Genomic DNA, 72,089 nt, shown 5'->3' on the forward strand with positions numbered 1-72,089 from the left:
TGTCCCGTGTGTTTATCTCGGACCTGCAAAACATGACTACGAACACCGATATTACTTGATGCTTTATTTCTCTAAAATTGATAAAAAAAAGTAATGAAATTTATCAAAAGTACATTTTTTACTATTATTTCGTTATTTATTCAAAACACACTTATTTTTATAATTAAACTTAATTATAAGCTCAAAATAAACCGTAAATCATGCTAAAAAGATAGGGACAAAATGTCCCTACCAATGCTCCTTGGAAATAGTATGGTTGGTTGAGGGCAAACCAATCCAAATAGCCGAAGATTTAGTGGATCCTATCAAGACATACATTACTAAATTTCTAAAAGATAATATTGACATCTTTGCTTGGTGCCCAACAGACGTCACATGTATTTCACCAAATGTCATGATGCACTCCCTCAACATAGAAAAATCTATAAAAAGTATCTGCCAAAAAAGGAGAAACCGTGGACTAGAGCGGCAGAAAATCATCAGTGTAGAGGTAAAAAAAATTGTTAGACTGTGGCCACATAGAGCTAGTCCAATACCCAAAATGGAGAGCCAATGTGGTACTGGTTTAAAAAGGTAACGGGAAGTGGAGGCTCTGCGTAAATTTTACTAACTTGAACAAATCCACCCCGAATGATTCTCAGGTTTTACCATGTATTGATACACTCATCGATTCTATAGTTGGGTATATAATTTACTCCTTAGGAGATGTGGCCCAAGGATATCACCAGATCCTCATAAATCCCGAAGATAAAGAAAAAACTAGCTTCATCACCCATGAAGGTACATATTGTTATAATGTAATGCTGTTCGGTTTAAAGAATGCAGGAGCAACATACCGGAGGCTAGTAAATGAGATTTTTAAAGACCTCATTAGAGACAAAATAAAGGTATACATTGATGACATGATCATTAAAATTCGAACAAAAGAGAAACATGCTTAGGTAGATTCGTGTAATCAATCACATCAAACATATGATTCCTAGGTTGTTGGGTTACTAACCACATTAGTAACTAATGCTTTTAACATTAATCCCAACCATCTTGCCCAACGAATTTAAATAATCTAGCTGACTCGCCTAACTACTCTCAGCCATTTTAAGTCATTAACCTCATTTATTCATGAAAACGCTTTTCGATAATTCAGGTGTTATCCATAAGACCCCAAGCCCTAAGACTCTTAGTCGCCCAAAGGTCCCTAGATACTGCCGGTTGAATTATAATATTAGGGGGGCAACTTATTTTTAATAACTTGTTTATTGACTTAACCTTTTGATTAGTGGGGGATTTTAATTTTAAAGTCTCATAATATAACCCAGTCTTGATTTGCATTAGCATACATCAGACACTCATACATATAACATTGACAATTATGGACATATTTCTAAGTTTATTTCATTGAGCCAAAAACGGAATAAAAGGTCAACCCTAGGGAAATACTAACTATTACACATTTCTCTTTGGGTCCTCCGTCTTCTCCTTGGCGCCTTGAATTACAACAATATTCAATTTCTAGAAAACTTCAATTTATTTGAAGGGATTTAGACGAGAAGAGAAATACAACAGAGAGTAAGAGAGGCAGGACACACATGCCCTATTTCAAAAATACCAAAAGACTAAATAACTAATATAGAGGGGTCTAATATGTCCATAACGCCAAACATGCAAAAACTCAATTAAATTAAATTTAATTGGTTGATTACATAAACTATTTATGTAATATTTAAGTTAATCAAATTAACATCTTAAATTAATTTTCATCCAATTTTAATTGCATATCCCTTATATTTAATCTAATCAAATTGTAGCAAGTACATATTAGATTAATATAACCTATAAAAAATTAGTATTATGCATATCCTAATTAATTTGTATAATTCATTTAACGCTTTGATTTACATATATCAAATATTAGGTAAAACAAACTTTTAAACAAATTCATTTTATTTGATAATCAATTGAAAAACTTTTATATTCTGAAACATATATACATATATATTTAAAAACAGATCGTTTTAATAAACTATTTTTAAAAATGAGTTGTCCGTCGGGCCGGCCCGATCGGCCCGACCCTTTACTACAGCAGCTGCTGCCGTTGCGGCAGCAGCAAACCCGCCGCTGTGGGTTGCTACCTCGCGACAGTAACCCCGACTTTATTATATATTTTTATTAAATATATATATATATATATATATATATATACACATGTTTTAAAACAATTTTAAAACTAGTTTTCGGAATATCAAAACTCTTAAATTTCTGTTTTATCTTTTAGATTCAATATAACCAAATTGTTTTATTAATCTAACTATAAAACCTTTATTATCGTTTCAATGATTATCAAACAAATCGATTAAGAACTTTGCATAATCAGTTTTAATTATCAAGTAACCAAAACTTTTTTATCTTTAGATTAATTAAACAAACCAATTTATTAATTAACCTAACAATAAATATTAATTCAATCTGATTGAAAAACTTTTATTTACATATATGAAATAATAGATTAACATATGCTCTAATACCAATGTAGGAAAATAGACAAGCCTTGGCGCAGCGGAATAATAAAATTTTATCTATTTCCCTTTTCCAAGATCTGTTAATTGTTATTTCATACAAAGAGGGATAGAATGAAATACCTTGTCTGACGAACTATCTACAGTTGCAAACGAAGTGCCACAACTTCTTAGATGTAATCCGTGAGCCACGAACAATTTGATTAACACAGAAAAAAAGATTTGTTAGTAATCAACATTAATAATAGAAATCGCAATGACTGCCTCTAAAGGAATCGACACAAGATCAAAGAGAGAGTAAGAAAGTTAGTAATTAAGCTGGGATGATTTCGGAATGGTTCCTCTAGCCACCCTTATTGTGTTGGCCGAAATTCTGCAGGGAGAGGGTCTATTTATAGACTTCTCAAACCCTAACCCTAGTTGTATTATTTAATTACTTAAATAGAATTCAATTCGGAATAGAATTACTAATTAGATAATTAAATAAATACTTATTATTATCTAAATAATAACTAATTATATTTAGATGATATCACTAATCTAATTAGTTATTTAATTTATGTTAGGGATAATTAATTAGAGTTATAATCACTAATCTATCGTTTCCCGAATTGCTTGTCCATTTGTTGCTGCTTAAGCCTTTCTGGATACGGGATACGTGGCAGATACGCAGGTTCATTCTGATTCTCAAGGTTGTTCTCCTGAATCGAAGGTTGTTCCTTGGTCTCTTCTTGTTCTGCTGCGTCTGGTTGCGGTTTAGAGGCGGTAGGGAGTGATTTCATAGCTCGATTTAGTAGTTCTGTCCCACTTCTTAGTGTGATATCTTGGACTTCCTCCTTGGGTTCACCTCTGTTTTGCTCGGAAGGACTCCCTTGTTTTTGGGTATGACTATGTTGGTGAGTTGATGGATCTGTGTCTCCATGTTTTTGAAGGAATTTTGCGTTTGCTGCTTGAATTGCATTAGCATGTCTTCCAATTTCTTATCCTCCCTTGGCTGGTTGTTCGTTTGGTATCCACCCTGATTGTTCTTATTGGTGTGGTACTGTTGATGCGGTTGTTTGTCCGGTTGTTGGCTCCAACTGAAGTTTGGATGATTTCTCCAGGCAGGATTGTAAGTGTTTGAATAGGGATTGAGCGGTCTCTGACTTGTTCCTGCAAAATCACATTGTTCTTGATTTGGACTAGGTTGGTTGCATAAACAGTCAGCTGATCGATGATTTCCTTCGCAGAAGTCGTATTGAACAACCTGCACATTGTTAACTGGAGCTGTGCTCAGCCTGGTGAGTTGTCTGCTCAGGAGTTTAACTTGTGCGGTGAGTTTGGACACTTCGTCTTCTACGGGTGAACTAGCTTCCCTTCTTCCATCTTCTCGGACAGAGTGCCATTTGTAACTGGTGTTGACCAATCTTTCGATTAATCCGTACAGTGCTTCTGGCTCAAGTTCCTCAGGGTCCCCATTGGCCACTAATTCGAGTTGTATTTTGTGCACATTGGTAAGACTGTGATAGAAAGTTTGGATTTGCATCCACATGGGGATTTTGTGGTTCGGAACTTTCCGTAACAGATCCTTGTATCGTTCCCAAGCTTCAGACAATGACTCGTCTTCTTGTTGTGCAAAGTGAGACACGACATTTCGCAGCTTAATGGCTTGTCTTGGTGGGAAATATTTGGTGAGGAATGCATTTGCCATTGCATCCCAAGTACTGATAGAACCTGGTTGAAGGCTTTTCATCCAGCTTTTGGCTTTGTCTCTTAGGGAAAAGAAAAACAATTTAAGTTAGATGACATCATCTGAGACTTCCCTATTGGTTCTGAAGGTGTTCCACATTGTGACAAAGTCCTGGATGTGCGAATTTGGATCTTCATTGGGTAGTCCTCCAAACTGAACAGCTGTTTGGAGCACCTGGATCATGAAGGCTTTCACCTCGAAGAGATTGTTGCCTTCCTTAGGGATTACTATGCAGGAGGAGTGGCCTTCCGTTGAAGGCTTTGAGTATTCTTCCTTCATTCTGAGTGGAGGGTCAATACGCTGGTCTTCTTCGTCCATGTTGTCTCCCTGCTGTTCTTCCCTGTTCTCCGGTTGTTCTGGTTGAGGTCCCTCCGGTCGCCTTTCAGCTTCAGGGTGTTGCTCTATTCTGGGTTGACTTGGTTCCGCCAGCCTTTGCCTTATTCTTATTCTCCTGATTGTGTTTCGTCGTCTGAGAGTTGCTTCTATTTCGGGATCAAGAGGAATAAGTGGAGCGCCTGCTGTTTGCATACGCTAAGAACAAGCAAATAGATCAAGTAGGCCCCTGCACACTAGAACAAACAGGTTAAACTGACTAAAATTCACTTTTAGAGAGAAATGTTTGGCTTGCCTATCCCCGGCAACGACGCCAAAAACTTGTTACCCTAGCAAGTGCACTAGGTCCAAGTAATAAAGTGATAAGTAAATATCATTTCCACGAGGATAAAACAACCGCACGCTTACTCCCTTCAAAGTATGTTTAGTCAAGTTCACTAAGTAACCAAAAGATTAAGTTGATTAGAAGGTGGTTTGTTGCAATATGAAACGCAAAACAATCAAAGAGTTTAATTGAAATTCAGATGGTAGAACAACAGGTATACAACATATACATAATGGTTCCAGAACAGGCATTCCCTTCCTTGTTCATTAGGTGGGAACAACTTTGGCTTAAGGTATCTTTCATGAAAATCGGTTGAGTCAGGTCTCCCTATATTCCCAACGTTCTTTAAAAACAATCAAAATAAGTCTCCTTGAGATTAATATATTCTTAAGCTTTAAGAACAGGAAAGCATTTAGTTAGAACAACCAAAACCCTTAACATTTAATTAATCACGTCTCCGTGTCATAATTAAATGTGTTCAATGAAAGTTCAGCTTTGCAAAAAGAGTCTCCTCGTGATTGCTCAGCTTAAAAACAGGTTAGCTACTCCTATTTAGCGTTAATTACTCATCGAACAGCCAAGCCATACACACTTAATGAGTTTAGAGAGGAATAATCCTGCTCTATTTACCTGTTTCTGCTCCGCTGCATACCTGCTTAATGATTTACTCACTCATGATTGAATGAGATAAAACAAAGCAACAATGAAGAAAACAACAATATATTAAAACACATAAAACAAAGTTTCACACAAGGCTTCAGATCCGAAAATCTGAATGAGTCACATACAAAACGAGGGCTCCTTAAATAGCCCGAAAATTGTTCATAAATCATTGTTCAGGATATAATAAAATAAAGAAGATATGGCCTGACAGACTGTTCTAACAGTCAAGAACAGTTTGCAGCACATCAGTCCGCCCATGCTTGATGATTTCTTCTGTGAGGGATGGTTGTTCTGCCTCCAGCATTAATTCTTCTTCCAGAAAGGTCTCCAATGATTTTAGGATGATTGATTCAAGTTCTACGGGTACAAATTGTTCCCATGAGTTCTTGTTCTCTTCCTTGTTCTTCGCTTGTCCGCACTCCTTTCCAGCTTGTTCACCATGTGGATTCTGCTACTGAACAGGCAACTACATAATCACAAACAATCTGCAAAAACAAAGTATTATGAGAACCATATGTTGATTTTGTTCATTTATGCCCAGAATTGTTAACAAATATTATACACATTTTACACACATCAAAATACCCCCAAAACAATGTGTTGCTTGTCCTCAAGCAATTGTCTTTATAGAGATTGTTCCTTCTTTTCATATCACAACTAACCTTCACGGAGTTTAGAACAGCTAGGAATACTTGCAATAACAGGAGATAATATGTAAAAAAAAGGACCTTATCGTTTCCAACTGCTCATGTTCGCTTTTACAATTAAATCTTAAATTTCAATATGTTTGACTTGCGGTCCGATCACCAAGTCCAGGTTGATGTGTTTGGGGTATTGTTTGTTTCCCTCATGCAACCGATGCAGGAACAGGTGTGTCCTCTGAACTTGAGAATCGGTCCGTTTGGACACTTCGAAAAGGAACCTATACCCTCATTAGGACTGTTTGCAGGTTGTAACGGGGCTAGGATGATTGGGTGTGTAGTTAAGGCAATTTTTGGCTACTGAGGACTGTTAAGCTTTTGATTTTTTGAGCCAGAATAGAAATGTGCAATTTCCATGATTGTTCTTGTGTTCTGTTGAATGCTTAGATACAAGCTAATGATTTCTACCATTATTAGCTTGTCGTCTCATTTTAGTTTTTAACAGAACAAACTTTTAAATGATGATTTTCTTAGGGTTCTTTTGAAATTGAGGATGGTTTGGTGAAGTTTAAGATGGTTTAGCCTAGGAGAGTATTTGAGCTTAAGTGGTCGTTCTACTGGTGTGGAGAAAAGGGTGGTCTAAAGTGTTTGTTGGGGGGTATCCTAATGCCCAAATAATGCTGGTGTTTAGTTCCTTTCCTAAGGTCTGAACAGGCATCCAAAACAAGTTCTAGACTCTTTGTTCAAGATGGTCCTCTCAAAAAGAAATAGTTACCGATTGTGTTGGCTCAATTCCTCACTTGATTGGTGTGTTGGACTCTTGGATCTAAGGGCCGCTTCCTCAAAAATGTTGAATCTCAGATTTAATGTAACTTACGAACAGTCAGTCTTTATGAGTTTAGTTCTTCTGACCCCTATTAACTCCTTTATGCAATTATTCAAGCTAACCTATCCTTCATTATGGCTTCGTGTGATAATTCAAAGGGGTAGCTTTTCTAAAAAGACAATAACTTGGGGGATGTTTTAATCGTGCAATGGTTACCCCCAAAAGAATCATGAATGGTGGTAGTGCATAATACTAGAACAATTAGAATGCCAGCATATTTAGTTCTCAATTAACCTTCCCCCTACACAAAATGTTGCATTGTCCTCAATGCAAGAACATATATGGGACAAAAGTATACTCAGTCGTCTGTGATATGCAAAGAAAACAGAAATAAAAACACCTTACCAGATAAAAGAATCCACACGGCGAGAGAAGAATTAAGCTTCGGTGACAGGAGAGGAGACTTCGTCCTCTCCCATTTTCATCGGGGTCTTACCAGCATTGTTCTTACCATCTATAGGCTCGGGGAACAGGGTCTTGGATGGGGATGGCGCTGCTGGAGTTCTGCTTGCTTGTTCTTTGGAAGGTGTAGGCCTATTCTGCAGCTCTTTAACCTGCTGACGTAACTCAGTTATCTCCCCATCGTGAGCCTTAACCCGTTCACACAGGTGCCTGTTGTGCTCGAACAGCTGTCCCATGTAACTCATCATCTGCCTCATAAAAACATCCCCTGCATCAATTGGCTCTTTTCCGATTTGTGGAGGGCAAAACGGTCTTTGTAGCACCTGCAAGTCAGTTGGCTGCTCTGCACGCGATATCTTCATTTATTGTTAGCAGAATGGAAATAAAAATAAAAGAAAAAAAATACTAACAAAACACAAATGGACACGTTGTTCTCCAATTAGTGTTTGGAGAGGACACCAACGAGGCTGCTTGTTCAAGAGGCCTCTAGGATGCGGAGAGCATCCTCATGGTTGTTTTCCGGTGCAAGGTAGGGCTTAAGCCTTTGCCCATTTACTTTGAACCGTTTTTGTGCAGCGTTGGAGATTTCAATTGCCCCATGAGGGAACACTTGAGTGACTGTGAAGGGCCCAGACCACCTAGACCTAAGTTTTCCGGGGAACAACTTAAGACGGGAATTGTAAAGCAGTACCCTTTGACCTGGGACAAAAGTTTTACTTTGAATGTGTTGGTCATGCCAACGTTTGGTTTTTTCCTTATACATGAGGGCGTTCTCGTATGAGAACAAGCGGAATTCTTCCATTTCACTCAATTGCAGCTTCCTATGGTCTCCGATAGCTTGTTCGTCAAAATTCAAGAATTTTAAAGCCCACAAGGCTTTGTGTTCTAGTTCGACAGGTAGATGGCATGCTTTGCCAAAAAGGAGCCTATATGGTGACATGCCTATTGGGGTTTTGAAAGCTGTTCGATAAGCCCATAGGGCATTGTCCAGCTTATTTGCCCACTCCCTACGGGAACAACCTACAGTTTTCTCTAGGATACGTTTTATCTCCCTATTCGAGATTTCTACCTGTCTGCTTGTCTGCGGATGGTAGGGAGTGGCTATCCTATGGGTGACACCGTATTTCCCTAAGAGCCTTTCAAATTGTGAGTTACAAAAGTGGGTGCCCTGGTCACTTATGACTGCTCTAGGTATTCCAAAGCATGAGAATAATTGTTTCAAAAATTTGATAACAATTCGGGCATCATTTGTCGGGATGGCTATGGCTTCTACCCATTTGCTCACATAGTCTACGGCTACAAGTATGTAATTGTTCCCATACGACGTTGGGAACGGTCCCATGAAATCAATTCCCTAAATATCAAAAATTTCACATACCATGATATTCTGCAAAAGCATAGCATTTCGTGATGAGATGTTACCTGTTCGTTGACATTCATCACAACATGATACAAACATGTGAGCATCCTTAAAACAGTGTTGGCCAGTAGAAGCCTACCTCCAATACCTTTGCGGCTGTTCGATTGGCAGCGAAATGTCCTCCTACTTCTCTGTTGTGGCAATGGTTGAGGATTATCATGCCTTCTTCCTGTGACACACATCTTCGAACGATTTGGTCGACACATATCCTGAATAAGAATGGTTCTTCCCATAGGTAGTATTTTACATCCGAAAAAAACTTCTTTCGTTGATTGTATGTCAGTTGGTACGGAATGATCTTTCGAACTAAGTAGTTGGCTATGTCTGCAAACCAATGAGTGCTCCTGACATGAATGCTACACAACTGTTCATCCGAAAACGTTTCCTTGATGTCACATTGTTCTTCGTGCTTGTTGGACTCTAATTTGGATAAATGGTCTGCGACAAGGTTCTCTGCTCCCTTTTTGTCTCGAATCTCCAAATCAAATTCTTGAAGCAGCAGGATCCATCTAATGAGTCGTGGCTTGGCATCTTGCTTTGAAAGGAGGTACTTTAGTGCAGAATGATCTGTGAAGACAATGACTTTGGCAAGAACAAGATACGATCAGAACTTATCGAAGGCATATACAACGGCAAGCAGTTCCTTCTCTGTTACAGTATAATTTTGCTGAGTCTCGGTGAGAGTCTTGCTTGTGTAGTATATAGGTTTGAAATGTTTGTCAATCCGTTGTCCCAGAATAGCTCCGATGCAAGTATTACTCGCGTCACACATCAGTTCAAAGGGGAGCTCATAGTTGGGCGCAACCAGGATAGGAGCCTCCGTCAGTTTCTTTTTCAATTGTCCGAATGCTTGTTTGCATTTCTCCGTGATCTTGAACTCCGCATCTTTGTGGAGTAGGTCAGATAACGGCAGCACGATCTTGGAGAGTCTTTGATGAATCTGCGATAGAAGCCGGCATGTCCCAAGAAACTTCGTACATCCTTGATTGAGGTGGGAACAGGCAATTTTTCGATGACTTCTACCTTTGCACGATCAACCTCGAGTCCTTGTTCTGAGATTTTATGTCCCAGGACTATTCCCCCATTTACCATAAAATGGCATTTTTCCCAATTGAGAACCAGATTGGTCTCCTTACAGCGTTTTAGAACAACCTCAAGTTTGTTCAGACAGCTTGTGAATGTTTCTCCGTATACCGAAAAATCATCCATGAATATCTCGACTGTTCTTTCGATCATATCATGAAAGATAGCCATCATACATCTTTGAAATGTAGCTGGGGCGTTACACAATCCGAATGGCATTCTCCGATATGCATAAGTTCCGAACGGGCAGGTGAAGGTGGTCTTTTCCTGATCCAGTGGGTGTATCGCGATCTGGTTGTATCCTGAGTAGCCATCAAGAAAGCAATAGAATGCGTATCCCGCTAATCTTTCCAGCATTTGATCGATAAATGGCAAGGGGAAGTGATCTTTCCTAGTTGCTTCATTTAGCTTTCGGTAATCTATGCAAACTCTCCAACCTGTGACTGTTCTAGTTGGGATTAGTTTGTTCTGCTCGTTTGTGATGACAGTCATGCCTCCCTTCTTTGGAACAACTTGTATCAGACTTGTCCACACATTGTCTGATATGGGATAAATTATTCCAGCATCCAGTAATTTAATTACTTCTGCCTTTACCACTTCCTTCATGTTTAGGTTTAGGCGCCTCTGTGGTTGTGCTGAAGCTCTATGAACTTCTTCCATCAATATGCGGTGAATGCATATCGCTGGACTGATTCCCTTGATATCAGAAATCTTCCATGCCAATGCTTCCTTGTTCTGGCGAAGTATGGTCAGTAGTTGTTCTTTCTGTTCGGGTTTTAGTGCGGAGGAGATGATGACGAGAAGTTTATCTGGAGGGTTCAGGAATGCGTATTCGAGGTGAGATGGGAGTGGTTTGAATTCAAGCACGGGTGGTTCTTCTATGGAAGGTGTTGAAACACCTTTCCACATGATTTTGATTTGACAAAATTATTTAACAAGAATTAAATCTCCATGATAAAAATATTCTAACGCATTAAATTTAAATGCTTTGATTTATTTGTACTAATGTGTTTGTTCAATGTTGAGTTATTTAAATCTATAAGACATCAAGTTGTAAGGCCCAAAGGCCCACAAGAAAAAGTCAAGCCCAAGTCGGCGTGTCAATGCCTCACGGCCCAAGCAGATTAAAACGCAGGTCGTACCAAGTAAAATGCAAAGCCCAGCAATGAGAAGGATCGAGAAGCCTTCGAACAAAAGCTTCAAGACGAAGCTGCTGAGTTGAGCGACAAGATAGTCAGGTCAGCAGCTAGCCTGAATAAACTTAGAGACAAAGTATTTCTACTTCGGGTAAAGTTCAGAAGATGCAGAAAGCTGTCTAGAAGACTTTACCATAAATGTGGAAACATTTTGTTCTGTCTGACGAAAAGCTGCTGAGCACTGCCGAAGACAGGAGATACAAGGTTTTGATTGGCCGAGGACGCTGAGCACGTACTGAGTGAAAGCGACAGGAAGCCGTTTCCTTCCAACGGTTATTTCGAAATTCGAAATAACCAGTGCATCAAGTGTCACTATAAATAGGCCACTCAAACGCTTCATTCGATGCAGATCTTCAATCAAGTCGAAACGCTGACCAAATTGTAACTCGAAGTTCTGTGAGAAAAGCAAAGCAAATCTTACACCAATTCCAATTCTGTGTAAAAGTCTAGAGTGATCTAAATCATCTAAAGTGTCTTAGCAATTGTTGTTTAGGACAAACAAACACTTATCATTTCTAGAAGAATAGAAAGGAGAAGCTGAGTACTCGGTTATAGTACTCAGCGGTAGAAATAAGAGTGAGTAGATGTATAGAGGAAGGTACTCTTGTATACTCAGCTTTCTATTGTAAAAGGTTTGTGCTCTACCTTTAAAGAGCTCAGTAGAGGATTCCAAAAAGCTCGGAAGGAATTCCGGGGACTAGACGTAGGCGGAGAGGCCGAAGCAGGATACGTCTGCTGAGTATCATCTTTCTAACCCTTATCTCCTTAAATTATTGCTTGCTATAACACTGCCTAGTTAAACGCTAAAAAGAACATAAGCTGAGTTGAGTGAACTGAGAAGCTGAGTTCAGGAATAGACTCAAGAGCTATCTCCTGACTCAAGGATAGATCCAGTCTTAGTCACCTGTTGACTAAGCTTGTATCTAAAACTTACTCAGTCTCACCGTGCTAAAAGACTTCGAGAAAGTCTAAGTTCGAAATTAACAGTCAGCCATACGTGAAAATTTTAAATAGTTCCTAACCCCCCCCCCCTTGGAATTAATATTGTCACGTTACACGGGACCAACAAGTGGTATCAGAGCTTAACAGCTCACTGAACAAGATATAACTATCTTGAGCTGATCCCCACAATGGCTGAGAACAGCACTCGTTTCCTCCCAAGAAATCAGACAACTCAGATTCTTCCTGAGGGACTATCCATTACTAGGCCTCCTCTGTTCTTCGGGTCAAACTATACCTTTTGGAAGAACAGAATGAAAAACTTCATTCAGGCAACAAATATGAGTGCATGGCTTTCCATAGCCCAAGGCCTGTTTGTTCCTGTTGAAACTGTTGACGGACAAACGTCTGTCAAAGCTGAGGCAAAGTGGTCAGAGGATGACCTCAAGAAACTGCAAAATCATGCCGCTGCTATAAACATGCTTCACTGTGCGTTAGATGCTGCAGAGTACAATAAAATCTCAGGTTGCGAGTCAGCACAGGAGATATGGAAGAAGCTGGAGGTCACCTATGAAGGAACCAGCAAGGTCAAGGAATCCAAGGTGAACCAACACATGAGGCTGTATGAGTTGTTCGAGATGAATGATGGTGAAGGAATTTCTGACATGAACTCAAGGTTCACCAACATTATCAACGAACTCAAGAGGCTCGGCAAGATCTTCACTGAGGAAGAACAAGTGAAGAAAATACTGAGGAGTCTTCCCTAAAGCTGGCAAGCGAAGAAGACATCCGTTGAGGAAGCCCAAGACCTAACCACCTACAAGTATGATGAGCTCATTGGATCTCTGCTGGCCCATGAGATATCAATGAAAAACTTTGAGGTGAAAGAAAAAGCTGAGGACAAGAAGCAAAAATCTCTTGTCATGAAAGCTGGCTCCACTGATGGTGACTCATCTGATGATGAAGAAATGGCCATGTTTACGAGAAAGATGAAGAAGCTGTTCCGCAAGAATGACAAATACAGCAGAAAGCCATTCAAGAAATATGACAAATACAAAGCTGAGTCAAGCAACAGCAAGTACAAGAAGGAAAGCTCAAAGCCTATCACATGTTTTGAATGTCATCAAACTGGCCATATCAAGTCAAGCTGTCCTACCCTGAAGAAGGACAAGAAAAGTGGGAGAAAAGCAATGGTGGCCACATGGAGCGATAACGATGAATCATCCTCATCAGGAGCTGAAGCCACTGAGTCAGCAAACATCTGCTTCATGGCAGATGAGTCTGCTGACCCCTGTCTTTCTGAGCAAACTGACTCATCATGTGCATCTGACAATGAGGAACAACCAACTGAGGTAACAACTCTACCTCTGCTCAGAAATGAAATGATTAACGCCCTGAGTGATCTTTACACACTTGTCAAAAAGTGTAACAAGAAAGTGCGTGCACTCAGTAGGCGATGTGATGAGATTGAGGAGGTCAAACTCAGTGACCTTCGTCATCTTCTCCAGGACAATACTAGGCAAGATGAAAGTCTCAAAATCATGCATAGTTATGTCACTGAGGTCAAATCAGACTTTAAGAAACTGAGGAAAGACATCACATCTATTCAGAACCAGCTAAAGGTTCTGAATAAGAAAAATGTCCATCATTACGCTGAGTACTCAGGTACTAGTCAGCGGAAATGGACTCCCCAATGAAATGTCCAATGTGACTTTTGCGGGAAGAAAGGCCACACAACCAAGGTGTGTTGGTATGCTCAGCACAATGGTGCTGACCCGCCAATAAGGCGTCCACAAAGAAAGGTCCACTGTGACTTCTGTGGCAAGACTGGCCACACCACCAATGTGTGCCGTCATAAAATGAAATATGATGTATCACCTGCTGTGCCTAACAAACGAGGACCTAAAGACAACTAGTTATATTGCAGGTCGGCCTGAGGTGTGCGGAGAAGTCAAAGTTGTGGTATATTGACAGCGCATGCTCGAGGCATATGACGGGTGATGAAACTCAGTTTATCACACTTGAACTTAAACGAGGAGGAAGCGTAAGTTTTGGAGACAACAAAAAGAGTAAGATAGTAGGGTCAGGAACCGTTGGTGGTAATCCTACTATTGAGTCAGTCTCCCTAGTCAGAGGACTTGAATATAACCTACTGAGCATAGCTCAGCTCTGTGATAGCGGTAGGAAGGTTATATTCGATGCCACTGGATGTAAAATACTCGAGGGGAAAACGAATGAATTGATTTTAACCGCCCCTCGCGTTGACAATGTCTTTATGCTGAGTTTAGAAAAGAAATTTTCAAAAAATATATGCTTAGTGTCAAAGGAAGAAAATTCCTGGCTATGGCACAGGAGACTTGGTCATGTAAGCATGGACCTCCTGACCAAATTAGCAAGAAAGCAATTAGTTGAGGGACTGCTAGAACTTAAGTTCGAAAAGGATCAATTGTGCTACGCTTGTCAGCAAGGAAAACAAACCAAAAAATCTTTTCACAGTAAAAACATCGTCTCAACTAAGCGTCCACTTGAGTTGCTACACTTGGATCTCTTCGGACCAGTCCAGCCGCTGAGCTTGGGTGGTAGGAGATTTTCCTTGGTCATTGTAGATGACTTCTCGCGGTACACTTGGATTATCCTGCTGAGTAGCAAGGATGAAACCTTTGAGACATTTTCAACATTAGTTAGAAAACTTGAAAATGATAAAGACCTAAAACTAGCTCACATCCAAAGTGATAATGGTGGAGAATTCAAAAACCAACAGTTTGTTGAGTTTTGTGAAGCCAGCGGCATTGACCACAACTTTTCTGCTCCTAGAACTCCTCAACAGAATGGGGTAGTTGAAAGGAAGAACAAAACCTTGGTTGAAATAGCCAGGATAGTGTTGAGTGAGAATAGGCTTCCAAACTACTTTTGGGGTGAAGCTGTCAACACAGCCTGTTATATACTCAACAGGGCTCTAGTCAGACCCATATTAAAGAAAACTCCCTACGAACTTTGGAAAGGATGAAAACCCAACTTTGGATACTTTCATGCCTTTGGTTGTAAATGTTTTATCTTAAATACTAAGGACAACCTTGCTAAGTTTGATTCAAAAGCTGATGAAGCTATCTTTTTAGGTTACTCAACAAACAGCAAAGCATATAGAGTTTTCAATAAACGAACTCAGGTCTTAGAAGAGTCAGTACACATTGAGTTCGATGAAACTAACCCTGCAGGGAAAGTCAGTCAAACGACTGAGGATGATCCATACTCAGCAGGAGCTGACCAAAGTGGAGTCGTTGAGTTACCACTTCAAGGGCTGACCAAGGTCAGAAAGACACTCAAATTGTTTTCACTGACCAATATATACCTACAGAGATTATTGAAACACAACCAGCTCAAGACATCACTCTGAAAGCGCCATTCTCGATGCTGTTGAGAACACCCTGATGACAAGAAATCAACTCAGGAGATACCTCAGCAATGTAGCATTCGTCTTAGTTCTGGAACCAAAGAATTTCTCGGAAGCTGAGAACGACGAGTACTAGATGGGTGCAATGCAAGAAGAGTTTGATCTGTTCAAAAGAAATGAAGTTTGGGACTTGGTGCCAAATCCAAGAAGCTAGAAGACCATAGGAAAAAGATGGGTCTTCCGCAACAAGCTAGATGAACATGGGAATGTGGTCAGAAACAAAGCAAGACTTGTAGCTCAGGGCTACAGTCAGCAGGGAGATATTGACTATGGTGAGACCTTCGCCCTAGTGGCAAGGCTTGAAGCAATTAGAATATTGTGTGCATATGCGAGTTTCATGAATTTTAAATTGTTTCAAATGGATGTCAAGAGTGCATTTCTTAATGGACTTATAAATGAGGAAGTTTATGTTAATCAGCCTCTAGGGTTTGAGGATCCAAAATTCCCAAACCATGTTTATAAACTCAAAAAGGCTCTGTACGGTCTCAAACAAGCACCACGTGCTTGGTATGATAGGTTGACCAGTTTCCTGCTGACTAGAAATTATGTCAGAGGCAAATCTGATACAACCTTATTCATTAAGAGAAAGGGTAAAGACACCCTACTGGCTCAAATATATGTTGATGACATCATTTTCGGTGCTACTAATGAATCTACGTGCAAGGAGTTTAGTAAGCAGATGCAGACTGAGTTTGAAATGTCAATGATGGAAGAACTCAACTTCTTCCTTGGACTTCAAATCAAACAAGGAAAAAATGGCATCTTCATCAGTCAATCGAAGTATGCTAAGGAGATATTGAAGAAATATGAATTAGAAAATTGTAAGCCAATATCTACACCAATGGGCACTGACACTGTCCTCTGTGGTGATGAAAGTGGTAAGTCAGTAGATAGCAAATTATATCAAGGTATGATTGGCTCCTTACTTTATTTAACAACGAGTAGACCGGACATTCAGTTCTCAGTATGTTATGGCGCTAGATATCAATCTAACCCTAATGAATCTCACTACATAGCTGTAAAAAGAATCCTTAGATATTTGCAAGGCTCAGTGAATGCAGGCTTATGGTATCCCAACACTCATAACTTTACACTTCTTGGATACACTGACGCTGACTATGGATGAGATAAGCTGGAGCGAAAAAGCACTTCAGGATGATGTCATTTCCTTGGAAGCTGTCTTGTGTCTTGGTTCAGTAAGAAGCAGTCGTCAGTAGCCATGTCAACCACTGAAGCTGAGTACATTGCTGCTGGAAGCTGTGTTGCTCAAGTCCTTTGGATCAAGCAACAGCTAGAAGATTATGGTGTTCAGACCAAAATGATTGAAGTCAAATGTGACAACAAAAGTGCCATTGACCTATCAAAGAACCCAATCCAGCACAGCAGGATGAAGCATGTCAGCATAAGGCATCACTTCATCAGAGACCATGTACTCAAAGGGGAGATCAAGCTGACCTACGTCCCAACGGATGAGCAGCTTGCTGATATCTTCACCAAGCCACTGGCTCGTGAGCAATTCAACATACTTCGAGAAGCTATCAGTATGTTCAATCCTCTTCAATAAATTCTAAGTATAACTCATTCTGAGTGATTTGATTACATGCTGAGTGGCTATGCATGATGAGTGCTTTTACTATGCAAACTTATAAAACTGACCTATACACTCAGCACTTGAACTGCTGAGTAACTACGTTGCTGAGTAAAGCAACTTGCACAATTAGGGTTTGCACGTGTATTTAAGTAGCCTCTAGGATGATGTAAGCGTCATCATTAGTAAAACCACGCACCGTTTCTTGCCATTAAAGTCAGTAATAACTGAGTATCGATGGTTCAAATTCCCACCGTTCTCCCCGACCTATCAAATCAACGCTTACCGGCTATAAATAGTGAAAGATTTCTCACTATTTACTTTCTACGCTTGATTTTCGCACTCAAACTCTCTCTCTCTCTCAAATCCCAAATCTCTAAGCATTTCCAAAAAAGTCTTCAAGAACACCATGTATGATTCCCAGAATCTCTCCGATGACCAATACGAAGACAATCTATCAGATATCAATCCTGGCTCTCCAACTGAGCAGGAGTATGAAGAAACTTCTGATGATGAAAATCAAACCAGTCACGGTCAGCACGACAAACCTATGGATGAAGTCAGCATCCTCGGGATTGACCCCAACAAACCTATTGGTCGCTAAAGACAATGTTGATTTCATGGTCACATATGTAAACAAAAAACAAATCATCATCGACCCCTCATACATGTCCGTTCTCTTAGACCTAAAGGCAGAAGGAGCTGAATTAAGGAAAACCAATGACTATAAACGAGTTAAGTACAAAGCTGAGTTCTGTAAGCCAGAAGGTCACGTCTGTGAAGTATCGTGCACCTCACTTAGTCAGCATCAAAGACACGCTCACTACCTCCTGACCAACTACCTGTTCCCAAAGGTAAACGCCACATCTTCGAGCAGTGCTTCCTCTGGCACATGCTGAACTACAAACCTCTAAACATGCCTGTATTTCTGATCGGAGCATTTCAACGAAGCACTAGAGCTCTTCGAATAGGATCACTCATCACCAAAATCCTCAAGGATCATAAGATCAGCTTCAAAGGTGAATAGAGCGTAGTAGGGACAGAAATCACCGTTGAGATCCTAGATGGACTAGCACATAATCTTCCTTTCAAATCAAAATCGAAGAAAGGAAAGGAAACAGTGATAGAAGATGAAAAGGAGGTGAGCTGCCCAGTAAAGGGAAGAAGAGAAAGGTAGACACATCAGCTGCACCAAAGACTATGCCGGCACTCCAAACTGCCAAAAGAATTAAAGTGGTACTGGCCAAACCCACTCAAGCTGAGCCTGCTAAGAAGAAAGCTGACCCTTCTAAGCCTTCCTAAAAACGACCCGCTGCTGTCCAAGAAACTGAGGATGAGCATGAGGAAACTGAGCAACCCCTAAAGAGGAAGAAGGCTTCTGGAGATACACCATTGAACGCAATTCCTCTTGGTTTTGCTGTTCCAAAGGACTCCTTCTTCCTGCGAGCTCAGGAAACTGACAACATAGAAACCACCTCTCAAACTCAACAGGAAAAGTCTGTCTCTGCTGAGAAGACAATGAAGAAAGCACCAACCAACTCAACTACTAAAGAACCAATTGCTGAGTCGGAAGTTGGGTCTCCTGCAAATACCACGACTGTTGAAGAACAAGCTGAGGATGTCCCAAACATCATCACTGTTGATCAAACTCTATCTCCAAAACAATCCAAAGATGGCAGCGAAAGGAGATTCAAAAAGAAATCACGCAAACCACCAGTGTTTGATATATTGGATGATTCCCCTCTGCATGATCCTATTGTTAATTTGACTGACTTGGAGTTCAATTTCTTCTCCAAACCTATTGCTAAGTCCTCGCCGGTCAAGGAAAAACAATCCTCTGTTTCTCACAGTCAGGAACATGCCGAAGCTGACGCTCCTCAAGGTTAGAAGTCTGTCGACACCGCTGCTCATGCCTCAACTGAGCAAGTGATCGAAGAACCTACTATTCAAGAAAATGAACAAGTACCTGAGAAAACTCCTGCTCAGGACAATCTCGAGCTGACTCCTCCACAAGTCAATACTTAGCTCCAGAATGATACTAAGCAGGTAGATATTGCTGCTGTGCAAACCAATCCTCTTACTGAACAGTCAGCAAACCAGTCAGCGCATGCTGCTGGCCTCAACACTGAGTCTGCCACTCCAATTCCTCAACCTTCATATAATCAAGAGGGCACCTCTATTTCTGGTGAGCTACCTAATATCCAAACACCCACTACCAACCAGAATTCAGTTCCTGAGATTCCATCAGCTGATCCACTGAACTTCCTTACTACTTCTGCCTCTGGAAAAAGAATCCTCCAAGCTGCTCAAGAACTGATCGCAGACATACAACAAACTCATGCCTCTAATGCTGAGTATCACTCTGCTGAGCCTACTCAACTGAGCACCATAACGCAACTTCTGACTGAACTCAAAAGTCTTAAGGAGCTTTTGTGTGTGCTCACCGATATGGTTGCTCAGCAGCCAAAGCAAGAGTTTGCTACAAAGATGGCTAACCTTCATCTGCATATGGTGCACCACATGGATACCATCGAAGGAAAGCTGAACGCCTTATCTGCCGCAAACTCTAGTAAGGCTCAGTCAGCACAAGTAGCTCAAGCCTTCACTCAACTCACTACTGAGCTCACTACCACTAGAGACTTGGTTTCATCTTCCTCTCAATGAACTATCGAGCAAATCGCTGAAGCTATTCGTATGCTCAGCTTATCCCGTGAAGAGATGAAAACCGACCAGGTGAAGTCATCTGAAATCTTTCAACTCGTCAAGTCTACTTATCAGCATGTCACCCATCAATCCAATCAGCGCCATCACTATGATGCTGCACTGCTCAAGATGTACCATCAGTCCTACGCCAAAATGACGGACTCCATTAGCTGGATGGGCAAGTCACTTCAGTTTATACTCAGCGTCATCAGCTCCCATTTGGATATTCCGGCGTCAAACATGGCTGGTGGGATCCAAGTATTTGACGGGCTTAAGCACAGTACGGCTCAACTCCAACAGTACTCAACCTTGCTAACTCATGTTGTTGATCAAGGGAAGTTTTATGTTGTTGTCCCTCAGCCCATTGATGCTGGCAAAACGGGGAAGAAAAACAAACAACCGGCAAAAGGAACTCAAAAGAAGATTCATCCTAGTTCCACTTCTGTTGTCCCTCCTGCTGTCCCTCCCAGCACACAACCTCAGCGACAAGATACAACAAAGTCCAGTCAGCAAACCAAACTCAAATCGAGCCAAGTTTCTGTCAACATTAGACGATAGATGTTTTATTTTGTGTAAACTTATTATTTGCTGACTACATGTTTCTTGTTTTGCTGAGTTAATATATTATCGTATCTTCTATTAAGCATCTGTGTTATCTGTCTATCGCTTTATGCTTATCTGTTGTGTTGATCTAGATTCATGACTTGTCTCACTTGTCTCCTTATTCAAACTCATTGAACAAAGTAACTAAAGCCTATAAACATAAAAAATTTATTCATGTACTTGGCCACTGAGTAAAACTACTCAGCCTCAAATAACTCACTCAGCCTACTCTGATATCAGAACTTAATCTTCTGCTTAACTTAATATCGAAACTGAGTAAAGTGAAAATGATCCAAGTACTGACCTTACTCTGAAAACTGACCTTAGACTTACTTGATTAAACCTTGAAATGTTTAAAGTAAAACTAAGTCAGTGGTTCAACCCTTATGGGGGAGAATCTTAAGAAGATAAGAAAAGGTCAATCATCATGGGGGAGCTCAACACTGAGTTCCTTATTGAATATTTTTGCCAACATCAAAATGGGGGAGTTTGTTGAAACACCTTTCCACATGATTTTGTTTTGACAAAATTATTTAACAAGAATTAAATCTCCATGATAAAAATATTCTAACACATTAAATTTAAATGCTTTGATTTATTTGTACTAATGTGTTTGTTCAATGTTGAGTTATTTAAATCTATAAGACATCAAGTTGTAAGGCCCAAAGGCCCATAAGAAAAAGTCAAGCCCAAGTCAGCGTGTCAATGCCTCACGGCCCAAGCAGATCAAAACGCATGTCGTACTAAGTAAAACGCAAAGCCCAGCAATGAGAAGGATCGAGAAGCCTTCGAACAAAAGCTTCAAGATGAAGCTGATGAGTTGAGCGACAAGATAGTCAGGTCAGCAGCTGGCCTGAATAAACTTAGAGACAAAGTATTTCTACTTCGGGTAAAGTTTAGAAGATGCAGAAAGCTGTCTAGAAGACTTTACCATAAATGTGGAAACATTTTGTTCTGTCTGACGAAAAGCTGCTGAGCACTGCCGAAGACAGGAGATACAAGGTTTTGATTGGCCGAGGACGCTGAGCACGTACTGAGTGAAAACGACAGGAAGCCGTTTCCTTCCAACGGTTATTTCGAAATTCGAAATAACCAGTGCATCAAGTGTCACTATAAATAGGCCACTCAAACGCTTCATTCGATGCAGATCTTCAATCAAGTCGAAACGCTGACCAAATTGTAACTCGAAGTTCTGTGAGAAAAGCAAAGCAAATCTTACACCAATTCCAATTCTGTGTAAAAGTCTAGAGTGATCTAAATCATCTAAAGTGTCTTAGCAATTGTTGTTTAGGACAAACAAACACTTATCATTTCTAGAAGAATAGAAAGGAGAAGCTGAGTACTCGATTATACTACTCAGCGGTAGAAATAGGATTGAGTAGAGGTATAGAGGAAGGTACTCTTGTATACTCAGCTTTCTATTGTAAAAGGTTTGTGCTCTACCTTTAAAGAGCTCAGTAGAGGATTCCAAAAAGCTCGGAAGGAATTCCGGGGACTGGACGTAGGCGGAGAGGCCGAACCAGGATACGTCTGCTGAGTAACATCTTTCTAACCCTTATCTCCTTAAATTATTGCTTGTTACAACACTGCCTAGTTAAACGCTAAAAAGAACATAAGCTGAGTTGAGTGAACTGAGAAGCTGAGTTCAGGAATAGACTCAAGAGCTATCTCCTGACTCAAGGATAGATTCAGTCTTAGTCACCTGTTGACTAAGCTTGTATCTAAAACTTACTCAGTCTCACCGTGCTAAAAGACTTTGAGAAAGTCTAAGTTCGAAATTAACAGTCAGCCATACGTGAAAATTTTAAATAGTTCTTAACCCCCCTTGGAACTAATATTGTCACGTTACATGGGACCAACAGATGGTTTCATCACTGTTGTTGGGGTGTTGTTCAAAGGTTCGAAGAGGGGTCGACGGTTTGCAAACATGATGGAATGAGTTGCCGTGTCTTCCTCGAATCTTTCTGCTTCCTCTTGTTCAGAGTGTAGATGTCCCTGCAAAAAGATTTGCTCATCAACATAATCCATAAAATAGCAGGCATCATCACTAGATGGAGGGTGTTTCATGGCTTCATTCATTTTGAATACCACTTTTTGGTCGTGTATTTTTAGAATCAATTGTCCGTTTTGGACGTCAATTAGAGCCCTACTAGTGGCTAGGAAGGGTCTTCCCAGAATGATTGGGACATGTACATCCTCGTCTATGTCCATGATGATAAAATCCACAGGTAGAATGAATTTATCAACTTTGACAAGGACGTCTTCCATGATCCCCATTGGGTACCTGATTGTTCTATCAGCTAATTGAATGTACATTCTGGTAGGTTGGGGTTCCCCTAACCCTAACTATTTGTATATTGAGTACGGCATCAGGTTTATGCTGGCACCTAAATCACACAATGCATTATCAATGTTAAGATTTCCTATAGAACAAGGGATAAAAAAAACTCCCTAGATCTTTTAATTTCTACAGTAGAGGTTCCTTGTTCTGCAAGATGGACGAACAATCTCGATTCAGCTACACCAGCGCCACGTTCTCCAACTTCTTCTTGTTCTACAGCAGTTCCTTCAAGAATTTTGCATACATGGGCATTTGGGCTAATGCTTCAGCAAACGGGATGTTGATGTGTAGTTTCTTGAATACTTCTAAGAATTTCCTGAATTGCTTGTCCATTTGTTGCTGCTTAAGCCTTTTTGGATACAGGATACGTGGCAGATACGCAGGTTCATTCTGATTCTCAAGGTTGTTCCCTGAATCGAAGGTTGTTCCTTGGTCTCTTCTTGTTCTGCTGCGTCTGGTTGCGGTTTAGAGGCGGTAGAAAGTGATTTCATAGCTCGATCTGGTAGTTCTGTCCCACTTCTTAGTGTGATAGCTTGGACTTCCTCCTTGGGGTTCACCTCTATTTTGCTCGGAAGGACTCCCTTGTTTTTGGGTATGACTATGTTGGTGAGCTGATGGATCTATGTTGGTGAGCATGTCTTCCAATTTCTTATCCTCCTTTGGCTGGTTGTTCGTTTGGTATCCGCCCTGATTGTTCTTATTGGTCTGGTACTATTGATGCGGTTGTTTTTCCAGTTGTTGGCTCCAACTGAAGTTTGGATGATTTCTCCAGGCAGGATTATAAGTGTTTGAATAGGGATTGAGCGGTCTCTGACTTGTTCCTGCAAAATCACATTGTTCTTGATTTGGAATAGGTTGGTTGCATAAACAGTCAACTGATCGATGATTTCCTTCGTAGAAGTCGCATTGAACAACCTGCACATTGTTAACTGGAGTTGTGCTCAGCCTGGTGAGTTGTCTGCTCAGGAGTTCAACTTGTGCGGTGAGTTTGGACACTTCGTCTACTACGGGTGAACTAGCTTCCCTTCTTCCATCTTCTCGGACAGAGTGCCATTTGTAACTGGTGTTGACCAATCTTTCGATTAATTCGTACAGTGCTTCTGGCTCAAGTTCCTCAGGGTCCCCATTGGCCACTGATTCGAGTTGTATTTTGTGCACATTGGTAAGACCGTGATAGAAAGTTTGGATTTGCATCCACATGGGGATTTTGTGGTTCGGAACTTTTCGTAACAGATCCTTGTATCGTTCCCAAGCTTCAGACAATGACTCGTATTCTTATTGTGCAAAGTGAGACATGGCATTTCGCAGCTTAATGGCTTGTCTTAGTGCGAAATATTTGGTGAGGAATGCATTTGCCATTGCATCCCAAGTACTGATAGAACCTGGTTGAAGGCTTTTCATCCAGCTTTTGGCTTTGTCTCTTAGGGAAAAGAAAAACAATTTAAGTCGGATGACATCATCTGAGACTTCCCTGTTGGTTCTGAAGGTGTTGCACATTATGACAAAGTCCTGGATGTGCGAATTTGGAGTTCATTGGGTAGTCCTCCAAACTGAACAGCTGTTTGGAGCATCTGGATCATGAAGGCTTTCACCTCGAAGAGATTGTTGCCTTCCTCAGGGATTACTATGCAGGAGGAGTGGCCTTCCGTTGAAGGCTTTGAGTATTCCTTCATTCTGAGTGGAGGGTCAATACGCTGGTCTTCTTCGTCCATGTTGTCTCCCTACTGTTCTTCCCTGTTCTCCGATTGTTCTGGTTGAGGTCCCTCCGGTCGCCTTTCAGCTTTAGGGTGTTGCTCTATTCTGGGCTGACTTGGTTCCGCCAGCCTTTGCGTTGTTCTTATTCTCCTGATTGCGTTTCGTCGTCTGAGAGTTGCTTCTATTTCGGGATCAAGAGGAATAAGTGGAGTTCCTGCTCTTCGCATACGCTAAGAACAAGCAAATAGTTCAAGTAGGCCCCTGCACACTAGAACAAACGGCTTAAACTGACTAAAATTCACTTTTGGAGAGAAATGCTTGGCTTGCCTATCCCCGGCAACGGTGCCAAAAACTTGTTACCCTAGCAAGTGCACTAGGTCCAAGTAATAAAGTGATAAGTAAATATCGTTTCCACGAGGATAGAACAACCGCACGCTTACTCCCTTCAAAGTATGTTTAGTCAAGTTCACTAAGTAACCAAAAGATTAAGTTGATTAGAAGGTGGTTTGTTGCAATATGAAACGCAAAACAATCAAAGAGTTTAATTGAAATTCAGATGGGAGAACAACAGGTATACATCATATACAGAATGGTTCCAGAACAGGCATTCCCTTCCTTGTTCATTAGGTGGGAACAACTTTGGCTTAAGGTATCTTTCACGAAAATCGGTTGAGTCAGGTCTCCCTATATTCCCAACGTTCTTTAAAAACAATCAAAATAAGTCTCCTTGAGATTAATATATTCTTAAGCTTTAAGAACAGGAAAGCATTTAGTTAGAACAACCAAAACCCTTAACATTTAATTAATTACGTCTCCGTGTCATAATTAAATGTGTTCAATGAAAGTTCAGCTTTGCAAAAAGAGTCTCCTCGTGATTGCTCAGCTTAAAAACAGGTTAGCTACTCCTATTTAGCATTAATTACTCATCGAACAGCCAAGCCATACACACTTAATGAGTTTAGAGAGGAATAATCCTGCTATATTTACCTGTTTCTGCTCCGCTGCATACCTACTTAATGATTTACTCACTCATGATTGAATGAGATAAAACAAAGCAACAATGAAGAAAACAACAATATATTAAAACACATAAAACAAAGTTTCACACAAGGCTTCAGATCCGAAAATCTGAATGAGTCACATACAAAACGAGGGCTCCTTAAATAGCCCGAAAATTGTTCATAAATCATTGTTCAGGATATAATAAAATAAAGAAGATATGGCCTGGCAGACTGTTCTGACAGTCAGGAACAGTCTGCAGCACAGCAGTCTTCCCATGCTTGATGATTTCTTCTGTGAGGGATGGTTGTTCTGCCTCCAGCATTAATTCTTCTTTCGGAAAGGTCTCCAATGATTTTAGGATGATTGATTCAAGTTCTACGGGTACAAATTGTTCCCATGAGTTCTTGTTCTCTTCCTTGTTCTTCGCTTGTCCGCACTCCTTTCCAGCTTGTTCACCGTGTGGATTCTGCTACCGAACAGGCAGCTACATAATCACAAACAATCTGCAAAAACAAAGTATTATGAGAACCATATGTTGATTTTGTTCATTTATGCCCAGAATTGTTAACAAATATTATACATATTTTACACACATCACTACAGTTGCAAACGAAGTGCCCACAACTTCTTAGATGTAATCCGTGAGCCACGAACAATTTGATTAACACAGAAAAAAAGAACTGTTAGTAATCAACCTTAATAATAGCAATCGCAATGACTGCCTCTAAAGGAATCGACACGAGATCAAAGAGAGAGTAAGAACGTTAGTAATTAAGCCGGGATGATTTCGGAATGGTTCCTCTAGCCACCCTTATTGTGTTGGCCGAAATTGTGCAGGGAGAGGGTCTATTTATAGACTTCTCAAACCCTAACCCTAGTTGTATTATTTAATTACTTAAATAGAATTCAATTCGGAATAGAATTACTAATTAGATAATTAAATAAATACTTATTATTATCTAAATAATAACTAATTATATTTAGATGATATCACTAATCTAATTAGTTATTTAATTTATGTTAGGGATAATTAATTAGAGTTATAATCACATTAAAACCTCTAATTAATATTATCAGATAATCTTTTAATTTAATTCACAACTATAATCTAATTATAATTATTAATCAAATTAATTATCCCTAATTCCATACTAAATTTCGGACCATATATGTAGTCCCACTAAATTACTCTTCCATCCTCTGGTTTTAAGTCCCATGTGCGACCCATTAGGTCCTTATTGCTACCAGCCATATATAGCCTTTGGAATTTAATTCATCCTGATTAATTCCAACATGTATATAACGGAATATCATCGCGAGCTATTACTAGCAGAACCTATGATATTCCCCCCGGAGCAAATAAGAAGTCAGGTTGATAACTGACATTAACCTTTCCACATTAGGTGCAATATAATACGATCCTTCATCAACTATATCCTTTGGCCAATTCCTTATAACCATGGAACGTGTCAAGGTTACATATAACGAAGAGTCCGTTTTACTTGTACAAGTTGAATTTACTCTAAAAGATAAGTTAAGTGAAATTTCTATTTCAACTCTTAACTGTATCACCTTGCAAGGATTTCAGTCAATTCACCATAAGCGGTCATATGGATATATCTCCCATTTATCAGGAGTGACGAATGCTCAATCTAACATTAACTATTCTGCAATTACTTTATGTGATACCCAACTCTGCTCTCACACATCCCAGGGACTCACCTGTAGTGGACCGTGCTCGCACAGAATCAAAGTATCACACTCCATAATTCAGAATCACTAATTAATGAATGTTTGAGTCTGAGGATTAGTTATACCTACTAATACTAATGAGATGAACGGTTGACACATTAGATAAATTAATCCATACTGTTATCTCAAGTCTGATCCCAATTCTAATAAACTCCTTCACTGGATCCATGTAACTGTCTAGATATCTCTATATCTAAATTTTGTGAGATCAGCTCTCTCTCTCTCTCGACAAAAAACACTATTACATGCAAGTCTCAACAGTATTATGCCAACCCCTATAACACATTACTTGACTTGGGTTGATTTTAATTTTATTAATCTATTATAAAGTATAGTCTCACTTCATGCTTTTATGAACACTTTATAACTACTTAAATAAACTTAGGATCACTTTCTTTATGAAAGATTAGTTCATTTATATAGTTACATTTTATGCTATATATCTTATTAAATAAATGACTAAATAAACAATTTATTCATTAATATTTATAGCCTAAAACAATTAACTTTAGGACACTAGACTCCAACAAAAACTATCTTGAGCGAGATCCCTAAATGGCAGCCAATAGCACACATTTCCTTCCGGGAAGTGAAACAACTCAAATCCTCCTACAAGGATTGTCAATCACTAGACTTCCTTTGTTTTTTAGATCGAACTATACATTCCAGAAAAATAGAATGAAGAACTTCATCCAAGCACAAAACACGAGTGCCTCACTGGCAATAGTAAAAGGCCCATATGTACCATATGAAACAGTTGAAGGAGTTAAAACTCTGAAGAATCAAGAAAAATGGTTAGAGGATGACTTTAAGAAGCTTCAAAATAATGCATTGGCTATCAATATGCTTCACCGTGTTCTGGATGATGCAGAGTATAATAAGATATCAGGTTGCAAATCAGCAAAGGATATATGGAACAAGCTGGAAGTCACCTATGAGGGAACGAGCAAGGTCAAAGAATCAAAGGTGAATCAGAATATGCGGCTCTATGAACTTTTCGAGATGAAAGAGGGTGAAGGCAACTCTAGGGTGTGAAGGAAAATAGACAAGCCTAGGCACATCGGAATTATAAAATTTTATCTATTTCCATTTTCCTAATATCCGTTAATCGTTATTTCATATAAAGAGGGATAGACGAAATAGCTTTATTGATGATCTATCTACAGTTGCAAACGAAGTGCCCATAACTCATAATCCATGTATCACGAATAATGATGACAACAGAAAAGAAAAACGATTAGTAATCAACCAATGAATAGCAATCTAAATTGATTGCCTCTAAAGGAATCGACACGAGATCAAAGAGAGAGTAAACGAAAGAGTAATTGAGACGGGATGATTTCGGAAGAATTCCTAGCCTCCAAATTTGAGTTGGCCAAAATACATAGGGGGATGGGTCTATTTATAGATTTCTCAAATCCAAACCCTAGTTGTATTAGTTAATTAATTAAATTAGAATCCAATTCGGAATAGGATTACTAATTAGTTAATTAAATAAATACTTATTATTATTATCTTAATCATATCCTAATATAATTAGACAATAATTCTAATCTAATTAGATATTAATTTATGTTAGGGATAATTAATTAGAGTTATAATCACATTAAAACTTCTAATTAATATTATCATATTCAGGAATTTTATTGATGATTGTGATCTTATTGATATTGATTCTTTGGGTCAGAGGTTTACTTAGTCCAATGGTCGGCATGGGGCGGCTTATGTTGAATGTCGCCTGGATAGAGCTTTGGTGTCAGAGGGCTTTTTAGATTCTTGGGACTCTATCTCTTGCATGGCTTTGGCAAGGTATAGTTCTGATCATTGCCCGATGCTTCTTCAATGCAGAATTGGGGAACCAAGGATAGCTAGGTTCATATTCCATGCCATGTGGACCACTAATGATTCCTTAAAGGGGGCAATTGCTAATCACTGGACAACATCCCACATCTCTCTCCCTCCTGCACAACTATTATGTCATAAACTTCGCACTCTTAGGCCTATTCTCATGGATTGGAATAAAAACGTGTTTGGAAGAATTGATTCTAATATCCATCTAGCAGAAGTTCATCTTGCAGATATTCAAAAGCAAATTTCAGAGCAAGGAGATTCTCCGGAGTTGAGTAGTGCTGCTTCTACCACCTGCTCCAACCTTGATTTACAACTTCTTCGGCAGGAGATGATGTACAGAGAGCAAAGCCGTGTTAAGTGGCTCAAAGAGGGGGGATAGGAACACTAGTTTTTTCCAAAGGTCTACTAGAGTTAGAAAGACATGGGCTGACATTCATGATTTGAGGATCGGCGATGGGGGGTCCCACTTTTGACACGGTAAGATTATCTGATCATGTAATTGAGTATTTCTCTAATCTCTTTCATAGTTCTAGGGAGCATATTGATCTTTTCCAATTAATGAGGTAATTCCCAACTTAGTAACTTCTTTGGAAAATAAGGAATTAATTTCTAAACCTTCCATTAAAGCTATTAAAGACACGGTCTTTTCCATGGATCCTGACAGTGCCCCTAGCCCTGATGGTTTTGGGGGAACTTTTTATCATTTCTTTTGGGATATTATAGGGAAGGATGTTTGCAATATAGTTCAGGCTTTCTTTGATCATGGTTGCATCCTGCCTGGTTTAAACTCTAGTATTATAGCTCTAATTCCTAAAGTTGCTGAAGCTGACAGAATAGAGAATTTTTGTCCAATTGTGATGAGTAACTTTGGTTTCAAAATCATCTAAAAAATTCTTGCAGATCGCCTTGCAGTTATTGCAACAAGGATTGTCTCTCCTAACCAGTATGGTTTTTTTAAAGGTAGAAGCATTCATCAGCACATTGCCTTAGCTTCTGAGGGAATTAATATGCTTGACAGAAAACGTTTTGGTGGACACATGGCCTGAAAAATTGATATTCATAAGGCTTTTGATACTTTAGATTGGAACTTCCTCTTGGCTGTGTTGGATTGCTTTGGTTTTTCTCTCACTTTTAGGGATTGGATCCTAAACATTCTGGCAGCTGCTCGTATTTATATGATGATTAATAGTTCTCCAAAGGGTTACTTTTCTTGTCCTAGAGGGGTTAGACAAGGGGACCCCCTCTCTCTTCTTCTGTTTGACATTGCTGAGGGTTTTTTTCTCTCGTTGGCTTGCTAAGATGGTGAGGGAGGGTACTTATTCTGGAGGAAATTCTTTCCCCTCTCATCTTCTTTTTGCTGATGACATGCTCATTTTTGGAGTGGCATCCCTGAGCAACTTGCATGCACTCAAGGATTTCTTCCTGCTCTATGGACAGATCTCCGGTCAACAGGTTAGTTGGGACAAATCTGCTGTCTTTTTTAGTTCTCAGATGAGTCCTCCGAGGAGGGTTCGTCTTGCTCACTGTCTTGGCATCCGTTTGGAGTCTCTCCCTTTCAGTTACTTAGGAGTCTTTCTATTTAAAGGAGCTCCAAGGGCTCGTCATCTCAGCAGCCTTGCAGACAATTTTCTCTCTCAATTTAGCAAGTGGAAAGGTAGCTCTCTCTCCTTTGTAGGGCGTTTAACTCTAATTAAGTCTGATATTACTCGTTCTCTATTTCACTCATTTTTTATCTATAAGTGGCCAGTGGGATTGTTGAATAAGCTCAATAGAAGTGTTAGGAATTTCCTTTGGACGGGTTGTATTGATCAGAGGAAGCTAATCATGGTTCCTAAGCAGACTTGTTGCAAAAGTTTGGAGGGTGGAGGTTTGGGCATTAAGGACTTTAGGATCTTTAACCAGGCTCTCTTGGGTAAGATGTGTTGGGAATTAATTCAAGGCACCAGTCTAGCTATTTCTCTAATGAAGTATAGATTGCTGGCTGTCTCTGGTTTGCCTAAAGCTACCATTGCTCCTTCCTCGATTTGGTCTTCTTGTAAGTTTGTTTATTTATCCATTGGGACTAGACCTTTTGGGGGATTGGCCAGTCTTCAACTGTAACATCCAAAGTTTTTTTTTCTACCATAAATAATAATAAAAGTAAAATAAAATTAAAATAAAATTAATAGAAAAACAAGCATTAATTAAATGAAATAGTGGGGACCATCCATTATTATTATTATTATTATCTTTTTGATTTTGGGATTTACGGGAGAGAGGTTGTGGGGAAAAAGGAAAACTTCTATTCATCTTCTTAAAGTTTTTTCTATTTTTTTTCTACCATAATTTTCTTCATAACTCATTATTTCAGCAATTTCTGGAAACGAAAATTCTACCATTAGATTTCTTACTTCGTGAGGAAGATTTTGAGATCACTATTGCAATTTTTCTGACCGAAAAGTGGGGTGATCGGAGCGGGCATTTATCACCGAAAACGTGTTAGATCCTGACCTTTTAATTGGCTCTAATAGTGAAAGAATGGTATTTTTAATCTCTCCTGAATGTTTGCTATCTCGTGGTAGTCTCGGTTCAAGCTTCTAACAATTCCGATGATCGACCACCGCACTCCGGTGAAACTCCGGTGAGCGTTTTCGGATAGATTTTACCTTCTTTTTCTCCCGGTTCCTAGACTGTTATGAAAATTTAATTTTTAGAGGTTAAATTTCAGATCTAAATCGAAATATGTTAGAACCTAAGTGATGCTACAATTTAGTTTTTATGTTAGATATTATGTATTGAAGTTCTGGGGAAGATCCTAGAAAATGGAAATTTGAAACCTTGGGAACAAATCAGTAAATAGATTTCTTTAGGAATGACATGTTAGGATAGATATTAATTAAGTGGATGTCAACTATGGAGTTTATAAATTTAATTAAATTGAGTTCACACCATATAATTTTATTTACCACAAATAAAGACCCTTTTCACTTTCGTTTTTTTGGCAGAAATAGGAAGAAATAAGTAGAAGGGTTAGAATAAATTGGAAGCTTTAAACCTTCCATTCACTGCATGCAATATAAGATAAGGACTTATTGTTTTCTCAAATTTGATACGCGTCTATCATTGTATAAACATATTTTGTTTATTTATTTATAGAACTTCTATATTTATAGGGGAGCAAGTGACAGGTCAATACGAACCCGAAAAATTTAATTAGCTCCTTGGACGAAAGGTAAACGTGATTATTATATTTATATATGTACTCGACCTAATTAGTTATATATTGCAATTGGTGTAATATTATGTTGGCATGTGCTGCATTGTATGTTTATTTTCCAAATATTTCACCACGAGTCTGTTGGTATTATTAGCTTTAATTGAAACACTTGTATACTATGTTTGATTTAAGTTTTGATTTTAAAAGTGACTTGCTGTGAGTGCAAAGGGAATTAAGCAGATGGTTCCTTTTTATAAATTAGGAGTACTTTGGCTTGTGGTGCCTGTGTTTTGGTGGACGGTGAGAAAACGATAATCCGTTAGCATAGAATGTAAATTGCTAGCTTGAGTGAATGTGTACAATGGTCTGAAGGTTTATTAATATTGTTATCACGGGCACCTGTCTTGAAAGAGGAGACGATAGGACGGTATTTAATTAAGGGACGAGCTTGGTACTGTGTCTTGCAAGAGTAGACGATAACAGTACCGTTATGAAAATATTACAATATATATTTTTTATTGTGTGTCTTGAAAGAGTAGACGATAACGCATACATATTTTGATGAATTGCTTAACCATGAGACCATTGGACATATTTAACTTAAGTTTAGCTGGGCCCTTAAAAAGAACATAATAAGCTTTAGAGTTATCATCGGTAGTAAAGTGTGTCATGTTTGAGTTATTGTAGTTATATATATCAGTGATTGATTGATTAAATTAGATTTATTGAGTAGGAGAATACAATTATATATATACATGTAATTATGTTTATTGAGTAGGCAACTCACCCTTTGCCACATTTTTCAGGCTAGGTTCAGAGGTTCTCCTACTTGTTAGATTTCCAATTATATCATGCATTCAGGTTGGCCAACACAACATATCATTCCCATTCGCGTTTTCATTGTCATATTTAGGATTTTATTTTACTATTTGTTAGGTCGAATTTAATGTTATTGATTAAATAGTGTTGGCTTGGTTCATTGATTATGGTTGTTGATAGCCAAAAATAAATGAGGAGACTTTATTAGTTACTTGGATGTCTATGATTAATAATGATAAATACTTGAGTTTCTATATATTTTTAATGTGACCGGGATGAGGGTTACATCAACGCTCAATTTCTAAACAGATAGGTGTATCATTCCATCGGTGGCGGACAGATTGGGTTTTGATCATCAGGATAAGCGTTCTCGCTACAATTTTGTTGATGATTTTTTGGTGAATTCGGAGTGGCTTGACTTAGGTACTATACCTTCGGTTGTTTAAGGTAGTATTCGATCTATCAGACAGCTATTAGAGTTGAGAAGGCTCTTAATAAGAAGAAGCAAGTTTTGGCAGCTAAGAGGGCTAGATATGAGGGTCAAGGGGAGCAGATTCGATCAACCAAAAGGGGTGGTTCACAGTCCTTTTCTGGTGGAAGGAGCAATTTTTCTCAGACTAGTAGTAGCTATAGAGGATGAGGTAGATTTGGGGGTAGTAGATCTATGAGTGCTGGTCAGAGTTTAGGTGGACAGAGCACCTATAGCTCACCATCTGTGGGGGGAAATAAAGGATTTGGTATGGAATTAGGGAGTTCTTTTAGTGGAAGTGCAAGGTCAGATTCCACTCCTGCTTGTGATACTTGTGGAAGACATCATAGGGGAGAGTGTTGGGGAACTCAGAAGATTACATGCTTTGGATGCGGTGAGTTGGGCCATTATAAAAATGAGTGTCCATATGCCACGGGGCTGGTAGATTGGCTTTATCTCAAGTTGTAGGAAGAGGCAACACAGTAGACAACACAACTAGAGCTGGTAGAGGTCGAGGTAGAGGTCGTGGATCAAATCCTAGTGGTGGAAAAAATGTCATAACAGGTGCTCGGGCTCAAACACAACCTAATCCGAGAGTTTTTAAAATGACCAGAAATGAAGCACCAACTGCATCTGATGTGATATCTGGTACGATTACTATCTTTGATACTCCTGCTTTTGTACTAATAGACCTTGGGGTCAACCCATTCATACATGACATCTATATTTACTTTGAAAGTGTCTGGGAAGGTAGAGTCTCTAGGTTATGATTTGAGGGTACAAATGCCAACTAGGGATAGTGTAGTAGTGAATAAGGTTGTACAAAATTGTCCTATAATAGTGAGTGAGAAAGAATTTCCAGCTAATTTAACTATTTTAGATTTTAATGAGTTTGATGTGATCTTGGGCATGGATTGGTTGTCACATTATAGGGCAGTAGTTGATTGTTATACTAAAGAGGTAACATTGGGTATGGATGAGGATAATAGGGTGTTATTCATGGGAGAAAGCTCAATAGTGCCTTCGTGTCTAGTGTCAGCAGTTCAGGCTTTCCGGTGGATTAGAGAGGGGAATGAAGCCTTCTTGGCACACATTATTGCTACAAGAGTTGAGGGTACAAAATTAAAAGCTATCCCTATAGTGAGGGAGTTTCCTGAAGTATTTTTAGATGATCTTCCTGGACTACCACCTAATAGGGAGGTAGACTTCACTATTGAGACCATACCAGGAGTTCCTCCTATATCCATTGCACTGTACCGAATGGCACCAGTTGAGCTACATGAGTTGAAGAAGCAATTAGAGGAGTTATTGTAGAAAGGATTTGTGAGACCTAGCACTTCGTCTTGGGATGCACCTGCCTTGTTTGTCAAGAAGAAAGATGGAAGCATGAGGTTGTGTATTGATTATAGGTAGTTAAACCAGGTAACAATTAAAAACAAGTATCCTTTGCCCCGAATTGACGATCTTCTTGATCAGTTGAAGGGAGCACACTGCTTCTCTAAGATTGACCTAAGATCAGGCTATTGGCAGTTGAGGGTGGCAGATTCTGATATTCCAAAAACTGCTTTTCGCACAAGGTATGGTCACTTTGAATATCTTGTAATGTCATTTGGACTTACAAATGCACCTGCAGCTTTTATGGCGATGATGAACAAGACCTTCCAGCCATATCTAGACCGTTTTGTTGTCGTTTTCATTGATGATATAGTGGTTTACTCGCGAACAATGGAAGAACATGAGCAACATTTGAGGATAGTGTTGCACATCCTGAAAGAACAATAAATGTATGCTAAGCTTAGTAAGTGTGAGTTCTGGATGGACCAAGTATGATAACTAGTGATGAATTTCCGATCAGCTTTCTTCCCTGTGGGGGCGTCGTTGGGTTCGACGGGGGGAAGCTCCGATGCCAAAGTCAGTATGGAAAAAGGAGAATAAACTATATTGACAAAGTAGGGTTTAAGGAAGAGAATGAATGTGTACCTCAATAGCTTGGGGTGCAAGCTATTTATAGTCATGTGATCGTAACTCCCAGTAACCAGAAAGTCTCCATTAATGCCTTATTAATGGCGGTTACGGATCTCCTTTAAGAGTGGCCGTTAGCTCATTAACGGTCCATTAATTGTCTTTATTGGGAATCGGTTCAACCGTTTGGCGGGCGAATCGAGGCATGATGGCGGGTCTCCCACAGGTTTGACTATGGATCTCGTGTGGCGGAGCCTAGGTGATTCGCCATCCGGATGTCTTGCTTGATACGCCATTGCCTCTCAGGTTGTTCTGATACGTGGTTGTTTTGGTAAATATCCTTTTTAATCCCTTGGATAATATCCCGATGTTATCAGAAGCCCCCCCAAAGTTCCTTTAAAGTCCTTTAGGGCTTTTAAGCTTCTTCGCGTGCCGTCAGGATGAACCATATTGATGGTCACTCGGTTTAAGGCCACTCATGGAGTGACAGGTGTCCCATGCACGCTGCTCGAGGTAAGAAGTAATGCCTTCCTCAACCTCTCTCTTCCTTTTTCCGATTCATTTTTTATTTTCCCCACATTTTCGTTCGAGCTTCGGCGGAGCGTTTTCTAGAATCAAAAACCTTCAAAGCTTCCCGTTTTCATGTAAGTAAATCTTTCCGCCTTGTTTTCTAGGTTTTTATGAGTTCTTCATCTGGTTCTACTACTGAACTGTTTAATCTGACCTCCACTTCCTTCGGAACTCAAATTAGTTGGACTACTTCTTCTGATAGTTCGAGTTCTTATGAAAATACGTCTAGCTGGGATTTATGTAACTCGGTGAGGGAGAGTAGGAATCGTAGAACTCGTCGGGTTAAAACTCAGAATTTTTCTCACGCCGCGACTTGTGTTACTCCGGCGATAGATTCTAGGAGATTTTCTGGGATGGAGGCTTCTTCCTCAGTCTCAATTAAGAAAAAGGCGCCTCGTGCGGAGTCTACTCCGTCTTGTATGAGCACCGCAGATCTAGCTGATTTGGCGGATCGCTATCCGTGGATCAAGAACTACGAGACTGAGTTGGCGGCTGAACACCAGAGACCCGCCTGTCCGCCTGTAGGATATCTGTCCGTGTACAGTTGCCATGTGGAGAGAGGGTTCCGTCTTTCTCTTCCTAAGATGATGGCGGATATCCTGGCGTATTTTGGGATCACTGTCTGCTAACTGCATCCAAATGGTTGGTTAGATGTAGCTTTAGACTGTTATTTGGCTTCAAACCTGGGGGTCGTCTGTAATCCTCGAGTCTTTCGGTCCCTTCATAAACCTACGAAGCGGAAATCCGAGTCTTTCTATACATTTGCCAAATTCAAAACCTATTCGCCATTCTGTGGGAAGATGTCGAACGTCCATCTCTGGGACGAAAAAATTTTCTTCATTAAGGTGAAAGAGGATGAACCTCTGGGATTCCCCTCGGTTTGGAATGCCAACCCTTTGCATATGGCTGGAGATCTACCTATACTGACAGACATCGACGAAAAGGTGGTGGATCTCATGAATAGCATCAAGGCAGATGCTTGGACATACGCTGGTGCTCTGGAATTTATGATGAATGACATTCCCCTGATCCTCCGCAAAGAGAATGGAATTACTTATGCAAAGTTTTATCAATTTGATGAAGGTACTTTTGTTCTTTCCTTTTGATTATTATTTCTTGCTCCCTTGTCAGGGGTTTGTCTGAGGCAAGTCGTGCTCTTGTAGAGATGCACGGAAAACAGAAGGATGAAGAGGCCCGGAAAGATAAGCAGGTAGCGGATCCTCATAAGAGTTCGGGGAAGCGTCCGACCGATGATATTATGGATCCTCCTCCGCCGAAGAGGAAGAGATTGGTAACTTCCAGTGGTGGAAAGTTGCTGGCGGATGCCATGAGAACTGAACAGCCAATGGCAGGACCAGAGCAGGTATGTTTACTTTACCCTCTTCTCTCTACTTACTTGGATCTTGACTTCTGCCTTTCAACTCTTGCATAGGTGGTGAAGCCCGACTTGGGAGGCTACTGACTTGCCAAGTATGGCGATAAAGGATCTTTGAGGAACGAATCTGTTATCAATGATCTTGACGAGGCCCTCGGCCAACTTGGCGAAGTGCAAGAGAATCAGAACAAGTTCTCCGGATCAGCTCATGCAAAAATGGGAAAGAGAGATCTCCTCTTGGTGAGTTAATTTCACATTTTTGGATGAAAGAGTGATTTCTAGAAGGAGACTTTGTTCCTCATATCGTATTTTGTTTTGACAGGCGTATACGCATATGCGTGCCATGGAGGCGGATCTCTTACAAGGGGTGGCGGATAAAGCGACCATAAAAAGGCTTGAGAAAGAGGTTTCCGTTGCCAATACGAATGTCGCAGCCGCCATTGCCATGAATGAGAGCAAGGACGCAGAGATCCACCGTCTAAAGGAGAGGCTGGACGAGATGGAGGAGGATGCTAAGAATCATGAGGCTGCCTTGCTAAATGCGGAGATCCTGGCGGGAGAACGTGCTTACTTTTATGGAGAATGGATCATGGCGTACGTCAGGCTCGCCTATCCTGAGATCAACTTTGTGGATTCGGAGTACGTGGTCCCGGAGGTTGGGTACTGTCTTAAGTATCGCAAGATCCCAAACGTCAAGGACTTCATCCGCGATCACATTCGAAAGGTGATTAGTGGATCCGCCGAAGAGAGTAAACCCCTTGTCGATCTCGAATCAGAGGACCTCGGCAAAGCATCCCAGGGGGCGGGTGACAAGAATAAGGATTTGATAGTTGATTGTACGGTTCCTCAGGAAGGAACCATTACTGTAGAGCGCATCTAGTGAGAAAGATGCTAAGGAGGACACTCCTATAAATGTTTAGTTTTGTAAATGTAACTGAGTACAATTTATTTTAATCCTTTTTGCAACCATTTATCTTTACTTTACGCTTTATATCTTTCAGCAAGTAAATTTATGGGTTTTAGGGTTTGTTCTGTTGGTTCGAGGTAGGTGGCCAGCCATACCCCGGAGTGTGAGCCTTTGTGAAGGCTTAGAGCTTTTATTCCTTTAGAGGAAGTTAAGCTGCCTTAAGCGATCGATTGGCTTCCTATCTTTGAGGTGAATCGATCCGCCACTAGGACTTTGAACTCTTCTTTGGAAAGAGTGTGTGAGAGTGTAAAGATCTCACGTCTGAGAAATTTTTTAACTCTATCTCTGACGGGGATCAATTGTTTCCTATCTTTGAGGTGAATTGATCCGCCGTTGAGATTGTTCTCCTCTCTTTGAGGAGAAAGTAGTTATGTCATGATAGCATTATTCTACTTGTGGGAATGCATTTGTTACCTCCCCTTTTTTTGAATCTGGAATATTTATATTATTGCAAGAAAAGTACTCAAAGAAATAATTTGCAAGATGAACATTGCTTTTTATTAAATGGCGATGCACTTTATTACAACGGATTGGTCTTATGCGTGAGCCTCGTTAAAACCTTTAATAAGAAAAACCACATGGGATAAAAACTTACTAAAGGAAAAAGAGTACTCAAGACCTTGGTTACATTTTACTTTCTGGCGAAATATTTGCGGAGGTTCTGGATGTTCCACGTCCGTGGCAATGTATTTCCCTCCATATCTTGTATCTCGAAAGTGGCAGGTCTAATTTTGGTGGAAATTTTATATGGCCCCGTCCAAGTGACTCCCAACTTTCCTTTGCCTTCCAAAGACTGAATTTTGTCCGCCTTTCAGAGTACAAGATCTCCTGGGTTTAAGTCCACGAGTTTGGCGTGTTTGTTGTGATAGGCTGCAATCCTCTGTTTATAGGCGGCCATTCGCACATACGCTTTCTCTCGTGTTACTTCTAATTGGTCAAGAATTTCTTTTAACCTTTGGTCATTCCTGTCTTCGCAGTAAAACAAGACTCTGTCATTAGGAATCTGGATCTCGATGGGGATCACAGCTTCAACTCCATAAGTAAGGGCGAATGGTGATTCGCCGGTCGCAGTTCGAGGAGTGGTTCTGTATGCCCATAGGACATTCATGAGGTGATCCGCCCACTTTTTATTATGCTCTCCCAGTCTCTTTTTTATGCCCTTGACAATCGTTCGATTTGTTACCTCGGTCATCCCGTTGGATTGGGGGTAGTAAACGGAGGCGAACCTATTTTGAATGCCTTGAATTTCGCAAAATGTTCTGAACTCTCCACAATTGAACTGCGTCCCATTGTCAGTAATAATTGTGTGGGGAACTCCGAATCTTCCAACTATGTTGTCTCTGACAAACTCGACCATCCGTTCTGTATTTATAGATGAGACAGCCTCGGCCTCTACCCACTTCGTAAAGTGATCCACAACTACTACCACATACCTTCTTTGTCTTTTGGTAGGAGGAAAGGGACCGACAATGTCGATTCCCCACACTGCAAAGGGTCGCCCTTTGATGATGGGCCTTTGAAGATTCTTAGCCGTGTGGGATTCATTTGCATGAACCTGGAAATTGTGACAGGATTCTACTAGTCTTTGAGCATCAAGTTCCGCCGTGGGCCAATAAAATCCTGCTAGTCTAGACTTTTTCAAAATGGAGGCGGATGCTTCATGAGCTCCGCAAGTACCCTCGTGTAGTTCTTTGAGGATCTGTTATCCCTCTTCCGTCATGACACACTTCAACCAGGGATGTCCAAAAGATTTTCTGTATAGGCAATCATTTATTAAGGAGAAATAAGCAGCTTTTCTTACCGTCCGCCGAGCTTCTTCTTTGTCTTGAGGCAAAGTTCCATCTGCAAGATACTGGCGGATAGGTGATCTCCAATCGCTTTCAACAGATGTCAAAAGAGATACAGCTTCTGAGACAAATGCTGGCGCCGTCTTGACTTCGAACGGGCATTGTAGGTCCGCCCATTGCTCCTTGCTAGAAGCCAGTTTGGCGAGATGGTCAGCTTCTGTGTTTGATCCTCGAGGCACATGGACTAGCTCCCATTTGGTTTCCTTGTTCTCGAGGTAGCTCAGCAGCGTTTTGACCTCTTCTACATATTTAGCCAGGATGTCATCTTTCACTTCAAAGTTCTTGATTACCTGATTGACCATGAGCTTAGAATCGCTATAGATCACGATCCGCTCGGGTGTAATCTCCTTCAACAGGCGTAGCCCCAATATTAAGGCCTCATACTCCGCTGCATTGTTTGTTGCGGGAAAGTCTAATTTTGCTGCATAATGTAGTTTTATATAATGCGGCCCTTTGATCACGATGCCTATCCCTGCACCCTCAACGGAAGAAGCCTCATTAGTGTACATCGTCCATTCTTCAACCTTAGATTTGGGGAGATTCACGCCTTCTTCAGTGAATTCATTCACAAAGTCTGCCAAGACTTGGCTTTTCAGGGCTGATCTACCTTCATAACGGACATCAAACTCTCCCAGGCGGATTGCCCATTCCATCAATCTCCCTGAAGTCTCTGGCTTTTGCAGTACTTTCCTCATGGGTATACTAGTGCGGACAATGACTGTATGAGCTTGGAAATATGGTCTAAGGAGAATCGAAGTGGTGACAACGGCCAGTGCCATTTTATCCAATTTCGAATATCGCGTTTCGGCGTCTTTTAAAACTTTGCTCACATAATAGATCGGATACTGCTGGCCGTCTTCTTCCCTTATCATGACAGTACAAACTACTTTATCTGTAACAGAGACATACATGTAAAGATTCTCACCTTTCAATGGTCTGCTCATCAGGGGAGGTTCTGTGAGGAAGCGCTTGATTCCTTCGAAAGCTTGCTTACAATCTTCATTCCACTCAAATGCCTTCTGTTTTTTGATCATTTCATAAAAGGGTAGGCATCTACGAGCTGAGCATGAAATGAACCCGCCCAAGGCTATGATACGCCCATTAAGACGTTGTACCTCTCTGACATTTTGTGGCGTCTTCATATCCAGAACAGCTTGAATTTTGTCTGGATTTGGACTTACCCCTTTCTGACTGATCATGAATCCCAAGAATTTTCCATAAGTCGCCCCAAAGGTGCATTTCTCTGGATTCAATTTAATATTGTGCTGTCGAAGGACCCCAAGGACTTCCCTTATGTCATCTGCATGCTTCTCCACGGCGGTACTCTTGATGATCATATCATCTACATAGACAGAAAAGTTATCACATTTTCTCCCTTCGAATATTTTATTCATCATCCGCTGGTAAGTTGCACCTGCATTTTTGAGTCCAAAGGGCATGACCTTAAAGCAATAGGTCGTTTGGTGTGTTACGAACGAAGTTTTGATCCTGTCAGATGGCTCCATCGGGATATGGTGATAGCTCGACTTCACATCAGTGAAGGAATACATGGCGTGTCCTGCAGTTCCGTCTACTAAGATATCAATACACGGTAAAGGGTAGTTGTCTTTGGGACAAGCTTTATTGAGATCCGTGAAATTAATACACATGCGGTATGATCCGCCCGCCTTTTTTACTAGTACAACATTCGCTAGCCATTGCGTATAAATTACTTCCTCGATGGCGTCCGCCTTCTTGAGTTTATAAATCTCTTCCTCAATCACCTTCTATCTCTCAGGACCATGATTCCTCCGTTTTTGTGCTATCGGGACCGCATCCTCGGTGATATTAAGTTTATGAGTAATCACATCCGGACTAATCCCTGGGAGGATCTCATCCTTCCATGCGAAGACATCTTCCGACTCGAGGAGAACCTTCGTAATATCTGCCTTAATATCATTTGTTAACCCTTTAGCTATTCATACCTGCTTTCCATTTGCCAAAGAAACATCTCTGTATCTCCCAGGGCCATTGTGACAAGTTCCTCCTCTTTATCATCCTTAGACTGTGGGCGAATCGTCAAGGATGCCGAATATGTCTCCTGAGCAACTTTTTGATTCCCTTTAACCATTACTCCTCCCTTGGCAGTATGGATGTACATGGTTAAATGGCGAATGGATATGAGAGCAGCCGCCTCTGAGATGAAAGGTCATCCCAAGATGACATTATAAGCCAACTTACCATCCATAATGGAGAACTCCAGATCTCCCTTCCAGACTTGATCTTCATCTGCCAACTCACATTCCAACATTACCTACCCTTTCATCTGGATTGTGTGTCTTGTTACTCCCAGGATGTCTACGATGGTGGTCTCCACGTGGATAGGATCGATCTTGAGCTTGGCGAATGCCCCTCTTGTAATGATGTTGCATGAACTGCCAGTGTCGATCATTACTCTTTTCATTTCCCATCCCTCCACCATCATGGTGATGACCAGAGCATCTGCGTGAGGAGGAACCTCTGGGCCTACATCCACGAAAGGGCGGTTGAGTGACATCCTGTCAAGAGCAGTGGTTTTTGTCTTCTTTATCGCAGGTTGATATCCTGGTCCGCCCGCTATGACATTAATGACTCCTTTCGCCTTCTTTCTCAGATCATCTCTTGGTTTATCACCGTCTCCTTTCTTGTTATCATTTTGAACGAACCTGTCCAACTTTCCCCTTTCGATAAGCCTTTCTATCTCCCTGGCCAACTCCCAGCATGCATCCGTCTCATGACCATTCCTCCGGTGGTACTTGCAATAATTTTTGGGATTTTTCCCCGTGTTGGTGTACTCCCCTCCTTTTGGTTCGGGGTATGAAATACTCCGCTTGTGCTGCCTATTCTCTATCCACATTAGCACTTCACTCTTGGAGGCATTTAACGGTGTAAACGTTGGTATGTATGCGGATTTGTTCCTAGATCCTCTTCGCCTACCTCGGGATGACGAATCAGGGAGCTTTTCCTTGTCTCATCTATGAGATTCGCCTTTGTCTCTCTTGGGTGGAGTGTACTCTCTGCGGATGTCGTCAACCTCCATGAAATCCTTGCATCTTTCTATCAGCTCTGTCATATTCCTCGGTTTATTTCTGATTAAATCATCTTGTAAGCTTTTACATGTTGTGTTTTTCACCAGCGCTTCTACTGCCATGGAGACATCCACATCAACAATACGGATACACAACTTGTTGAAATTGTCGACATACTCCCGAAGGGGTTCATTCTCTTTTTGTTTTAATTCAAAGAGCTTTCGCGATTTAACCACGGGAGGAATGCATCCGGCGAATTTTGCACAAAATTCTCGACTTAACTGATCCCAGCTGTTTATCGATCCTGGGGGAAGGGACTAGAACCAGTCGTAGGCAGGACCTTTGAGCGTAGTGATGAACATCCGACACAGCACTGCCTCACTGGCCCGAATAAGGCCGAGCGACATGCGATACTTTCTTGCATGGGCCTCAGGATTATCCTCACCTGAGTAGACTTGGATGTTGGGAATCTTGAAGTGCCTCTCAGTTTCCTCAGCCTCGATCCACGCAGTGAAAGGCGAATCACGGTTGGCGAATGAGTTATGCTTGGCATTCTCCTCGTTCTGACGACGTACCTCGGCTCTGATCTGCTCCGCCATAGTACCTCGATCCTCCCTAGGACTCCTTCTGCTTGGAGGTCTACTCTGAGAAGACGAAGAGCTAGAGTCGGATGATGAATCCGATGGTGACCTTCTACCACCTCCGCCACGTCCGCTTGGAGGAGCTCGCCTATTTTCTCCTTGGTTTGGTGGCGGGTGTTGCCTATCCTGTCGAGGTGACCCAGCTTGCCGCTCGCTTCGCCTTCAGTCAGATGTTGGAGGAGATCTACCTCGCCGGGGTGATCTACGCCTAGGACGAGAAGGGGATTGAGATCGCTCCTTTCCATGCGTCTTCTTACGCTTCTTGTGCCTCCGACCCTCCTAACTGCCAATGGTGATCCCAGGGTTTGCGGTGCCCCTAGGAAGAGATAGATCATTCCTTTGACTCCCTTCTGGTATCTCAGAAAACAGCCTTCGATTCAACGGTTGGCTACTAGCGAGCACTGGATTAACAACTGTGGAGTCCGCAAGGTGAGAAAGAAAAAACGACGAGTCACGAGCATTGGGTCCTATGAGAGTATTCTGCCATTGTGATGGCGTAGGAGTTGGAGGAGGACGATGGAGGGTGAATGGGGGAATTGTCAGGTAAGACCTTAGTCGACTCTCCATGGCAGGTCCATGCTCTCTTCCGATGGATCCCACGCAGATTTCAATGAAAGAGTCAGGTGACATGCTTCCCTCTCCATGCACGGTTGGTGCATCAGGATCAACGCGGCCAGCGTTCGTAACAGGATTAGTTGATGGTGTTATGGGTGGTATTGATGTTCCTGTTGAGGGATTGGACCCTCCGCTTGTCATGTTTAAAATGTGAACAAAATCCTTATTAGGTTAGGAATCCACGTTCACCGCACCAATTGATAACTAGTGATGAATTTCCGATCAGCTTTCTTCCCTGTGAGGGCGTCGTTGGGTTCGACGGGGGGAAGCTCTGATGCCAAAGTCAGTATGGAAAAAGGAGAATAAACTATATTGACAAAGTAGGGTTTAAGGAAGAGAATGAATGTGTACCTCAATAGCTTGGGGTGCAAGATATTTATAGTCATATGATCGTAACTCCCAGTAACCAGAAAGTCTCCATTAATGGCAGTTACGGATCTCCTTTAAGAGTGGCCGTTAGCTCATTAACGGTCCATTAATTGTCTTTATTGGGAATCGGCTCAACCGTTTGGAGGGCGAATCGAGGCATGATGGCGGGTCTCCCACAGGTTTGACTATGGATCTCGTGTGGCGGAGCCTAGGTGATCCGCCATCCGGATGTCTTGTTTGATACGCCATTGCCTCTCAGGTTGTTCTGATACGTGGTCGTTTTGGTAAATATCCTCTTTGATCCCTTGGATAATATCCCGATGTTATCAAAGTAGTATTCTTAGGCCATGTGGTATCTGGTGAAGGTGTTAGACTTGATCCTTCAAAGGTAAAGGCAGTTATAGAGTGGGAAGCACCCAATAATATAACTGAGGTGAGAAGTTTTCTTGGTTTGGCTGGTTACTACAGAAGATTTGTCGAAGGATTTTCGTTAATTGCAGCGCCTTTAACTAAATTGCTGAAAAAGGAGCTGCATTTCAGTGGAATGAGAAGTGTCAAGAGAGTTTTGATGAATTGAAAAAGTGATTGACATCAAATCCAGTCCTTGTGTTACCATCTGAGGGTGGAGGATTTGTTGTGTACACCGATGCTTCTGGTCAAGTGTTGGGATGTGTTCTAATGCAAAACGGAAAGGTGATAGCTTATGCTTCTAGGAAATTAAGGCCTCATGAGAAGAATTATCCTAACATGACTTGGAGTTAGCAGCAATAGTTCATGCCTTAAAGATATAGAGACACTATTTGTACGGGGAGACGTTTCAGATTCTCACCGATCATAAGAGTCTGAAATACATTCTCACTCAGAGGGAACTGAATTTGAGGCAGAAAAGATGGATTGAGCTATTAAAAGACTATGACTGCACGATAGATTACCACCCAGGAAAGGCTAATGTGGTTGCAGATGCCTTGAGTAGAAGGAATTTTGGCATGTTGTCTAGCATTAATCCTTTAGTGGAGCTGAGATCCATGGATGTACATTTGAGAGTTGATGAGGTGACCGGACTTATGGCTACCTTACAACTGAAACCGGACTTGAGGGAGAGAATTAGGTTGACATAGATGCAAGATCCCTTCTTACAGAAAATGTATGAGAGAGTGAAACAGGGCAAGAGGCCCGACATTACAATTGAGGAAAATAGATTAATAGTGATGGGAAACCGAATATGCGTGCCAGATGTGGAAAATTTGAGACTTGAGATCTTGAAGGAAGGACACAATGCTCCTTATAATATGCATCCTGGTATGACTAAGATGTATAGGAATTTAAGATCCTATTATTGGTGGCCTACTTTAAAGAAAGATGTAGCTGAATTTGTTTCCAAGTGTTTGACTTGTCAACAGGTTAAGATAGAACATCAAGCTCCTGTTGCGAAGTTAAAGCCTTTAACTATACCAGAATGGAAGTGGGAGCGGATTACTATGGACTTTATAGTTGGGTTACCAAGGACTAGAAGGAAGCATGACAATATCTGGATAATTGTGGATCGATTGACAAAGTCTGCTCATTTCTTGCCGATGCGAAAGACTGATCCAATGGACAAATTAGCTAAGATGTATGTTGCTGAGATAGTGAGACTACATGGCATACCTATCTCTATTGTGTCAGACAGAGATCCTCGATTTACCTTCCGATTTTGGGGTAGTTTGCAGCTAGCTATGGGAACAAAGCTAAATTTTAGTACATCTTTTCATCCTCAAACAGATGGACAGTCAGAGAGGACAATTCAGACTTTGGAGGACATGATGCGAGCTTGTGTACTTAACTTTCAGGGCAATTGGGACATGTACTTGCCGTTGATTGAATTTTCTTATAATAATAGCTTCCATAGTAGTATTGGTATGGCACCCTATGAAGCACTTTATGGGAGACCTTGTAGAAGTCCAGTTTGTTGGGATGTTGAGGGTATGAGACAGTTAGAAGGACCCGAGTTAGTTCAGGAAACGGTGGAGAAGATAGATGTGGTGAAAAAGAGTCTTAAAGCAGCTCAGGAACGACATAAAACTTATGCAGATCAACACAGGAGGGAATGGAGTATGAAGTTGGGGACAAAGTATTTCTAAAGGTATCGCCATGGAAGGGGATAGTGCGTTTTGGGAGACGAGGAAAGTTGAGTCCAAGGTTCATTGGACCTTATGAAATTACTAAATAAATTGGACCTTTAGCATATAGGTTAGATCTTCTAAGTGAACTATCCCAGATTCACAATGTGTTCCACGTATTTGTACTAAGGAGATATAAGTCGGACCCGAGTCATGTGATTTCTGAACAGGAGATCGAGGTTGTAAATAAGAATATGACAGTCAAAGAAAAGCCAATAGAGATATTAGAAAGACAAGTCTGAAAGTTAAGGAGGCGAGAAATGGCTATGGTACGAGTAAGGTGGAGTCATAACAAGTCGCTTAGAGAAGCAACTTGGGAACTAGAAGAAAATATGATGAAACAATATCCGCATCTGTTTGAACATACATGTAAGTAAATTTCGAGGTCTAAATTCTTTTAAGGAGGGTAGAACTGTGATAGCTCCCTATTTTATAGTGTTTTTAGGATTGTTTTAGATTGTTTCCATTTGATTCTAGTATCGTTTTGTTAGTTTTTAGTTAAATTCAACATTTTCCGTTATTTATGGCATTTTTGGTATTTTCAGGACTATTTGAGCATTTTCGAACCAGACCCAAGCCTTTTGGAGCATTTCCAGACTATTCAGGGACCGTCGAAGCACTTTTGGAATTCGTCAGGGACCATTAGAGCATATTTCGAAAGCTCAGGGACCAAAATAGACAAAAACCGAAAGTTCTGCCCCATTTTGGCACCTGTCTCGTCGAGACAGGTCCTCATCTCGACGAGACACTGCCTGTCTCGATGAGACGAGGCGGGGAAAGGCGCAAAAACACCTTTCCTTTGCTGAAATCTCGAAGTATTAGTCTGGAAGCCTCTTTTTAAGTGTACGAAATGCCCATTGTACCCCCGGGAGACCTAGGGGTTCGCCCTATCTCTATAAATAGGGAGCTGCTCTCAGTTCTTCGAGAGGATTAGACAATTAGATTTTTATTAGCTTTCAGTACATTATTTTTCAGTTTTACATTTAAACTCAGTTAAGTTGTAGCTTAGCTTATTTTTAATTGAATAACAAGCTCAATGGGTGGAGGATCTACCTTGTTTACATCGTAATCAGACAAACGGGTTTTGGAATCTCTTTCTCCTTCCCTTTTATAATAAGTTTTAATTAATTGTTAATTAAAATTGATTATGCATAAGTTCCTAATTATTTTGGTTAATAATCATTGTAACAAAATCTATTTGTTTTATGGTTAGATTAATAAAAGATAGTTTTGTTAATTCTAAAAGATAAAACAGAAAATCTTTGAAAGCTTTTCTGAAAATCATTTTAAATCTAATATATATATATATATATATATATTCAAAAAAAAGGTGGAACAGTAGTTCGGGTTGCGCAGCGAGGCAGCAACCCGAACTACTGTTCACGGTTGTTGCCTCGCGGCAGCAACCGGTTGCGGCTGGGCGTCGCTGCCGTAAGGCAGCGGCGACCAGCCGCGACGCTGCTACCAGACGGGAGCAGCAATTTATGGTCGGGCTCTTCACGGGCCCGACCCAAGAAGATATATATTTTTAAGAAGGGTTTTTAAAAATAAAATTGTTTTGAATATATATATATATATATATATATATATATATACACGTTTCAGAAATAAATAGTTTTCTGTTTTTGGTTATCAAATAAAAAAATTTATTTAAAAGTTTGTTTTACTTATTATTTGATATTTGTAAATCAAAGGTGTTAAATGAATTAAAACAAATTAATTGGCATATGCATAATAGAAAATTTTGTACAGTTGTATTAATCTAATGTATAAGTGCTACAGTTTGATTAGATTAGATACAAGAGATACAAAGTTAATAGAATTAAAATTGGATGAAAGTTAATTTGACAAGTTAATGTGATTAACCTAAATATTACATAAATAATTTATGTAATCAACCAATTAAATTTATTTAATTGAGTCTATGCATGTTTGGAGTTATGGACATATTTGGACCCTCTATTTAGTCTTTTGGTATTTTTAGAAAATAGTACCTACGTGTCCTGCCTATCTACTATCTATTGTAATTTCTCCTCTCATCTAATTCCCTTCAAATTAGTTGAAGTTTTCTTTAGTAGTATAGAAATTAATATTGATGTAATTTCAAGGCGCCATGGAGAAGACGGAGGACCTAAAGAGAAATATGTAATAGTTAGTATTTTCCTAGGTTTGACCTTTTATTCCGTTTCTGGCTCAACGGAATAATTTAGATAATATGTCCATAACACCAATGTGAATTGTATGTGTCTGATGTATGCTAAAGCAAATCAAGACTAGGTTAGATTATGAGACTTAAAATCCCTCGCTAATTAAAAGTTAAGTAAATAAGCAAGTTATTAAAATCGGTTGCCCCTTCCTAATATTATAATTCATCCGGCAGTACTGGGGGCCTTTGGGTTGTTGAGTAAACTCAAGCTCGGGGTCTTATGGTAACACTTGAATTATCAAAAATCATTTTCACAAATATGGGGTAATACTTAAATTAGATTATGATAATTGGATGAGAAAACTCATGTTGTTATAAACTAATGGGCAATATGGTTGGGATTAATATGAATACATATTAGTTACTAATGTGGTTAGTAACCCAATAACCTAGGAATCGCATTGTTGATGTGATTGATTACATGAATCTACCTAACAAATGGGACTAGCTTGTTGAGCAAACTCAAGGTGAAATTTCAGGAGTTAGGATCCTAGCTCACTAAAGGATTTGTGAAATTCTTCAAATTAATATGGAGGGCTATTAATTCGGCAAAATAGTGGGAGCAATTTAAAATGAAATCAAAAGACCTATAATTTTAGATTGATATACTTTAAAGCAAATGAATAACATACATTTACTCTTTCTCACTCTTAGGTTAAATTAAAACACACTCGTAAAATCATGACTAAAACCAATTTGCAAAATATACTTACTGATAACAAGTTGAATGGTTCAAAATTCACCAACTGGTATCGCAACCTCAAAATTGTTTTGAAGTTCGATAAAATAGGGTATGTACTTGATACATCAATACCCCCTACCCCAGCTGATGATGCTCCCATCGAAGAGATCCATGCTTACAGAAGCATAAGTCCGATGACGATCACGCGGGATGCATCATATTTGCATCAATGACACCGGAATTGCAAAGGCAATATGAGGAGATGGATGCCTATTCTATTGTCACGCACCTGAAAGAGTTGTTTGGGAAACAGACTCGGTGCGAACGCTACGAGATATCGAAGCTGTTGTATCGATGCAGGATGCAAGAGGACACATCTGTGATGACACATTGTGTCAAGATGATTGACTTTATTACCAAGATTTCTAGTATTGGATTCGCGATGGATCATGAACTAAATGTGGACTTTACTTCTTCAATCCCTCCCAGAGAGTTATTCACAGTTCATTATGAACTACCAAATGAATGACTTGCAAACCTCTCTTGAAGAGCTTGCAAACATGCTCAAGACGGTTGAGCCCAATATGAAGAAAGACAAGGCAATACCGGCTCTTGTCATTGAGGGATCAAAGAAGAGGAAAGGGAACCCTCCCAATCCTAAACATCCCAAGAAGGGCAAGAGGGCCATGCCCGCTAAAGCTAAGGGGAAGCAAGTGAAGAAGCCCAAAGGAGAGTGCCACTTCTGTGGTAAAGACAAGCATTGGAGAAGGAAATGCAAGGAGTACCTAGCCTCCCTCAAGAAGGGAAAAGACGGTGCTTCTACATCTGGTATGTTCTATATTGAAATAAATACAATTTCACAGTCTGAATCTTGGGTATTGGATACCGGATGTGGATCTCATATTTGTACAAATATGCAGGAACTAAGACGGACTAAGGAATTGAAGAAAGGAAGCATAAACTTGCGAGTAGGGAATAGAGCAAGAGTTGCAGCGCTCGCAGTTGGAGATTATGTTTTAAGTTTGCCCTCTAGGCTTGTAATAGAATTAAGGAACTGTTTGTATGTTCTAGAGATATCCAAAAACATTATTTCTATTAGCTGTCTTGTTGACGACGACTTTCATATTTCAATAAAGAACAAAGTTTGTGAGTTTTATAGAAATCGGATTTTCTATTTTTCAGGAATATCATTAAATGGGATTTATGTGTTAGATGATAAAATTTATGTATTCGCAATTGATACCAAAAGACATAAGATAGATAATTCAACTTACTTGTGGCATTGTCGTTTAGGACATATAAACAAAAGACGCATGCTTAAGCTACATCAAGATGGGCTTATAGATTCAATTGATTGTTAATCAATGGAAACATGCGAAGCGTGTTTAAAAGGAAAAATGACAAAGACACCCTTTAACAATAAAGGTGAGCGTGTATCAGACACTCTAGGATTAATACATTCGGATGTATGTGGTCCTATGTCAGCAAGCAAGAGGAGGATTCAGATACTTTATTAGCTTCATAGATGACCATTCTAGATATGGTTATGTCTATTTGATGAAGCACAAGTCAGAAGCTTTTGAGAAATTCAAATGCTTCAAGAATGAAGTAGAAAATCAAACAGGAAAGAAAATTAAGATACTTCGATTAGATCGAGGTGGTGAATATCTTTCAGATGATCTTCTGAATTATCTCACTGAATGTGGGATTTGCTCACAATGGACACCTCCTTATACACCACAACACAATAGTGTACCCGAAAGGAGAAACCGTACCTTATTGGATATGGTACGATCCATGATGAGTATAACATTACTTCCAAAGACGTTCTGGGGCTATGCCTTAGAAACTGCCCTGTTTACCCTAAATCGAGTACCAACTAAGTCCGCCAGTTCCACACCATATGAATTGTTCATTTGTAAGAAACCTATTTTCTCATTCATGAGAATCTGGGGTTGTTCAACGTTTGTCAAACGTGTAGCATCAGATAAACTGGATGCTAAATCTGACAAATGTTTGTTCATAGGATACCCTTAAGGAACCTTTGGGGTATTACTTCTATCATCCAGATGATCAAAAAGTAATAGTATCCAAGCATGCAGTGTTTCTAGAGAAAGAGTTTCTTGAAGAAACACAAACGGGAAGCATGATTGAACTTGATGAAGTTCAAGAAGAAGAAACACCAGCTGAAACAACAGAGGCGATAGAGGAACCCAAAACAGTCCCATTGGATAAGACTGAAGTGCCACTACCTACTTGTAGATCACAAAGAGTTCGTGAACTCCCAATTAGATATGGTTTTCTAGTGGGAGATGATGAGGAGGTTCCCGTATTAGACAATGAACCCGAAAACTACGAAGAGGCTCTCACCAGTCCAGATTCTAAAGCATGGCTTGAGGCCATGGATTCTGAAATGGATTCCATGTATACTAACCAAGTGTGGACTTTGGTTGATCCACCCGAAGGGATAAAACCCATTGGGTGCAGGTGGATCTTCAAGAAGAAGACCGACATGGATGGAAATGTTAGCACCTACAAAGCTAGGTTAGTAGCGAAAGGATACCGTCAAAAGCAAGGAGTTGATTATGACGAAACTTTCTCTCCAGTAGCCATGTCCAAATCAATCAGAATTATGCTCGCTATTGCTGCGCACTACGATTACGAGATTTGGCAAATGGATGTGAAAACAGCTTTCCTAAATGGAAACCTGCTTGAGGATGTATATATGATGCAACCTGAAGGTTTCATATCAAAGGATGAAACCAAGGTTTGCAAACTTCAGAGATCCATTTATGGACTCAAGCAAGCATCAAGGAGCTGGAACAAGCGTTTTGATGAAACCATAAAAAAAATTGGTTTCGAACAAAACTGCGAAGAAACTTGTATTTACAAGAAAATTAGTGGGAGCTCAGTAGCATTTCTCATACTATATGTGGATGATATATTACTAATGGGAAATGATATAGCTCTGCTACAATCGGTGAAAGTATGGTTATCAGGTAACTTCTCCATGAAAGACCTAGGTGAAGCAGCTTATATACTAGGGATAAAGATCTATAGAGATAGATCAAGAAGACTGCTTGGTCTTTCACAAGCTACATACATTGAAAAGGTACTAAAACGGTTTAGCATGCTTGAATCAAAAAGAGGTAACTTACCCATGGTACATGGGGTAAAGTTAAATAATCATCAGTGTCTTAAAATGGAAGATGATAGGAAACGCATAGTTGTAGTTCCGTACGCCAGTTTGATTGGTTCGATTATGTATGCTATGCTTTGCACTAGACCTGATGTAGCGTTCACGTTAAGCATAACGAGTCGCTATCAAGGAAATCCAGGTGATGAGCATTGGAATGCTATCAATAACATTCTTAAGTACTTGAGAAGGACTAAAGACATGTTCCTAGTGTACAGAGAAGAGGAACTGAAAATAGAAGGATTTTCAGATGCCAGTCATCTCACGGATGAGAACGATTTTAGATCCCAATCAGGATACCTGTTTATCTTGAATGGGGGCGCGGTCAGTTGGAAGAGTTCCAAGCAGGGAAGCATGGCTTTCTTTAGGACCGAGTCAGAGTACATCGCTGCTGCGGAGGCAGCGAAGGAAGCGGTTTGGATTAAGAAGTTCATTACCGAACTTGGTGTGGTGCCTGACATTGTGAATCCCATTACTCCGTACTGTGATAACCATGGAGCCATTGCACAAGCAAAAGAACCACGGTCTCATAATGCATCCAAGCATTACCTTAAGCGATACCACCTTGTAAGAGAGATTGTTGCAAGAGGAGATGTGAGAATAGAAAGAGTACCTACAGAGGACAACGTAGCAGATCCGTTGACAAAGCCCTTAACCCAGAAAGTACATGATCGTCATCTGAGTTCTACTGGGATAAGTTGTAGAAACAATTGGATTTAGTCCAAGTGGGAGTATGTTGGGGTTTAGTGTCCTATAGACAATTGTTCTAGGATATAAACCAGCTGTAAATGAATTGTTCTTTATGTCATTTGTTTTAATAAGATATGGTTTCATAACTGTATAAAGGCAATTACTTTTAAAGAACTAAACAAGTCTAAATAAAAGAAAATCCCTAAGTTTATTTAAAGTGATTATAAAGTGTTCATACAAGCATGAAGTGTGACAAAACATTATAATAAACTAATAAGCTTAAAACCACCCCAAGTCAAGTAATATGTTTTGAATAGGGATTGACATAATACTGTTGAGACTTGCATGTAACAATGTTTTCTGTCGTGACAGAGAGCTGATCTCACAAGCTTCAGATATGCAGATATCTGGACAGTTACATGAATCCAGTGAAAGAGTTCATTAGGATTGGGGACCCGACTTGAGATAACAGAATGGATGGATTTATCCTTATCACCTGTTCATCTCATTGGTATTAATAGGTATAAGTAATCCTCAGACTCAAAGGAATGTTAATTAGTGATTCTGGATTATAGAATGTGATGCTTTGATCCTATTCTAACACGATCCATAATAGGGATGACTCTGGGGTGTGTTCAGGCAGACGTTGGGTATCACAGGAAGTAATTATAGGATAGTTAACATTGGATTGAGCATTTGTCACTCCTGATAAATGGGAGATACGTCCAAGGATCGCTTGTGGAAGACTTAACTCTAAATCCTTGCAAGGTGATAGCTTAAGACTTGAAATGGAGATTTCACTTAACCTATCTATTCGGAGTTAACTTGGCATGTACAAGTAAAACGAACGTCTCGCTATATGTGACTTGACATAATCCATAGTCATAAGATTCTGTTCAAGGATGTAGTTGATAAAGGATCGAATTATACTGTAACTAATACGGAAAGGTCAACGACGGAATCAACCTGTCTTCTTATAGCTCTAGGGGAATGTTTCGGATCTGCCAATCACAGTTCGTGCACTCATTCCATTATACAAAGATTGAATGTAATTTTGGAAAATTAATTTAATGGTTGTATACAACTAGAAGCAATAAGAACCTAATGGGTCACACATAAGACTGGGAACTCAAAAGAGGAATGGATGTTAATTAATTGATGGAAGCCCAACTAAGTCCACTAAGGCCCGATTTTATGTGTTGTGAACACATAAGGAATTAATTTGATTTTAATAATTATAATTAGATTATGATTATGGATTAAATTAATTATAAGATAATTAAGTTAGGAGGTTTATTGAGATTAAATTGCTTCTAATTATTATCCTATTTAATAAGTTATTATTATCTTTATATTTAGATATAGTTATAGATAATAATAATAAGAATATTATTCCAAATATAACTCTTATTCAATAACCTAATTCTATCTAAGTAGGGTTTAGATAAAAGAGGCTATATTAACCCCTCCCATTAAGAATTTCGGCCAACCCTATGTAATCCCGGAGAGAGAAATTTCGAGCCCCCTACTGTAGTGGATCGATTCTCACCGCTTGCTTCCGATCAATTGATTTTCATCTCTTTCTTTAAATCCTTGATCTTGTGTTGATTAATTAGAGGCAATGTATCTTGATTGCTATTCCTTGGTTGAATCTAATATTGTTTGATCTTGTGTTTTTGTTTTGTGCTCGTGAACTCGGATCTAGAGTTGAGGGCACTTCGCTAGCAACGGTAGATAGTTCTTTAGAAAGGTATTTCCTTCTATCATTCCTTGTATGAAATAACGATCAACGGATCTTGGTTTAAGGAAATAGGTTAAAATTTTTATATTTTCGCTGCCAAACGTTTGCCTATTTTCCTTTAAGGAGTTCGGGCATTCAACCAGAATCACTAGATCCTGAAATTGAGAAGACACTAAAAAAAATCGAAGTTGGGGATAAAGTTTTACTTTTCAATTCCCGATTGAGGTTGTTTCCAGGTAAGTTAAAGTCTAGATGGACGAGACCATATTTAGTTACTAATACGTTTGATCACGGAGCTTTGGAATTGGAAAATCCTAAGGGTGAATGATTCAAGGTTAACGGTCATCGTTGTAAGATTTATTTTAATGAAAATCTGGTCCAGGTAATTGATTTTGTCCAAAATTTAGATTCTCCTTGAGGATTCTTAAGGATTATCACATTTTTAAATTTTTAGTTTTCCATATTTAGTTTTTCATTTCATTTTTTTAGTTTACACACTAGTTTATCTTTACTTTACAAAATAATAGTTAAATTTGAAATAATTTTTTATTATTAAAAGATATAAAAAATGAATTAGGTATCGTAACTATTAGTAATAAATTAGAAAAGTGTCTTATGATTTTAAAAATCTCATTTGAATTAAAAGTTGATTAGAATTCCATCAATTTAAAGTTTCTGTTTGTATAGAGATTTTAAAAATCTCATCAGTGACTTTTGTTTAGAGTTAGATAACTTTCTGCTCATATAGAGATTTTTAAAATCTCATCAGAGATTTTTTTTAAAGCCTTAGAGGAATTTCTGCTCATATAGAGATTTTAAAAATCTCTACAGAGATTAAGGAGGACCAACGGGAAGCATTCCTTGCTAAGGGGCAAGGCGTGTCGCGATGGAGATTCCGGATTCTCGATCGTGACACACGTATTTCAGAGAAGAAAAACAATTTTTCTTTCTCCCTCTCTATGTATTTAATTTCGAATTTTTTGACTTTCTTTTTCACCAAAAGGCACCTTTTTATTTTTCAATAGTCATGTTTTTTTGTTTGAAACCTATAAATTAAAAACTTGACATATATTTCAAGCTTACAATTTTGATTCTCAGAATTTCTTAAATCTCTGTTTTAAGTCATCAGTTTTAAGTCATCAGTTTTAAACACCAAAAATTCTTTCAAGGTAATATTGTGGATTCTTCACAAACTTTAATGGAAGGTTTGATATTTGTCTCACGTTCGAAGAATAAGAAAATTGGATATGGGAGTATTATTAATGGAATTATTATACGTGCTAAAGGCACAATTTCCGTTCTTTAGAGCGAGAATGAATCATTCCCCGTCCTTGATTTCGAGTTCTTGGAGAACGAAGGACTTGTCAAGCGTGAATTTCGTCTTGGGCCTCGGTTTCTTTCTTCACAAAAGAGGATATTAAATTTCATGTCAAAATCAATGTTATCAAACTCGGACCGGACTGGCCGGTTCAACCGGTTCAACCGGAAACCGATAAGATTTCTGATCCGAGTTGAACTGATTTGTTGCATTTGCAACAAACCGGAAAGAACCGGAATCAGACCGGAAACCGGTAACCGGGTCATACCCCGGTTTAATCAATATCAATCATGCGCATAATAATTTCACGCGGACAAAACTAACTGAGCCAAGTAGCTCCCACCACTTTCTAGCTCCCACCACTTTCCTTTGTTACTGAAAACCTTATATAGAGCACCTACCTATTTGATTTCCTTATTCTTCCGATGTAGGACTTTGTATCTCAAATTCTTAGTTGGACCTTCAATTCCACGGTGGACTTCTTCACTTATTTCTTAACTTTTTTTTTTTTATTTTACTTAACTTTTCTTTTTAAATACTCTTAACTTCTAAATACTCTTAACCTTTCTTTTTAAATACTCTTAACTTCTTCTTTTTTTTAAAAACATAATCTTAACTTCTTATTATTTTTTTCTTTTTATTATTAGTTTCTTCAAAAAAAAAAAATTATTATCATTAATATGACATGCCATATATTGGTTTATATATAATTTATAAAAATAATTATATATATTTAATATATGTAAATATTATTTGTTTATTACGTCATCCGGTCCGACCAATCCGAGCCATACGGTCCAACCAATTGACCCGTGATCCAGTTATAAATTCGGTTTGATGTCCGGTCTGGTTCTGATAACATTGGTCAAAATAAACCGGGTACAAGCACGAGGAATTTCAACTAATAAGGATGAAGATTAGATTTGTTTCGTTGTGTTTAAAATGTTATTCTCTGTAAATATGTTTCTATGTTTTAATTTGCATTTTTTCAATTTTATATGATTGTGTATATATGTTCCAATATTAATAGGCTTAAACCATATGCGGCCCCCTGAACTTGTCAATTTTGGTCATTTTGCCCCCTGAACTTACGGGACGACCTATTTGCCCCCTCAACTATTTAAAAGTGGTATTAGCAACCCCCTATTTTCATTATAACGGAAACAAAATGAAATTCCAACATTAGTTCAAGTGTTAATGGAAGTATTGGAACCAACCTGCATATATATAACCTCATTTGTAGCTTGTTTTAGCAGTGCATAACCATATATGCAATTTTTACAAGATAACTTGTGTACTGTCTATACTAACCTCATTTGCAGCTTATTTTAGTAGTGCACAACCCTTTTTATTATGGCATTGGTGCTTACAATGAGAAATGTCATAATTGTTTCCGTTATAATGAAAACAGGGGGTTGCTAATACCACTTTTAAATAGTTGAATGGGCAAATGGGTCGTCCCGTAAGTTCAGGGGGCAAAATGACTAAAAGTGACAAGTTCAGGGGGCTGCATATGGTTTAGGCCTTATTAATAACATCATCTATTTTATAAAATTTAGATTAAGGAAAGCTCTTAAGGCCAACCTTTTATTTAATGTTTAGTTTTGTTTTTAAGTTTTTCAGGTTTAAATATCATTAAAGGAACATTAGTGCAAGAAGAAATAACTTTTACAAGTTGAAAATGTCAAATATTCAAGATTTTGGCTAACAGCTCAAAAATCTCTATTGAGATTTCCAAAATCGCTGGACGACCAACAAGCAGGCAAGCCAGGAGGAGTAATTTTTCTCCCTGCTCAACGCGTGTCGCGACCGAGATTTTGAGAATCTCGATCGCGACTCGCTGTTTGCTAGCCGAAATTAGGCTTATTTTTGAACCTTTTCCCTTTTCTTCTCTAATTCAAACACATTTTCTTCTTCCACATCAAATCACCTTTAATTTATACCAATTTACACCTATCCAACACACTTCTTTTCCATATAATATTTTTGATCTTCCATACACCTTTTTACTATTCATCTTCTTCCCCCAAACACAAAATCCATAACCTAACCCTCCATTTGTCAAATTTTCTCAAATTTTATCTATTTTTCTCTCACAAAGTCCGAATTTTATACACCATGCCTAGACATAAGAAGGTTGCTCACAAGGTTTCCTCTAACTTTGATAATCGTTTACATGTTGAATATGGAACTCCATTCGATATTGCTTCGGATGAGGAAGGGAAGTGGTATAGGCACTTTTCTAGGCCAAAGGCCATGTTTCATGATATTCTCTTTTTGAATTTTGCTACATTTAGGAATTTGGGTAAAATTTATGAAGTTGGGTATGAAGAGATTGGTAATTGGTTTGGTGTTCCTACAAGCAAAATTTTTATGCTAAGCCTACGACTTTTCAAACCAATCCTGTTTGGAAATATTTGACTAATTTGGATAGATTTAATCCCAAGAACACTTCTAGTAAGCTCATTAAGTCTATTTCCATAAATTTTTATCCTATTCTCTTTTTGGGCAAGTTGAAGGGTCTAAAGTTCAAAGTCGGGATTTGTTTGTTTTTGGATTGCATTTTTAAGGGATTGGTGGTAGATAGTTGATAACTGGGGATGAATTTCTGATCAACTCTCTTCCCTGTAGGGGCGTCGTTAGGTTCGACGGGGGAAAGCTCCAATGCCAAAGTTAGTATGGTATAAGGAGAATAAACTATATTGACAAAGGTAGGGTTTAAGGAAGAGAATCAATGTGTACCTCAATAGCTTGGGGTGCAAGCTATTTATAGTCATGTGACCGTAACTCCTAGTAACCAGAAAGTCTCCATTAATGCCTCATTACTGGCGGTTACGGATCTCCTTTAAGCTTGGCCGTTAGCTCAATAAAGGATCATTAATGGCCTTTATTGGGAATCGGTTTTACCGCTCAATGGGCGGATCGAGGCATGACGGTGGGTCACTCATAGGTTTGACTATAGATCTCTTGTGGCGGAGTTTAGGTGATCCGCCAACCGGATGTCTTACCTGATACGCCATTGCTTCTCGGGCCGTCCCTAATACGTGGTCGTTTTGGCAAATATCCTCTTTGATCCCTGAGATAATATCCCGATGTTATCAGAAGCCCCCCAAAGTTCCTTTAAAGTCCTTTAGGGCTTTTAAGCTTCTTCGCGCGCCGTCATGATGAACCGTATTAATGGCCACTTGGTTTGAGGCCAGTCATCGAATGACAGGTGTCCCTTGCGCGCTGTTCGAGGTGAGAAGTGTGGCCTTCTTCAACCTCTCTCTTCCCTTTTCCGATTCATTTCCCATTTTTCCTCATTTTCGCTTGAGTTTCCGCGAAGCTTTTTCCAGAATCAAGAACTTTCAAAGCTTCCAGTTTTCATGTAAGTAAATCTTTCCGCCTTGTTTTCTGGGTTTTATGAGTTCTTCGTCTGGGTCTACTACTGAACTGTTTAATTTGACCTCACCTTCTTCTGAAACCCAAATTAGTTGGACCACTTCCTCTGAGAGTTCGAGCTCTTTCGAAAGTACGTCTAGCTGGGACTTGTGTAACTCGGTGAGGGAGAGTAGGAATCATAGAACTCGGAATTTTCCTGATGTCGTGACCCGTACTGTTCCGACGATAGATTCTAGGAGGTTTTCTGGGATGGAGGCTTCTTCTTCAGCTCCATTTAGGAAAAAGGCGCCTCGTGCGGAGTCTACTCCGTCTCGCATAAGCGCCGCTGATCTAGCGGATCTGGCGGATCGCTATCCGTGGATTAAAAATTACGAGATTGAATTGGCGACTGCTCACCAGCGACCCGCCTGTCCGCCCGTACGATATCTGTCCGTGTACAGTTGCCATGTGGAGAGAGGGTCCGTCTTCCTCTTCTTAAGATGATGGCGGATATCCTGGCGTACTTTGGAATCACTGCCTGTCAGCTGCATCCAAATGGTTGGTTAGATTTGGCCCTGGATTGTTATTTGGCTTCGAACCTAGGGGTAGTCTGTAACCCTCGAATCTTCTAGTCCCTTCATAAACCAACGAAGTGGAAATCTGAGTCCTTCTACACATTCGCCAAATTTAAATCTTATTCGCCATTCTCTGGGAAGATGTCGAACGTCCATCTCTGGGATGAAAAAATTTTCTACATTAAAGTGAAAGAGGATGAACCCCTGGGATTCCCCTCGGTTTGGAATGCCAAACCTTTGCATATGGCGGGAGATCTACGTATATTGACAAATAGCGATGAAAAGGTGGCGGATCTCATGAAAAGCATCAAGGCAGAGGCTTAGACGTACGCTGATGCTCTGGAATTCATGATGAATGATATTCCCCTGATCCGCCGTGACGAGAATGGATTTACTTATGCGAAGTTTTATCAATTTGATGAAGGTACTTTTGTTCTTTCCTTTTGATTATTATTTCTTGCTCCCTTGTCAGGGGTTTGTTTGAGGCAAGTCGCGCTCTTGTAGAGATGCGCAAGAAACAGAAGGAGGAAGAGGCTCAGAAGGATAAGCAGGTAGCGGATCCCCATAAGAGCTCTGGGAAGCATCCTACTGGTGATATGGTTGATCCTCCCCTGCCAAAGAAGAAGAAATCTGTGTCTTCTAGTGGGGGAAAGTTACTGGCGGATGCCATGAGGGCCGAGAAACCAATACCGAGGCTTGAACAGGTGTGTTCATTCTATCATTCTCTTTTCTCTTATTGGAATCTTATTTTTTGCCTCTTAATCCTTGCGTAAGTGGTGAAGCCTGACTTAGGAGGTTACTGGCTCTCCAAATATGGTGACAAAGGATCTTTAAGGAATGAATCCGTCATCAATGACCTGGATGAAGCTCTCGGTCAACTAGGCGAGTTACGGGAGATCCAAAATAAGATCTCGGGATCAGCCCATGTCCAGATGGGAAAAATAGAGCTTCTCACAGTAAGTTTCCTCTATCCCTTTTTGCATTTTTGGATGAAAGAGTGATCTCCTTTAGGGAGAGTTTGTCGTTTTTATTCTTTTGTTTGAATCAGCCTTTGCCTTGATAGGTATACACACGCATGCGTGCTATGGAAGCGGATCTCCTTCAAGGAGTGGCGGATAAAGCTACTTTAAAAAGAATGGAGAAAGAGATAGCCACTGCTAATGCAAATGCTGCTTCCGCCATTGCCCTTAACGAGAGTAAAGATACGGAGATCCGTAACCTAAAGGGGAGAATTGATGAGCTGGAGGGGGATGCTAAGGATCATGAAAGTGCCTTGCTAAATGCGGAGATCCTGGCGGGAGAATGCGCTTATTTCTATGGAGAATGGATCATGGCGTATGTCAGGCTCGCCTATCCTGAGATCGACTTTGTAGACCCGGAGTATGTGGTTCCGGATGTTGTAGACTGCCTTAAGTACCGCGAGATCCCGAATGTCAAAGACTTCATCCGTGATCATATTCGGAAGGTGATGAGTGGATCTGTTGAGGAAGCCAAACCTGCTGTGGACCTTGAAGCAGAGGATCTTGATGAAGTATCCTTAGAGGCGGGTGAGAAAGATAAGGAGTCAACAATTGTTTGCACTGTTCCTCAGGAAGGAACTATTCCTGTAGAGAAGGAGGTCCCTTCCGAAGGGCGCATCTGATGAGAAAGATGCTAAGGAGGATGCTCCTATAGATGTTTAGTTTTTGTGAATGTAACTAAGTACAATTTTATTTTAATCCTTGTTACAACCATTTATCTTTACTTTACGCTTCATATCTTTCAGCAAGTAAAGCTATAGGTTTTAGGATTGGTTCGAGGTAGGTGGCCAGCCATACCTCGAAGTGTGAGCCTTTGTGAAGGCTAGGAGCTTTTATTCCTTTAGGGGAAGTTAAGCCGCTTTAGGCGATCAATTGGCTTCCTATCTTTGAGGTGAATCGATCCGCCACTAGGACTTTAGACTCTTCTTTGGAAAGAGTGTGAGTGCGTAAAGATCTCACGTCTGAGAAATGTTTTAACTCTATCTCTGATGGGGATCAAGTTGTTTCCTATCTTTGAGGTAGATTGATCCGCCGCTGAGATTGTTCTCCTATATTTGAGGAGAAAGTAGTTATGCCATGATAGCATTATCCTACTTGTGGGAATGTGTTTGTTGCCTCCCCCTTTTTTTTAATCTGGAATATTTATATTGCTACAAGAAAATACTTAGAAAAGAATTGACAAGATAAGAATTGCTTTTTATTGAATTGTGATGCGCCTTATTACAGCAAACGGGTCTTATATGTGAGCCCCATTAAAACCTTTAATAAGAAAAACCTCTTGGGATAAAAACTTACTAAAGGAAAAAGAGTACTCAAGACCTTGATTACATTCTATTCCCTGGCGAAATACTTGCGGAGGTTTTGGATGTTCCACGTGCGTGGCAGTGTGTTCCCCTCCATATCTTGTATTTTGAAAGTGGCCGAGCCAATTTTGGTGACTATTTTGTATGGCCCCGTCCAGGTGATTCCCAGTTTTCCTTTGCCTTCCAAGGACTGAATTTTATCCACCTTTCGGAGTACTAGGTCTCATGGGTTCAGATCCACAAGCTTTGCGTTTTTGTCGTGATAGGCTGCAATCCTCTACTTATAGGCGGCCATTCGTATATACGCCCTCTCCCTCCTTGTTTCCAATTAGTCCAGACTCTTCTTTAATCGATGGTCATTCCTAGCCTCACAGTAAAACAAAACTCTGTCACTAGGGACTTGGATCTCGATGGGGATCACAGCTTCTACACCATAGGTAAGGACGAATGGTGACTCGCCAGTTGTGGTCCGAGGAGTGGTTCTATATGCCCATAAGACATTCATGAGGTGATCCGCCCACTTTTTATCGTGCTCACCCAGTCTCTTTTTTATGCCCTTTACAATCGTTCGATTTGTTACCTCGGTCATCCCGTTAGATTGGGGGTAGTAAACTGAGGCGAACCTGTTTTGAATGCCTTGGCTTTCGCAGAATGCTTTGAACCCTCCGCAATTGAACTGCGTCCCGTTGTCAGTAATAATCGTGTGAGGAACTCCGAATCTTCCAACTATATTGTCTTTGACAAACTCGATCATCCGCTCGGCATTTATGGAGGAGACAGCTTCAGCCTCGACCCATTTCGTAAAGTGATCCACAGCTATCACAACATACTTCCTTTGTCTCTTGGTAGGGGGGAATGGGCCAACAATGTCGATCCCCCATGTGGCAAAGGGTCGTCCTTCCACAATGGGTTTTTGTAGGTGCTTAGCTGTGTGAGACTCGTTTGCATAGACTTGACAATTATGACAGGACACCACTAGCTTCTGGGCATCAAGTTCCGCAGTGGGCCAGTAAAACCCTGCAAATATGGACTTTTTCAAGATCGAGGCGGATGCCTCGTGAGCTCCACAAGTACCTGAATGCAATTCTTTGAGGATCTGTTGCCCCTCTTCTTTTCTTACGCACTTCAACCAGGGGTGACCAAAAGATTTTCTGTACAGTTGATCGTTCATTATGAAGAAGTATGCAGCCTTCCTCACCGTCCGTTTAGCCTCTTCTTTGTCTTGAGGCAAAGATCCGGTGGAGAGATACTGCTGGATCTGCGATCTCCAATCTCCCGTAGCAGATGAAAGAAGAGCTATCTCCTCTGGGGCGAACGCCGGCCTGTTTCTTATCTCAAATGGACATTGGAGATCAGTCCACTGATCCTTGCTTGAGGCTAGTTTAGCCAGGTGGTCCGCTTCTGTGTTTGATCCTCGTAACACGTGAACCAACTCCCACTTGGTCTCTTTAGACTCTAAATGGTTCAATAGCTTCTTAACCTCCTCGACATATTTGACCAAAGTTTCGTCTTTCACATCAAAGTTTTTAGTCACCAGACGGCAGCAGCCCAACCTCGGGCCCGGCCCGAGACCCACTTAATTTTAAATCGTTTAAAATTAGTTTTAAATATATATGTTTCAGAAATTAATAGTTTTCTGTTTTGATTATCGAATGAAAATTTATTTTAAAAGTTTGTTTTACCTATTTGTAAATCAAAAGTATTAAATGAATTAAAATCAAAATAATTGAGACGTGCATAATTAAAGTTTTGTATAGTTGTATTAATCTAAAAGGTTAATATAGAAGATACGAAACTGTTAGAAGTAAAATTGGATGAAAGTTAATTTGATGAGTTAATGTGATTAACCTAAATATTACATAAAATACTTATGTAATCAACCAATTAAATTTATTTAATTGAGTCTATGCATGTTTGGAGTTATGGACATATTTGGACCCTCTTTTAGTCTTTTGGTATTTTTGAAATAGGGCCTGCGAGTCATGTCTTTCTACTATCTATTGTAATTTCTCCTCTCATCTAATTCCCTTCAATTCAATTGAAGTTTTCTTTAGTAGAATAGAAATTAATATGTAATTTCAAGGCGCCATGGAGAAGACGGGGGACCTAAAGAGAAATATGTAATAGTTAGTATTTCCCTAGGTTTGGCATTTTATTCCGTCTCTGGCTCGACGGAATACTTTAGATAATGTGTCCATAATGCCAATGTATGTGTCTGATGTATGCTAAAGCAAATCAAGACTAAGTTAGATTATAAGACCTAAAACAAAATCCCTCATTAAAAGTTAAGTAAATAAGCAAGTTATTAAAATCGTTTGCCCCTCCCTAATATTATAATTCAGCCGGCAGTACTGGGGGCCTTTGGGTTGTTGAGCAAACTCAAGCTCGGGGTCTTACGGTAACACCTGAATTATCGAAAATCATTTTTCATGAATATGGGGTAATACTTAAATTAGATTATGATAATTTGATGAGGAAACTCATGTTGTCATAAACTAATGGGCAATATGGTTGGGATTAATATGAATAGCATATTAGTTACTAATGTGGTTAGTAACCCAATAACCTAGGAATCACATTAAAGATGTGATTGATTACATGAATCTACCTAACGAATGAGACTAGCTTGTTGAGCAAACTCAAGGCGAAATCTCAGGAGTTAGGATCCTAGCTCACTAAAGGATTTGTGAAATTCTTTGAATTAATATGGAGGGCTATTAATTTGGCAAAATAGTGGGAGCAATCTAAAATAAACTAAAAGGCCTATAATTTTAGATTGATATACTTTAAAGTAAATGAATAACATACGTTTACTCTTTCTCACTCTCAGGTTTAATTAATCACTCTTAAAATCATGACTAAAACCAATCTCCAAAACATACTTACCGATAACAAGTTGAACAGTTCAAATTTCACCGACTGGTATCGCAACCTCAAAATTGTTTTGAAGTTCGAGAAGAAATGGTATGTACTTGATACACCGATACCCCCTTACCCAATGGATGGTGCTCCCTACCAAGAATTTTATGCTTACTTGAAGCATAAGGCTGATGACGATCAAGCGGGAGACATCATACTTGCATCTATGACACCGGAATTGAAAAGGCAACATGCAGATATGGATGCCTATTCCATGGTCAAGCACCTAAAAGAGTTATTTGTGAATCAAACTCGGTGCGAACGCTTCGAAATAACAAAGCAGTTATATAGATGCAAGATGCAGGTGGGCACATCTGTAATGGCGCATTGTGCCAAGATGATTAGCCTTATCACCAAGTTCTCTAGTATTAGAGATGCGATGGACCGTGAACTAAGTGAGAACTTACTTCTTCAGTCCCTCCCTGAGAGTTACTCGCAGTTCATCATGAACTACCAAGTGAGTGGCTTGCAAACCTCTCTTGAAGAGCTTGCAAATATGCTCGAGACAGTCGAGCCCAATATAAAAGAAAACGAGGAGATACCGGCCCTTGCTATTGAAGGATCAAAGAAGAGGAAAGGGATCTCTCCTGATCCAAACCATCCTAAGAAAGGCAAGGAGGCCATGCTCACCGAAACAAATGGAAAGGAAGTGAAGAAGCCCAAAGGCAAGTGCCACTATTATGGTGAAGTGGGGCATTGGAAGAGAAATTGTTTGCTCTACCTAGCTACCCTCAATAAGGGAGAAGCCGGGACCTCAACATATGGTATGTTTTATATTGAAATAAATACAATTTCACAGTCTGAATCTTGGGTACTTGATACAGGATGCGGATCTCATATTTGTACAAATATGCAGGAACTAAATCAGACTAAGGAATTAAAGAAAGGAAGCATAAACTTGCGAGTAGGAAATGGAGCAAGAGTTGCCGCCCTCGCAATTGGAGATTATGTTTTAAATTTGCCCTCTGGGCTTATAATAGAATTAAGGAACTATTTGTACGTTCCACAATGTCTCGTAACATTATTTCTATTAGCTGCCTTGTTGACGACGGTTTTCATATTTCAATAAAAGACAAACATTGCGATTTTTATAGAGATTCGATTTTCTATTTTTCAGGAATATCACAAAATGGGATTTATGTGTTAGATGACAAAATTTCTGTTTTCTCAATTGATACCAAAAGACATAAGCTAGATAATTCAACTTACTTGTGGCATTGTCGTTTAGGCCATATAAACAAAAGACGCATGCTTAAGCTACATCAAGATGGGCTTATAAATTCAATTGATCCTGAATCATTGGAAACATGTGAAGCATGTTTAAAAGGTAAAATGAAAAAGACACCCTTTAGCAATAAAGGTGAGCGTGTATCAGACACTCTAGGACTTATTCATTCAGATGTATACGGTCCTATGTCAGTCCAAGCAAGAGGAGGATTCAGATACTTCATAAGCTTCATAGACGACCATACCCGATATGGTTATATCTACTTGATGAGGCACAAGTCCGAAGCTTTTGAGAAATTCAAATGCTTCAAGAATGAAGTAGAAAATCAATTAGGAAAGAAAATAAAGTCACTTCCAAAGACATTCTGGGGATATGCCTCAGAAACCGCCCTCTTCACCCTAAATCGAGTACCAACTAAATCCGCTAGTTCCACACCATATGAATTGTTCGTTGGTAGGAAACCCGTGTTCTCATTCATGAGAATATGGGGTTGTTTAGCATTTGTCAAACGCATTGCGTCCGACAAACTAGATTCTAAATCTGATAAATGTTTCTTCATTGGGTACCCTAAGGAAACTGTGGGATATTACTTCTATCATCCAGATGATCAGAAAGTAATAGTATCCAAGCACGCAACCTTCTTAGAGAAAGAGTTTCTCGAAGACACAGAAAAGGGAAGCATGATTGAACTCGATAAAGTTCATGAACAAGAAACACCAACTGAAACAACAGAAGCGGTTGAGGAACCCGATGCAGTCCCATTAGATGAGACTCAAGTGCCACCCCTTCGTAGATCACAAAGATTTCGTGAACTCCCTATTGTTGAAACACCTTTCCAAAGGATTTTGATTTGACAAAATTAATTAAGTAAATATTCTATAACACATTAAGTTTAAATGCTTTGATTTATTGTTACTAATGTGTTTGTTCAATGTTGAGTTTATAATTGTTATATGACATAAAGATCACAAGGCCCAAGCCCTATATGAAAGTCAAAGCCCAAGTCAAACAAGCCCAAGATCACTCAGCCCGCGTATTTCAAAACGCTGCCGTTGAGTATTGAAACGGAGCTCACCAATGAAGGATCGAGAAGATCCACGTAGACAACTTCGGTATGAAGCTGCTGAGCTGTCTCGACAAAACGTACAAGACAGCCGCTGACTACAAAGCAACTTCCAGACCAAGTATTTCCTCTGTTGGTAAAGAACAGAAGACGCAGGAAGCTGTCTGTTTGACATTACCCGATTTGGAGGAACATACAGCCACACTGACCGAAGAACAGAAGATGCTGGAATCTGATTGGCTAAGAGAACTGCTGAACAGACTGAGTGAAAGCGGCATGAAGCCGTTTCCCTCCAATGGTTATTTCGAAATTCGAAATAACCATAAGCTCTCACAGCTCTCTATAAATAGAGCATTCAGAATCCACATTCAATAGAGAACTTTGAGCAAAAGCCGTTACGCTGACCAAACGTGTACAAAAAGTTCTCCATCAAAAGCAAAGCAAATTCTTACACCACAAGCTTATTCATTTGTGTAAAAGTCTAGAGTGATTGATCCTCAATCATCTAAGGTGTTCTAACAATTGTTGTTTAGGACAAATCTTAATCATTTCTAGGAATAGAAAGGAGAGGCTGAGTACTCGGTTTTAAGTACTCAGCGGAGAGATTAGGATTGAGTAGAAGTATAGAGGAAGGTACTCTTGTCATACTCAATTGCTGATATTGTAAAAGGTTTGAGGCTCTACCTTTAAAGAGCTCAGTAGAGGATTTGAAATCTCGGAAGTGTTCCGGGGACAGGACGTAGGCTTGGAAGAAGCCGAACCTGGATAAATCTGCTGAGTGAAGTATTTCTAAACCTTAACTCCTTATTTATATTGCTTGCTTAAAACAAACTAAATCTGACCAAGTAAAAGAGGTCAAGCTGAGTTGTGCGCTATCAACGAGTTAGTTCAGGAATAGACTCTAAGTGCTATTTCCTGACCTAAGCAACGAAGCTGACCTAGTCACTAGTTGACTAAGCCAGTGTCTTGCTGATTGATAAGTGCCGCTGTTACATAATCTTTTCTCAAAGGAAAGAAATCTGCCCTAATCATTCTAAAAAGGTAAAATAGTTCCTAACCCCCCCTTGGAACTATATTTGCAACCTTACAAGGGACCAATAAGTGGTATCAGAGCCTAAAAGCTCATTACTAAAGGTCTAACAACCTTGAGTTGATCCATACCATGGGTGAAAATAGCACTCGGTTTCTCCCTGGAAACCAGACAACTCAGATATTACCTGAGGGGCTGTCCATTACTAGGCCTCCCCTATTCTTCGGGTCAAACTATACCTTTTGGAAGAATAGGATGAAGAACTTCATTCAAGCTATAAACATGAGTGCCTGGCTATCTATAGTCCAAGGCCCGTTTGTACCTGTGAAAGTTGTTGCTGGCCAGTCAGTTGTTAAAGCTGAGGTTGAATGGACAGAGGATGATCTCAAGAAGCTTCAAAACCATGCTTCGGCTATCAATATGCTTCACTGTGCGCTCGATGCTGCAGAATATAACAAAATCTCAGGTTGTGAGTCGGCACAAGAGATCTGGAAGAAGCTGGAAGTCACCTACGAGGGAACAAATTAAGTAAAAGAATCCAAGGTGAATCAGCAGATGAGACTGTACGAGCTGTTCGAGATGAACAATGATGAGGGCATTTCAGAAATGAATGCAAGGTTCACCAACATCATTAATGAGCTCAAGAGACTTGGGAAAATCTTCACTGAGGAAGAACAAGTCAAAAAGATACTCAGGAGTCTTCCAAAAGACTGGCAAGCAAAGAAGACAGCAGTTGAGGAAGCTCAGGATTTAACCACCTACAAATATGATGAACTCATCGGTTCATTGCTGACCCATGAGATATCCATGAAAAACTTTGAGGTGAAGGAAAAATCTGATGACAAGAAGCAGAAGTCACTCGTCATGAAGGCTGACTCCACTGACGGGAGTTCAACTGATGATGAGGAGATGGCCATGTTCACAAGAAAGATGAAGAGGCTGTTCAGGAAGAACGAAAAATATTCTAAAAAGCCTTACAAAAGGTTTGATAAGTATAAGGCTGACTTAAGCGACAGCAAATACAGAAAGGACAGCTCAAAGCCCATTACATGCTTTGAGTTCCATCAAGATGGCCATATTAAGTCAAACTGCCCCACGCTGAGGAAAGACAAGAAAAGTGGGAAGAAGGCAATGGTGGCTACTTGGAGTGACAGTCATGAATCTTCATCAACAGAAACTGAGGCCACCGAGTCAGTGAAGATATGCTTTATGGCTGACGAACTTGCTGAGCCATGCATTTCTGAGCATGCTGACCAATCTGATGAGTCAGATAATGAATTAATTAAGTAAATATTCTATAACACATTAAGTTTAAATGCTTTGATTTATTGTTACTAATGTGTTTGTTCAATGTTGAGTTTATAATTGTTATAAGACATAAAGATCATAAGGCCTAAGCCCTATATGGAAGTCAAAGCCCAAGTCAAACAAGCCCAAGATCACTCAGCCCGCGTATTTCAAAACGCTGCCGTTGAGTATTGAAACGGAGCTCACCAATGAAGGATCGAGAAGATCCACGTAGACAACTTCGATATGAAGCTGCTGAGCTGTCTCGACAAAACGTACAAGACAGCCGCTGACTATAAAGCAACTTCCAGACCAAGTATTTCCTCTGTTGGTAAAGAACAGAAGACGTAGGAAGCTGTCTGTTTGACATTACCCGATTTGGAGGAACATACTGCCACACTGACCGAAGAACAGAAGATGCTGGAATCTGATTGGCTAAGAGAACTGCTGAACAGACTGAGTGAAAGCGGCATGAAGCCGTTTCCCTCCAACGGTTATTTCGAAATTCGAAATAACCAGAAGCTCTCACAGCTCTCTATAAATAGAGCATTCAGAATCCACATTCAATAGAGAACTTTGAGCAAAAGCCGTTACGCTGACCAAACGTGTACAAAAAGTTCTCCATCAAAAGCAAAGCAAATTCTTACACCACAAGCTTATTCATTTGTGTAAAAGTCTAGAGTGATTGATCCTCAATCATCTAAGGTGTTCTAGCAATTGTTGTTTAGGACAAATCTTAATCATTTCTAGGAATAGAAAGGAGAGGCTGAGTACTCGGTTTTAAGTACTCAGCGGAGAGATTAGGATTGAGTAGAAGTATAGAGGAAGGTACTCTTGTCATACTCAATTGCTGATATTGTAAAAGGTTTGAGGCTCTACCTTTAAAGAGCTCAGTAGAGGATTTGAAATCTCGGAAGTGTTCCGGGGATAGGACGTAGGCTTGGAAGAAGCCGAACCTGGATAAATCTGCTGAGTGAAGTATTTCTAAACCTTAACTCCTTATTTATATTACTTGCTTAAAACAAACTAAAACTGACCAAGTAAAAGAGGTCAAGCTGAGTTGTGCGCTATCAATGAGTTAGTTCAGGAATAGACTCTAAGTGCTATTTCCTGACCTAAGCAACGAAGCTGACCTAGTCACTAGTTGACTAAGCCAGTGTCTTGCTGATTGATAAGTGTCGCTGTTACATAATCTGTTCTCAAAGGAAAGAAATCTGCCCTAATCATTCTAAAAAGGTAAAATAGTTCCTAACCCCCCCTTGGAACTATATTTGCAACCTTACAAGGGACCAACACCTATTAGATATGGTTTTCTAGTG

At 40.0% G+C, this 72,089-nt stretch overlaps 1 long non-coding RNA gene across 2 annotated transcripts; it reads left to right on the top strand.

Moving 5' to 3' along the window:
- The first annotated feature begins 31,395 nt into the window (after window positions 1-31,395).
- LOC136227727 (uncharacterized) lies at window positions 31,396-48,209 on the top strand. Of its 2 annotated transcripts, none has more exons than XR_010688206.1 (3): window positions 31,396-31,736; window positions 32,269-32,327; window positions 47,698-48,209. It is a non-coding gene; the product is annotated as an uncharacterized lncRNA (long non-coding RNA). The 2 variants fall into 2 exon arrangements; XR_010688205.1 differs by lacking the exon at window positions 47,698-48,209 and adding an exon at window positions 33,119-33,313.
- Window positions 48,210-72,089: the final 23,880 nt, after the last annotated feature.

Source organism: Euphorbia lathyris, chromosome 4, assembly GCF_963576675.1.
Source record: "Euphorbia lathyris chromosome 4, ddEupLath1.1, whole genome shotgun sequence".
Lineage (NCBI taxonomy): Eukaryota > Viridiplantae > Streptophyta > Magnoliopsida > Malpighiales > Euphorbiaceae > Euphorbia > Euphorbia lathyris.